Here is a 71,236-nt window from a genome sequence, read left to right on the forward strand (position 1 = left end):
GTCCCTGCGATCGAAGGTGATCGGACAAGAGGACCATGGGTTGAACTTTGGGGCGACTGGCTCCATCGCATAGACGTCCCTTAGTGCACGCTTCCGTTCCCTCTTGGGAATGTGGGTTGCGTATATCATGTTCACCGTTTTCACTTGTGGGGGGGGACCTCTTCTGTCCTCCCGTGTTCGGCGGCCGGGGCTCCTCCTCAGTTTGCCGGCCTACTTGAACACCTAGCATTCTCTGTTGGTGTGACTGGCTGGCTTGTCGGGGGTGCCGTGAATTTGACACGAGCGATCGAGTATGCGGTCCAAACTGGACGGGCCCGGAGTACTTCTTTTGAATGGCTTTTTTCGCTGACCGGATTTAGAGCCACTGAATCCGGCATTGACTGCCGTATCTTCGGCGTTATCGCCATTGTTGCGGCGCTTATGTCTGTTACGACGTGGTCTGCCGTTATTATCTTTGGTATCTGAAGTGCCCGGATTCCTTGATGTGTTGTTGCTGCGAGCCAGCCAACTATCCTCGCCTGCGCAAAAGCGGGTCATGAGTGTCGTGAGGGCTGCCATAGACTTCGGCTTCTCCTGGCCGAGGTGCCGGGCGAGCCACTCGTCACGGATGTTATGCTTAAATGCCGCTAAGGCCTCTGCATCCGGACAGTCGACAATTTGGTTTTTCTTAGTTAGGAACCGTGTCCAGAATTGCCTGGCCGATTCCCCTGGCTGCTGAGTTATATGGCTCAAGTCATCAGCATCCGGTGGTCGCACATAAGTGCCCTGGAAGTTGTCAAGGAATGCATCTTCCAAATCCTCCCAATTGCCAACGGAGTCTGCTGGCAAGCTATTCAGCCAATGCCGAGCTGGTCCTTTGAGTTTTAGTGGGAGGTACTTGATGGCATGTAGATCATCACCGCGAGCCATGTGGATGTGGAGGAGGAAATCCTCGATCCATACCGCGGGATCTGTTGTACCATCATATGATTCAATATTTACGGGTTTAAAACCCTCTGGGAATTCGCGATCCATTACTTCATCAATGAAGCATAGCGGGTGTGCGGCGCCTCTGTGCCGGGCTATATCACGACTCAGTTCATATGAGTCTTGTCTGCTGTATTCGGCCCGGCCGGATTTACTTTTAGTGTATCCGGCGTGACGGTCATCGTCCTGCGTTGGTGCGCGTCCCCGTGATCCGTAGATCGATCTTGCATGTTTTGCCCTGTTTTCCAATACGTCTCGCAGGTCCCGTGTGTTGCCCCGGGCCTTGGTATTTTTGTTTGAGTGGCGGCGGGGTGCAGGCTGAACTTCAGGCTGAAATGCCTCTCTGTCTCGACCACGAGGTGGCCGATCAGCCGCATCATACGCTGGTGATGTAGGTTTCAATGCTTCCTCCTCGAGGTGAGGTAGCAACCTGCGCTTTGGATAACTCTTGGTTGGGCGCTCGAGTTCGTATTCCTCGGCTGCCAGGACTTCGGTCCATCTATCCGCTAGCAGATCTTGATCAGCTCGAAGCTGTTGTTGCTTTTTCTTCAGGCTATTTGCTATGGCTATAAGCCGGCGCTTGAAGCGCTCCTGCTCGACGGGATCCTCAGGCACGATAAATTCTTCGTCGCCGAGGCTCACCTCGTCTTCAGAGAAAGGCATGTAGTTGTCATCCTCCGTTTCTCCATCTGCTGCCTGTTCTGGAGGGCTAGCTTGTTCATCCTCCGGCTCTAAATCTGGCTGGAGGGGATTGTCGTCGTCTTCGGCACTATCCGGAGTGTTATTGTCTCTTGTGCCGGTATCACTACTTTTGCTATGGCGGGACTTAGAGCGGCGCCACTGACGTCGATGTTTGGGTTGCTTCTTGGAGGGGTCATCCTCCGCTGTCTTATCGCCATCGCCTTCTTTGGGGGTATCCACCATGTATATATCATATGATGAGGTGGCGGTCCAGCGCCCTGTGGGCGGTGGTTCCTGTTCGTCTCCTGCATCGTCGTCCATACCGTCGATGTCTTCGGAGTCGAAGTCGAGCATGTCGGTTAAATCATCGACAGTGGCTACTAAGTGGGTGGTGGGTGGGGAGCGAATTTCTTCGTCGTCCGCACCCCATTCTAGCCGGACACAGTTCGGCCAAGGTTCTCCTGACAAGGAGAGAGACCTTAATGAATTTAGCACATCGCCAAAAGGCGAATGCTGAAAGATATCCGCGGAGGTAAACTCCATGATCGGTGCCCAATCGGATTCGATAGGCATGGAAGCAGGCGGCTCGGAGCCCGTGGCCGGGGAAGAATCCAATGGTTCGGCAACACGGCTCTCGTAAGGGGTGAAGTCAGTATTCGGCTCTATCGCCATTGAGAGTGCGGCCTCCATGGCGGGGTCTATCCACCCGTCCTCGGATGGCGCAATTTGTTCCGGATTGAGGGCCGGAGTAGTTGCAGGTGTGATCTCCCGAACACTGTCCGGCGGCAGAGTTACGTCATGCTCGTCGTGATTGTGCGGCGCACCCGACATGGGTTCGAATCCGTCGAAGATCAAGTCTCCACGGATGTCGGCAGTATAGTTCAAGTTTTCGAACCTGACCTGATGGCCAGGGGCGTAGCTCTCGATCTGCTCCAGATGGCCAAGCGAGTTGGCCCGCAGTGCGAAGCCGCCGAATACGAAGATCTGTCCGGGGAGGAAAACCTCACCCTGGATCGCATCGTTGCCGATGATTGAAGGAGCCATCAAGCCTTGCGGTGACGGCACAGTGGAACTCTCAATGAAAGCACCAATGTCGGTGTCAAAACCGGCGGATCTCGGGTAGGGGGTCCCGAACTGTGCGTCTAAGGCGGATGGTAACAGGAGGCGGGGGACACAATGTTTACCTAGGTTCGGGCCCTCTCGATGGAGGTAATACCCTACTTCCTGCTTGATTGATCTTGATGATATGAGTATTACAAGAGTTGATCTACCATGAGATCATAGAGGCTAAACCCTAGAAGCTAGCGTATGGTATGATTGTTGTTGTCCTACGGACTAAACCCTTCGGTTTATATAGACACCGGAGGGGGCTAGGGTTACACAGAGTCGGTTACAAGGGAGGAGATCCACATATCCGTATTGCCAAGCTTGCCTTCCACGCCAAGGAGAGTCCCATCCGGACACGGGTCGAAGTCTTCAATCTTGTATCTTCATAGTCCAACAGTCCGGCTAAAGTATATAGTCCGGCCATCTGAGGACCCCCTATTCCAGGACTCCCTCACCGGGCATGCATTCAAATCCTTGTACGCACCGCGGTAGAGGATGCAGTCATTAGGGCATGCATGTATCTTCTCCACCTCCAATCCTAGAGGGCATACGACCTTCTTTGTTGCGTACGTACTGTCGGGCAATTCGTTATCCTTTGGAAGCTTCTTCTTCAATATTTTCAGTAGCTTCTCAAATCCTTTGTCAGGCACAGCATTCTCTGCCTTCCACTGCAGCAATTCCAATACGATACCGAGCTTTGTGTTGCCATCTTCGCAATTGGGGTACAACCGTTTTTTGTGATCCTCTAAACATGCGATCGAACTTCAGCTTCTCCTTTTCACTTTCGCACTTTTCCCTTGCATCAACAATGACCTGGCGGAGATCATCATCGGGCACATCGTCTGGTTCCTCTGGATCTTCAGCTTCCTCTTGATCTTCAGCTTCCCCCATTGCAGCATCACCGTATTCAGGGGGCACATAGTTGGCATCGTCCTCCTCTTCTTCGCTTTCTTCCATCATAACCCCTATTTCTCCGTGCTTCGTCCAAACATTATAGTGTGGCATGAAACCCTTATAAAGCAGGTGGGTGTGAAGGATTTTCTTTTCAGAGTAAGACCTCGTATTCCCACAATTAGGGCATGGACAACACATAAAACCATTCTGCTTGTTTACCTCAGCCACTTCGAGAAAATTATGCACGCCCTTAATGTACTCAGAGGTGTGTCTGTCACCGTACATCCATTGCCGGTTTATCTGCGTGCATTATATATAATTATGTGTGTCAAAAGTAAGAAAATTAGACAAGTATCCATCTAAAGTAAGTTTTTTTTCTTTAGAAAGAAGATAAGAACAAGAGGCTCACCACGGTGGTGCCGGCGACGAGATCGGGGCGGGCGATCGACGGCGGTGAAGACGAGGACGGGGCGTGACGGACCGCTAAACCTAGACAAATCTCGGAAAAAATGGAGCTCGGAGGTCGAGCTTCGAGAGGAGAAAGCTTAACTAGTGTGGCTCGGGCATTTCATCGAACACCTCATGTGCATAGGAGGTGAGCTAGAGCACCCAATGCCCTCCCCCTCGCCGGCCAGCAAAAAACAGAGCACTGTGGAGTGCTCTGCTCGCCGGCGATGGGGTATATATAGGCAACTCATTAGTCCCGGTTCGTGGCTGGAACCGGGACTAAAGGCCATCCTTCTGTCCCGGTTCGTGCCACGAACCGGGACCAATGGTTGTGGGCCAGGAGCGAGGCCCATTGGTCGCGGTTCGTGCCAAGAACCGGGACAAATGGGCCCAGACGAACCGGGACCAATGCCCACGAGGCCCGGCCGGCCTCCTGAGCTCATGAACCAGGACAAATGCCTCCATTAGTCCCGGTTCGTGGCAGAACCGGGACTAATGGGCTGGCCAGAACGAAAGCCCCTTTTTCTACTAGTGCCTTACTACCCAATCAAGGTTAGACCTCGCTCTATCAACCATTGCTTTAAACAATATCATGTTATTTCATCTTTCATTGATACCATCATTACAAATCGAGGGCCTGCAGTCCATTGAAATCCCTCTTTTTTCTTCTGTTTTTAACGTCCACAAAACTACACACTGTGGTATGTTACGAACCACTGACCTCCTGGTCGTTCGAATGTTGCGTCAACCACCCCGCTATCCGCACGTGATTTGATCAGTTACATCTTCTCCTTTCTTTTCTTCTTTCTTATTTTTCTTTTTTCTTGTTCCTTTTTCTGCCATGGTATTGTTTGGGTTTTTTTATTCTTTTTAACTTTCTATTTTTTTGCTAAATTGAATGAAGTTTTTTTCAAAATCAATGAAACTTCTCCAAAATTGATGAAATTTTTTTCAGAATCGAGGGACATTTTTTCAAAATTGATAATTTTGTTTTCAATTTTGTGAACTTTTTCAAATTTTATGAACTTGATTCAAAATTGACGATTTGTTTTTTAAATTCTTGAACATTGTTCAACATTTGATGAACTTTTTTCTAGATCGATGAAATTTTTAAGTTTCATGAAATCCACAAACTCTTTTCAAATCCATGTATGTTTTTTTAATCTATGTACTTTTTGAAAACTCGTGAGATTTTTTGAAATTTATGAACTGTTTTCAGTTTCAGAATTTTTTATATCCATATTTGTTTTTCAAAGTCAATCGATCACTATAAACATTTGGGCAGTGAACCTATCCTACGACACAATCATTGCACGAGCAAAGAAAAGAGGTGGAGCGAGCGAACGAAAAGAGGAGAGAGCGACCAGCTCGCTTGCTGGGCCAGCCCAAGTGAGGCGGCTGCCTGAGCGCCAGCAGAGCGAGCTGGGGCCTGAAGTGCCAACTAACGAAATCACTAATTAAGAAGTACTCATTGCAAACAACACTCCATCTTCCATGGTCGCGACAAGTGGCGCATATGCAGCGCGCCATTTGTCGCAACCTGGAAGTTTTCCATTTTTTTCGTAGATCCGTTTATTCAAAACGTTTTATCTCTTAAATCGTGCTTCTAAATCTAGAACCGTTTTCACCATTGGATTCCTCGCGTCGAGATATTCAAAACTAGATCAGCTTTTGACGAACTTTTTTTCACAAAAAAAATGGGACGAAAAAACCAGACCGGGAGCATGGTTTTTTTTCCTTTCCAAAAGAGGCACGCCCGTGCCTCTCGCGAAATCACAACCGTGCCTCTTGTGGAAGCAAAACCGTGACTCTCGTGGAAGGAAAAAAACAGAAAAACATGTTTTTTCTCTTTCCGAAAGAGGCACGGCCGTGACTCTCGCGAAAGCACAACCGTGCCTCTCGCGAAAGCAAAACCGTGACTCTCGCGAAAGAAAAAAAATTGAAAACGCGTATTTTTTCCCTTTCCGAGGGGCACGGCCGTGACTCTCGCGAAAGCACAACCGTGCCTCTCGCGGAAGCAAAACCGTGACTCTCGTGAAAAAATAGAAAACGTGTTTTGTTTTTCCCTTTTCAAGAGGCACGGCGTGACTCTCGCAAAAGCACACCTGTGCCTCTCGTGAAAGAAAAACCGTGACTCTTGCGAAAGAAAAAAACAAAAAGTGTGTTTTTTCGTTTCCGAAAGGCACGGCCGTGACTCTCGCTAAAGCACAACCGTGCCTCTCGTGGAAGAAAAATCGTGACTTTCGCGAAAGAAAAAAAAAAGAAAGCGCGTTTTTCACGCAAAAAAAAATTCCCGAATTTTTTTTGATCGAAAAGCTAAGGAAGACGGGGAAAACCAAGATGTCAAAAAAACCCAGAAAAAAACCGTTTAAAAAGCCAAAAACGCGTGCGAAAAAATACAAAAACAAAATCCGGAGAGAGCGTCCAGAGCGCGACCCGTGGCGAATGGCTGAGTGCGCGCCAAGTGGCGCTGATCATTGTGTTGCTCCCGAAGAAGCGCTCGTTAATTAGTTGCTCTCGCCAACTAGGAGGTCCCAGGTGTGGAGACCTCCTATGTGACGCTCTCTGCGTCAAATTGCTGCCGTTTCGCACAGACGGGGCTACGACTGGGCCGGCCCATGAAGACAGCAAACCAAAATCGAACGCGCGCTGAGGCCAAATATTTGCGGTAGCGGGGATTTGAACACAAGACGCACCGCTATACATGACGAGTTTTCAAAAAGAGTAGCTGATTAAAGTGTAGCATAAGACCTAAAGAACCAGACGTGCTGCGCAGCTCCGAATCAGTTTAGGAATTTCGGAAGCAATATTTTTTTTGAAAAACGGAATGTTCTGTGAAACGCAAACACTTCCTAAATTTCTGAACAAAATTTTAAAAACTATAACATTTTAAAAAAGAAGACATTTTTCAAAAATCTTGAACAATTTTTTTTTAAACGAGAACCTTTTTTGAAATTTCAAAACAAATTTTGGAAACGTGAACATATTTTGAAATTCCTGAACAAAATTTGCAAACACGATTTTATAAAAAATTTGAACAATTTTTTAAATTGGAATATTTTTAGAAACTCCTGAAAAACGAAAACAACAACATTTTTTTGGAATTTGTGAACAATTTTTGAAAATGGGAACATTTTCAAAAATTGTAGAAAAGTTGAACAAAAACATTCCAAACATTTTTTGTAAAAACAAGAACATTTTCCGAAATGCCCGAACAATGTTTAAAAAATGTGAAAAGTTTTTGAAATTATGAACAATTTTTTCAAACACGAATATTTTTTGGAATTTTGAACATTTTGACAGGAACAAATTTTGAACTTTCCGAACAACTTTCAAAAGAAACAAAAAAACAGACCAAAAACAGAAAAAAGGGAAAGAAAGAATAATTGGAACGAAAACACAAGTAGAAAAGGGAGTTACAAAAATAAATAGAAAACAGAAAAAAGAAAGAGAAATACGAAAAAAAGAAAAAAAAATGTAAAGGAAAAAAGAAAAAGGAAGATAAGAAAAAGAGAAAAACATATTAATGAAAAACTGTAAAAAAGGCGAAAATCATTAAATACCGGTTCAGGAACCTTCTAAAAGCTTCCCAAAACCGATCAGGAAACTAATAGGAGGTTCCAAAAACCAGAAACTGTAGCGTGTTTTATCTCGTAACTGGGCCGGCCCATCTTGTTCGCTCGTGGCTAGCTCTATGTGCGAAGCCTCAGCAGTTTGAGGCAACGCGCGTCCTATAGGGTTTTCCCCGCTGGTGATCACCGGGAAGCAATGGATTGCTCACCTATCATACACTAGTAGAATGCTCGTGCGTTGCTACGGGCTATAATGCATATGAATAAGTCAAACAAATAATTACAATCGTCTCCGTAGTCGAAGCTTATTTCTCCCTCACAGGTCCGAGCGTGTTCAGAAGTGGGCGCTCAACATGGTCCCCAAAATCCAACCGTATAGTCGAGGCACCCAAAATCCAGACCATACGACGCACCCCTTCACTTTTCCTATCGAACCCTCCCATTTCCGCTTGGTTTCCGATAATGGGACATTTCACGCCGAAGCCCTCTCTTTTAAAATGTATGCCATCCAACTCACCTTCGCGGCGACATCTCTCCTTCACACATACTTCCCCATGAACCGCCAAGAAAGAGTCCCCCGCCAACTGCCCCGCTCTCCGTCCTAACCCCCTCCCTCAAGTGTTTTTGTCGATCTTCCACCGCCACCAAGGAGAAGGAGGCATGCGCTGCCCATGACGCCCCGCGAGTCAAGAAGGCATATCCGGTATCTCCTAAGCGTTTGCCATATTGTAACATACAGTTGGAAATCATGCATGACTACAAAACAAAAATATGATGTCTGTTATTGGGCATGCAACTGATACGCCGCTATATTCATTATTAACTCTTGAAGCAACCAATAAATACATTCACCTTTCTATCCTTACAAAAAAATTGTATAACTTGATAAAAAAAATACGAACTGCTCGCTGATGTAATTTGCTGAAAAGTCATCTATAGTGGAATGAATTTGCCTCATTTTCTAAAGTAGGAAAATTATTTCGCTCAGACAGTTGTAAGTGAACATACAAACCCCATCCACATCCACATCTGCTGCATAATATAAGTGGGAGACCATATGTGTCCACATAATTTTTGACGGTACAAACGGACATCCCACATATAATCGCACGTCCATGATAGACTCACAGTCATATCCATCTAGTGTCACAATCTTTGGCCTAGTTAATCTGAAATATACAATCAAAGGTGAAACTCATATCTTGCAAATCTCAAGAAATACATATTGACCGATTTGGTGAGGTCTGCTACTCCTTTTACTTAATTGTGCAAGTACCCATCATACCAGGCCATTACTGACATCTTGTAAACCGAAAGATTAGCACACTCTCGTCTAATGAGGGGTAGTCCATGTTGTCCCCTTCTCCCTACGCCACCACCTCTACCTCCATGTCCTTATATGCCGACAGATCCAACACCTTACGGCTTCCTGCCGGAGCCTCAGCGTTGCGGGGAGCCCTAGATCTTGGAGCCCGAAGAAGAGGTAGCATGCGAGGCAACGACATATCAAGGGCGTGGGTGACGAATGGGGGAGGGGAGGGGGGGCGCTGTCACCCGGAGTGGCGATGCAAGAGGAGGATGCTTGAGACTGGGAGGGAGGAACCATGGAACATGGAAGATGTGAGACGATTCGTGTGGCTAGGTTTTTATCATGAAAACACAGTGGGCTTGTGGTTTAAAATAATCGGTTGTAGATATCGTACGAGAGGTGAAGGTGACAAAACAAACAAAACGACCTACGGACTCCCCTGGAATAGTAGAGATGGATCTCAGGGTTAAAGAAAAGTCTCTTCATCTCAACCAAAAAACTCATAAATTGACAAAGCTTGTCATCCTTTTTTTTGTATGGAACATTTTCCCTTTCTCTAGTGATCATTCTTAGTTTCTCACAACAAATCAATAAACTGATTCTCCGTTCAATCTTGAGAGTCACTATTACACAAGATTATAGGAGATAAAACATCCAAGGAAACCAACATGCTATGAGAAATTAAAAGTTCATCCATATTGTAACTAAACAAAAAATATCTACGAGAAATATGCACATGATCTATCTAGAATGACACAAGCGTTTAAACAACTCATGCAATAGCATATATAGATCGATGCACAATTTTTTTTCCATGGACTAATTATCATAGATCGCTTCATATTTCGATTTTTTTTATATGCACTAAGTTTAAGAGAATAAAATGAAACAAGCACTTAAACAACACGTGCAAACTTATATAACAATGGACGAGCATTTAACTTCCTTAACAGCCACGATTATTAACCTACGAAGTATTTAGACAGTAACATAGAAATCTTGTAGTTTAGGAGACGCATATAACAAGTTACACAAAGTTCATACAAGTGAATTAAATGCAGTGGGGCTTACTGGAGAGATTCCATTTGCTCTAGTAAAGAATTAATGCATTCATTTCAAAAGTTCAATGAGCATGCGCCTTAGCATGAATTAACACATATAGACCACTTTTTTGAGGGAACATATAGACCACATTCTAATTGGAAATACTTGTAGCTCTACACCTCAAACGCAAAAGCTACTTAACCAAACATGGGATAACAGATATGGAAGCTCTTTGAAGAACCTTGACAGATTACTGTAGATAGATCATGTTCAAATCCATGGAAAAATGACCATGCAAACTATAGATACCAAGTTTGGATAGTTTGAGCCTGACCAACTATTTCCCCAGGTGCTGAGGGTCTGACTGGTGCCTAGACCTTCAGCACAAGGCTAGTCAGACTATGGTCGCTGGACGTCACATCCAGGAGATAGTAACCCAGTCGCCAACCTGTTAAATTGACAACAAGTTCAACTTTCATTTTGATAGAAAATAAAAAGAACTAATCATTTCATTGCACTATTTATTTTCGGAAATAAGAATCAGGGTTCACTTCTTTTGACTATATTTTTTCTAGATTAGTTTCATACCTTGTTTTCTGTTATTTGGGGAAGGTAGATACTGCACAGGCTACATAAATGGAGTATTGAAATAAAGAAGAGAACTGGTGCATTCATAAGAGAATTTTAGAACAACCTAAACTGTTCCATGCACATGAGATGTAAATGTAATAGAAACAACAACTCTAAACATTTGACGCTGACTGTTATTAAAAATATTGGCAATTCAGTATAAGCTTCATGTTTGTTTTGATATAAGGAATCATACATCGTCAAAGAGAGTTATGTTCCATACCATAAAACCAGAGTATGCACCAATGTAAGAACCTTAAATATTTCATAATCAGGAGTATATCACAATATGTAGACGTGGTCAAAATTTGTGGTGAACTGAAGTCTAAATGTTTTGCATCAATTATTCTACTTTGCCAAATGCATCGAGCACAACTAAGGAATCAAGTAATGACGTCGGTACACCACACCAACGATTCTTCGATGCACACCCAGGACACTAACACAACCAAGGAATCAAGTAATGAACTATTAAAATATGATTGGGATTTAGGGCCAACTTGCCAATAATAAGAGTACATAGCAGCGATGAATAGAAAGATGATGATGACAATAATAAGCAGATGCTGATGGCAATAATAAGCGTGACCATTATTAACTATTAAAGCAATCAATGTATTTGCCCTTCTATCCTAACCAAAAAAATGTACTGGCTTGATAAAAAATAACCGCTCGCTCTTTCAATTTGTTATAAAGCCATATCTAATGAAATGCAATTTGCCTCATTTTCTAAAGTAGAAAATTTATTCTGCTCATCGGGGAGTCAAATTTTATAGGCAAATCTTCTATTTATAGATGTTCCTGTAAGAACAAACATCTTCTTTATGATAATAGAAATCAGATGCTAGGTGCAACGGAATGATCAATTTTTTGGCGACTTTTATCCAATATTTCCTATAAAAAAGATATTGTGTAATCAACTGTTCCTAAGGACTTGCTTCAAAATAGAAATAGCTAGCACGAACTCATAATTACCAATGTTAGTATAGCAGTCGGATGTGATTACTTTCTATGTAATCATCTGTTCATGAAGGAATTGCTTCCAAATAGAAATAGCTAGCCAAACCCTTAATACAATGGTTGTATCTACATTCTACACAATCCTAGATCCATTTCTTTATCCTCCTCTATCTGCACAAAAAACAGATTAATGACAAATATTATTACAGAGCTCAGAGAACAATTATTATGATTCAAATTTACAAAAAGAAAACTACTCCTTACGTCCCAAAATAAGTGTCGCTGATCTAGTACAAAATTATAGTAAATCAGCGATGGTTATTTTGGGACAGAGGGAGTATGTGGTAAAATATGTTTACTTTCTCAAGAAATAATTTACGGTTCACAGGCTACTTAAGGTAATGGTATTGAAATTTCAATGGTCATCGCTATTCTTTGAACATGGTAGATTTTGAACAGAGCATATAATGAGAAGACAGATTTTGAATAGATGGCATCACTATTCTTTGAACCTGCCGTTCATCGTGGTGCTTCGCTGAAGGTCGGTTATGGCCCACGCGTGGGTTGGATGTGGGGAATCAGTTGTTGCTGGATAACTAAAAAAATGGGGCAAGATACCAACTCCCCTTTTGCCACACAATATTCAGTCAATAAATAAATAAATAAACTTAGCATGCATGCTAGTATGGATTCCTTATATCATATACCTTAAGATTGAGAAGTTCAAAAGTTACTGTAAAAAAATAAACAAAATCCTAGCATAGTAACTTCCATGGTGACGACAAATTGAAAAAAAATTGGGGGAGTTCTGCCAAAGCTTTATCAACTTTCCCTACACAAGCACATATTGCTAGAGGATTAATGGGCTGAAAATTGCGATAACTAAAAAAATGGAGAGGAAAGGAGAAGCAACAAACCTGTTTTGCAAGGTTGCAGGCTTGGTCAGGGGAGTTCGAGGTCTCATAGTAGAACCCAGAAAAGTTGAGTGCAACCCAATCCTGATGGGATGAGTCAGAGCCAAATCTGCAAGGGTTGATGTCCTGCAAAAAATGCGCAAAACTCAGCCCGAAGGATCTACTCGTCATGTCTATATGTACACTTAAAAATTGCCTTGCCAGTAACCAGAGCATCAGCTTTGTATGCGTTCATGGTGCTCTCAGCAGCTTCTTTCCTCTCCACACCAATCTTAAACTCTGCAAGGTACCTGCATAAATATCACAGGGAGAAATCAGAAGAAAAAAATAGAACGGAATAAAGCAAGATGGATCAGAAAAATAAAATAGAACAAAATAAAGCAAGTTGTAGTAGCAATATGAAATTTATGCTATCAACACAGTGTAGAAGTTCTTGGCTTAGGTTGTATGACGCCGATTATACTTTAAAAATGAGTAGGAGGAATTTATTGCCAAATATACAATTGAAATATGTTTTATCATACAGTAAAAAAAATGAAATAAAAGTAAGGGGAAGCACATATCTCTCAAGACAAATGCCTTGATTGTCCACATGGTTTAATACAATGGATAACATCAGACTCGTCATCTATTTTCATCATCACAGAGAACTAAGAATGCATGCATATTTAACACGGGCCTTTAGCTGGTTGTGAAATTCTCCGGTTGACTGTTCATTGATTGAATGAGCTATCCATATTTAACATGATATCATCTTATTGGCCTTCTCTTTCTGAAACTGAATGCATGCATGAGCAGGAAAAATAATTACATGTTCCGAGTCAACATTCAAAAACTAAACACTGAGTTAAGAGACTGTGTATTCTGTATCCTTTGCGTTAGTTCGAATCAACAACGAAGAAATATGTTAGTTCGGATATGCAGTTATAGACGCTGTACTGTTGTGAGCACAAGAAGGGAAAGGACTGAGCAAGATGATACTTAGCAAAAGGAAACTAAAACTTGTACAGGTGAAGGTTCTTCTTCAATGAAGCTGCAACTTAGATGAGGGAAGGAAGAGTTACATAGTTACTAAGATCCAGAGGCAACATCAGGAAGAGATGATAAAACATGTCTTGTGTAGGACATGGCAAATTAACAATGGATATAGATTTCACGATTGAGATGTACCCATTGTGAATTTCCATGCGAAGGTATGTATCAGGCAACAATTAATTAGCAACATAGAGGAAACAAGTCTAAACGGCACCAGTTTGATAGTACAAATTAAGCCTAGAAATGTCTCATCACATGAGTACACCTAGTCAAGGGAGACTAACCCCAGGAGATGATTGCATAACCCTGAAGATGTCAATATTCTTTAAATGCAAAGAACATCTTTCAAAATACTAATGTTCCTCAACAATAAATAAATAAAACAACAAGAATTGCAAAATGATTGGAAAATTACCTGAACAATCACATCGTCAGGAAAATTCATGTGCACCATCTTCATCACATCCCTTCCGAGCGGGCAGGACACCTAAGCCGATGAACCTGAGAGATTTCAGGCCATACTTCCCGAAATACTCTGAAAAGCAATGAAAAATAAACATAGTTACCGAATTAAGATATGACAAGTACATAAATGGATCAACCGGAGAAGCTTACCTTCACGGGGAAAGAGCCATAATCCCACAAGTTTTAATCAGTCGCTTCCTGCAAATAATAATGGAATTAATAGGGTACTTGCATACGACACTTTATGGACAATAAACAATAAGAGGATCCAGCTGTGTGTTCAGCTACATATCTTCAGTTCCTGCATACAATATATAAGGATTTGGAAAGGACCAGTAGGATGGCCAAATTTGAGGAAGAAATTCATGCCAAAATTAAAAATCTAATTAGTCGGATCAGTAAACCTATGATTTGACCGAATCTAAAGGGTTGAAATCATCAATCTCACCTTTTGATTGAGCTCCACAATGATCTAATTTCTAAATCCATGTGATTTTCTTTGCTCTATTTAATTGGTCTTCGCTACACCTTTATCCACTTTTCCTTGAAACTAAGCTACATGAATCCGGACATGCCTCAAATGCTTACCTTTCTGGATGATGGCCTTCTATGTGGACTACACAAACCAAAAGAAGCAAATAGTAGAAGATGAAGATCTTCCAAGCTATCAGCCAACCAAAACATAACTCTGACAAAACTGAAAAGTAAAACAGCAGCATGTAAGGTTCAGAACAAGTTCACGCAGGAACACAATAAACAGGACACTAATCTTTTTGCATTTTTCAACCATAACCGAATTAACAAATTGACCAAACAATTAGAACCAGATTCACTCAGTAAAAGGAAGTAAACTGCAGGCACAATTAAAGTAAACAAAAATGATCGACACTCTAAGAACTAAAACAAAAGAAGAGAAGCAAAGGTTCAAAGAGAATAGCAAGATTACAAAGCAAGGTTGGGACCGCCTCAGAAGACATAATCCTATATACATAAGAAGTTGATCCCCACTATCCTATTTATCTCAACATGCACATATGCCACCTCATCAAAGGCCCACCACTACATGCATGAGAAAAAGTTTTTCCATTATTAGTTGAGCTCATGCACACTTTTCACCTCACCACACATGTCACCTCATAAAAAGTCCACTCAACATGCATGAAAAAACTTCCATTACGTTATGCCACTTAGAGCATCTCCAGCCGCGCCCCCAACAGGCCCTCCCCAGGCGTTTTTGCCGCGCCGGCGCCGAAAAAACGGCCCAGTCGCGCCCCCAGAAGCCCGTTTTTCGCCGGCTCGGGCCCAAACTGGTGCCGGCGGACCCAGGCCGAACCCGGTGCCCTGGGGGGCGCCTGGGGGCGCCGGCACAAGCGAAAAGGGCGCGTGGGTCCGCCCTGTCGGCGAGTCGAGCGCCTCTTCCCGCCGTTTCTTCCCGCTTTTCCCCCACTTCCCTCCCATTCTCTCCTTTCCTCCCGCCAATCTCTCTCCCGCTCGCCTCCCAACCGGCCGCCATGCCACCGAAGAAGTACGTCGTCCACCACGCCGCGGCAACCGCGACCGCCTCCGTCGCCCAGCCGAAGCAGAGGAAGCCGAGGGCGCCGCCGGCCAAGCCACCGGGCATGACAAACGCCGAGTGGAGGGCGGAAGTTCAGCGACGGAAGGCTGTCACCGCCGACCGGCGGAACAGGGCACTCGCCAAGAAGGCCCGTGACAACGCGGCACGCGGCTGCGGCTTCGGCGGACCAAGCCGAGGCCGAGGCGACTCGCGCGGGGATGATGAATCCACCCGACAGCCACGCCCAGTACGCGCCCTGGGGCCAGCAAGGTATCGGCTCTCCGTCGCCGCAGCCATGGGGATGCACGCCCTCGCCGGGCTACGCCGACGGGGACGCGCACGGTGGGTTCAACCCCAACGTCACCTTCCCCCATGGACACCCGGCCCAGCGCACGCCCTCGCCCGCCTTCGCCGGCGTGCAGTACCCTCCATACAACTACTCGCCGCCCGCCTACGCGTCCTCCCCGGCGCCCCCTCTCCGCCGTGGCGCACTGCCCTTCTCGCACCTCGGCGACACCGAAGAGACCGAGACCGACATGGACGAGATCATCGCGACAGGCTCGGCCGCGGCCGCCGCGTCTCACGGGTTCGTCACCCCGTCGACACGGTGGATCTCAGCGGCGGCATGGACGGCGAGCTCGGCTACGTCTACGGCGAGGAGGAGCAGGAGGAGGAGGACGAGGAGGAGGAGGAGGAGGAGGAGCCGGCGATTGTTCCGGCGAGGAGACGCAAGAAGAAGAAGCGGGCGGCCAGGTCCGGCGAGCCGCGCATCAAGTGGGCGTCCAAGGAGGAGGAATGCCTCGCCGAAGCATGGAAAGTCGTCTGCCTCGACCCGACCACCGGCATGAACCAGAGCATCGAGACATACTGGGAGCGCATCAAGGCCGAGTTCGACGAGCACAAGCTCGTCGACCCCTACTTTAAAGGCGTCTACATGCAGCGCGGGGCGAAGGCGATGGCGAACCATTGGGGGCGTATCCAGGGGGCGTGCTACAAATGGCATGGGATCGTCGAGGAGGTCGCGGCTCGCCCGGAGAGCGGCACCAGCATTGAGGATCAGGTATGGCACGCCGGTCTCCCGACTCTCTTCGCCGTGTGCGCCGCCGACTGTTTGATCCTCCACGCAGTTTATGTGCATGTTCGCTATGTATCGGCAGGGCAACAACAACGCCGAATTCAAGTACCTCCATGTTTACAAGCGCATTGACATGTGCGAGAAGTGGGCGGAAGTCCAGCGCTCCCTCGACATGGCCAAGGAGACCTACAAGCCGGACGCGCCGACTCCGGGCGCGTCAGAAGGGCGGACGGACGGCAACAAAGGTGCCAAGAAGGGGAAACACGCCGACGCGGCCACCGCTCGAGTGCAGGAGTCCATCGAGCACTGCCTCGCCGACGCACAGGCCCGGGCCGCCCTTCGTGAAGAGAAGACCGAGGCGCGGTGGTCGGCGTTGATGTCGAGCAGCGCCGTCAAGCTCGACCTACTCCGGACCAACGTCGCCGCGAAGAAGAGAAACACCGACCTGGCTTTCCTGCTAGGCGGGGCGGACATGCTCCAGTGCAACGACGAGGCGGTCAAGGCGTGGTACTTGGCGGAGCGTGGCCTCATCCTGAACCAGCTTCCCTCGACGACGCCGCCCACGCCGATGCCGCCGCCAAGCCCGAGCATTGATGCCGCCGAGACTCCCCGCAGCACAGAAGGCACGCCGACGCCGCCCAGCACAGAGACCCCGCCAAGCCCGCGCACGCCGACTCCGCCGACGCCGGAGGCCGACCTCGCCGTCTGATGCGCACGGATTTGTGGCGTCTATTTTGTGAGCGGGAATGACTACATTTGAATTTGCCGCGGCTGGGGGACGGCGCCTGGGGGCGTGGCTGGGAGCTAGGTCGCCCCCAGGGGCAAATCTAGCGCCAGTTCGCCCCCAGGCCGCTCTTTTTCGGCGCCCTGGGGGGCTGAACGGCCGGAGATGCTCTTATATTCAAATATTTTCTTACTACACAATAATCAAATACAATATATAATATTTATTTTTAGCTTTAGTTCATATATTATTAATTCAACGATGGAAGCATCATACAATCAAATCACTGAAATATATTGCAAGAGATCCCCGCAGCAACGCGCGGGGTATTCTCTAGTTTATCTAGTACCTTGATAAGCTGTCATGTCCAAGGCAAGATCATACTCAGGTGCACCCCGTTCATGGCAGACACACTCCAACAAGTGATTTTCAGCAATGAAATCCGACCGTGTCGCGGGTCCTTTGCTCCAGCATCTTCCCCTCAACATGAATACCATCCATGTCCTTGCCTGCTACACTGATGTATTACTCGGGCTCATTCATTTGATCTTCCAAAGCAGTTGCAGTAGCATCGCGTGATGTACCCCATTTATCCATGATGACTTCACCTTCTAAATAGCCATGTTCACCGACATCAATAGCATCTCCATCGATGATGATGATGCAGTGGTCACCACTGACAGCAAAATTCAGAATTCAAGGATAGACAAGCGGAGAGAGGAAGGGGAGATAGCCGGAGAAACAGGCACGGTGGTGGGGCGTGGTCGCAGCCGCCGGTCTTTGTCGCCTGACTTGGACGGGAGAGAGACGGGAGATGCGATTGTGAGATTTCCGCCACCTCCGTGAGCTTCTCCTCCTGTGTCTTCGCGCTCGGAGGCCCAGCGACCGGCGTTCTCCCCACTCTTGTAGCCCTCTTCGTTGAGAGGGACGCGAAGCGGCGGCGCGATTGTATGGGGCGGCGGCGCGGAGAAGCGAGACGACCATGACCGGTTGCAGTCGAGGTAGATGCCTCCTGGTCGTCCCCGTTCACTGGCCTGCGGTGGATGCCGAAGAGGAGCACCGAGGAGGTAAGGAGTGGTTGCAGCCGACGGAGTGAGGAAAGTGAGGCGAGCTCCGCCCAACGACGGCGACGCGGGGAGGAGCACCAGTGTGGTTGAAGGGGACACGCGACAGGGAATGACGTGGTCGTGAGTTCGTGACCACCGACGGTGATCTGCTGGACGAGATCAGGCACCCACCTCTGTCGGGTTGCTCCGCTCCGCCGACGTGGAGGCTCTAAGGTGGCTCCCACGGCCGTATCTGGCCACAACGAACACCGGACCGGCAGGCTTGGCCCTCTCTCCATCAGATCGGGTTGGGGAAGGGAGCTGGACGAAGGGAGGAGGGAGGCCGAGAGTCCGAGACCCACCTAGGTGAGGCGCGTGTGGCCGTCCCGCTGTACATGGCTGCTAGGGGACGGGGTGATGGCGGCCGGCTAGGGATGGAGGTCGTGGTGTCCGGCTGATCCATAGGTCGTAGCGGCGGCGCAGGGAGGGAGGGCTGGGTGCGAGGGACGAGGTGTTCGGGGGTTGGCTGCTTCCTTGCTTTCGCGTCGGAAACGGGTGGGTGTTTCGAGTCGACACGGAAAAAAACCAGACGAAAAGGATGGGACGAAAATAAACCGTGGATACTATTCAACCAACTCATTTATTATGAGTGTTTGGTTGCATGAATTTAGCCCATATAGACCTTGGGATGCAAAATGAGTCGGTTTGGTAGCATGGGCTGCATCCAGCATTGTTATTAAAGCAGCCCGTGGCCTGGCTGAAGAGGAACCCTGGTCCTATTCCGTGCCACAAGTGTCGGTTATAGGCTATTTCGCCAATCGGTGCACACCTCTGTACACTAGATATAGTGCGGACCTGCCATATTATTTCCTTTTTCTACTCCCTCCGTTTCATAATGTAAGACGTTTTGTGACACTAGTGTAGTGTCAAAAAACGTCCTACATTATGAGACAAAGGGAGTACCATTTTTTTTTGTTTACAAATACAAATATGTCTTCAAATTAATATTTTTTTTCAAATATATTGATGTTTTTCAATTTCATGAACTTTTTTCCAAATTCATGAACTTTTTTCAAATTCACGATTTGTTCTTAGTTTTTGCTAGTTTTTCTAAAATCTATAGACTTTTAAAATCCGTGAACTTTTTCAGTTTTTTTTCAATCTTCGTGTTTCGTTTCCAAGTGCGCGTTTTTTCCAAAAATTGATGAACTTTTTTCAAGTTTGTGATTTTTTTTCAAAATCGTTGAACTTTTTTAAGCCCATGATTTTTTATTAAAAACACTATGAACTTTTTATTCCAAATAATGGACTTTTTTTAAATTCTTGAAATTTTCTGATTTTGCGAACTTTTTTCAAATCCATGAACTTTTCCAACTTTTCGTGGTTTTTTCTTGAAAATTCAATAGTCTAACTGGTCAATAGGTCAACCGTGACCGAGCAAACCAAGGGGTGTATGGGGCTAGCGACCACGTCGCACCTGGTGTAGGGCCAACCTAGAAATACGGGACGCGTGGGCGCTAGTTCTCCTAGCCGGTGCTTAACGCACTGACTACGTAATCTCGAGGTTCTTTATTTATTTATTTATTTATTTCAATAGTTTCTGGAAACCTTTATTGAGGTAAAAATTTGACCCAAAATGGCTCTAAATTTGAATTTTCGCTCTAATTTTTTTCTACTTGGCAAAACTTGTTTAAACTATCCCAGATTGAATATAAGGGTTGTGCGGAATTTTTTAGAATTTTTTCCAAATGTTTTGTGGAAACTTTTTTTGTCAAAAGTTTGACCCAAAACCGGTCAGAGAGATGACATGGTAGGTGAGTTTGCGCTGACTAGAGTGTTGTTTGGTTAAAACCCGTCAAAAATCATCCCACATTGTTTCTTGTCCGGTTTTGAAAGTTGGGAATTATAAATTAGACGGTTTCATATTTAGTGTTGTGTTTTAGACTTCCGTGGTAGTTTTTTTGTTGATGAAAGGCATATAGCTGACTTTATGGATAAAGCCAAAAGGCACAAGAACCAGAGTCACAACAATAGTAAAAGGGCCACCTGGCGAAAGAACATAACCACCCAGTTTAATACTGACACAACATCAATACAGTTTAAACGACACGCAGGCCACTACCTACGGTCAAAGAACATGAAGCAAAGGTCTGGAGAGCACAGATGCATCCCTGAGGGCACCACAGCTTGATTCGTGTGGCAGATAGAAATCGCCAGAGCCCTTACGCGAGATCAGCAGCTCGCTGGCCTGCACGTCGCAGTCCTTAATCAATGATTTCCACAACTGTAACAAAGAGACAAGTTTGGATAAAGGAACAATATTTGTTGGGAAAGACATGTTCAATAGTAAATTTGTTCTTGGTAGCCCAAAGCACCCAACAAACAGCCGAAAATGCAAACCAGAAAATGCGTCTAATTTGCCCAGAGAAAGCCAGGCTCGTAGCCAAGTTTCTAAGTTCAACAAACTATCTAGGGTTCCGGTTCCACTGGACCCCATGACCGGTCGGATGCAGTGCCAAAACACGGTTGCCAGCTCACATTTGAAGATAATATGGTTTATGTCCTCAAGGGGACGACAGAGAGCACAAAGATGACCGTTCCTATTTTTATTTAGCTAGCGGCAGGAAGTTTGCCTCTCATGGCTTGCGATATAATTTTTTTAACTTTCAAAGATCTCTAGGCCTGCATGGCTTTTTTTTTGACTCTCATGGCTTTTACGCGCCCCCGGGGGCGAACCGCTGACATAACTTTTTTGACTTTCAAAGAGCATCTCCAGCCGTTGGCCCCTCAGGCGGCGATTTTACGCCCCCTGAGGGCGAGCCGGCGGTAAAATCGGCGCGGGGGCGAGCGGCTCGCCGCAGACGCGCCTTTTTTTTATTTAAAAAAATCTGAATTCGGCAAAGTTCGGCCTAATTCGGCAAAGTACAGCTAAAATTCGGCTAACTTGACATTCATATTCAACATGTTCGGTGTTACATAAATTATTTAAAAAAAAAGACATCTACGGGGTGTTACATAAATTATTCAACATGTTCGGTGTTACATAAAGAAGTCGCTGAGCGCGGCGAATTCGCCGCCGTCCTCGCCGTCGTCGGCGGCCTTCTCCTTCTTGATGGCGCGGCCGCCCCTGCTGCTGGACCCCTGCCCGGCGTCTCCAAGGCGGACCGGTGGTGGCGGCGCGTCGTCGTCGTCGCTGTCGTCGAGGACGACGACGCCTCCCTCGTCCCGGTCACGGCGTCGGGCTTCGAATCGCTCGAAGGCGAGGATCTGGCGCTGGAGCTCCGTCTGCACCCAGTCGTCGCGCGCCCACTTCAGGGCCACCTCGTCGTCGAGCTCCTCCTCCTTGACGCCGCCGGTGAGCCGGGCTCCGTCTTCACGACGGGGAGCCCCGGCTCCGTCTTCGGCTTGACGAAGCGCGGAGGAGCCGAGGAGGAGGCGCGCCGGCCGCCCTCGTTAATGACGATGCCGGCGCGCCGACCGAGCGGCGTCTCCGCGGCGGGCTCGGCCTTGACGCCGAAGAGCGTCGGCGAGCCGGAAGAGTGGGAGGAGGAGCCGAACCTCCTGGGCACCCACGGCCCGGCACTCCGACGAGGGGGCGGGACGGGCGCCGCGGCAGGGTATGCCAGCGGCGGGATATTGCCGCCCTCGAGGTACTCCAGCACCCCGTGCAGTGTGCGGCCGGGGACGCCCCACCAAAGGTGGCGGCCGTCGCTGTTCTTGATGCCGCCCACCACCGGCGCCCCGTTCGTGGACGCCAGCCGCTGTGCCTGCCGCCACTGGAAATAGTCCGCCCACGCCGTGTGGTTGTCGGCGGCGTACTAGGGGAGGGCGCGCTGCTCCTCCGTCAGGGACGACCGCACGCGGTCGACCTCGGCGGTGAAGATGCCGGGGCGCGCGTCGACGTCGGGCACCGGGGGGATGGGGACGCCGCCGTTGCTGAGCCTCCACCCCGTTGGCCCGGCGCGCATGTCCGGCGGCGCCGGGATGTTGGCCTCGAACAGAAGCCACGCCTCCGACACCTGGAGCGAGCGGCGGTCGAAGCCGTTGGCCGCCGCGGCTTCGCCGGGGAAGCGTTCGGCTATCGCAGGAGAGGGAAGGGAAGGGGAGGACGGGGGAGATAGCAGAGCTCGGCGGCGCGGACGGGAGAGAGTAGAGCTCGGCGACGGCTGGTTTGGGCTCGGGCTGGTGTGGCCAGCGGCGAGGGGGAGCGGTGGGTTTTTATAGCCCGCGCCGTGTGTACGCGTGGTGGGAGGGGAGGCGTCGCCTCGCCGCCCGTGACGGGCCGGCCCGTGAGGAATCAATGGAAGGCTGACCGGCAGCAGCCTTGCCATTGATTCCCCGCGGGAAACTGAGGCGCTCTGGGGGAAGACGAGGCGTCGTCTCGCTGACGCGGCTGGCCCGCGGCTCTTTCGCGCCAAAACCGTTCGCCCGGGCGCCCCCAGCACGCTGGGTTCGGCCTGGGTCCGCCGGCGCCAGTTTTGGCCCAAACCGGCGAAAAACGGGCTCCTGGGGACGCGACTGGGCCGATTTTTGGGCGCGGGCGCGGCAAAAACGCCTGAGGAGGGCCTGTTGGAGGCGCGGCTGGAGTTACCCTTAGGCTTGCCAACTTATGGCTATCATTTTGAAGAACTAACCTTAGCCAAGTTTGACAACATTGTATATCAAAGTGTGACATTGCTATGTCTAGAATCAAACAGTAAAACATGAGCAATGTACTCACATGATCACATATAGTGCTTTTAAAGAGGAAAATGCCGAGAAGCCTAGCTTTATATAGTACAAAAGCAAAAGATTCCGCTGGTTCAGACCGGCGGAATTCAACGTGACACCATATTGTACTGGTTTTGCCTTTGGGGTTAAACTGGAGGTCCGAAATAGTGTGGACTTTCGCGAAGTATAACAGCTATCTGTCAATTCTCTGTCGGTCCTTGTTCATTCGGAACGTGAACCGCTTTTGTTGACCCATTTGCTACAAGCATAATGTATCAGTCCTCTCCAGCTTTGAATAAACCTTGGACTTCTAGCCTCCAGGTGACAGGATGTGGGCATGCTTGAATCAAACATGTGTTGTTCATTGTGCAGAATGGGGATTTTTATGGGACACCTGGCCAAAAGAAAGATGCGCAAATCCTTTCCCTACTTCTGGAGAGAAGCCTTGACAGCATTATTCGTTTTCCTTCATTTTGAATTTACACATGTATCCTTTGAAAATATAAAAGCGTGTATGGTAACAGGCCTAAACCTTTCTGCGCGCATGAATGAATTCAAGGGCAGATCTTCACTTCGACAGACATAACACCAAGCCTAGGTCTCGATGGATAGGAATCTTGCTCCTCTGTATCTTCTTCGCTGTGTGTCGGACTATCGGGGTCCGACCGTGCATAATTGCACACAGTTAATATTCTCCTCACCAAGACCGACTCTTTGCTTGGTCGGTCAACCGACCGCGTCCGGAAAGGCAATCGAGTACCCTAAAGCCTGAACGCGCACGTCGGGCGGCCATGTGCGGCGAGGGCTTTCACACTTGTCTGCATCGTCGTGCAAACCAGATGCATAATGCTAGAAACCTAGGACTTCCCGCAGATTCTCCAGCTGGCCAATAGACACTTTCACAGAGAGCATTCACGCGGAGGAGCGTGGAGAAGGAAGCCCCGGTGCCACAGCTACCATACAAAGCCAAAGCCAGCAGCTCTCCTCCGCACACCTGCATACCATTATCTCATTGTGCTTCTGTTTGCTCAACTCTCTCAGACTTGATCTAGTGGCAGATGGCCATCCACACGGTGTTTCAGCTGCTCCTACTTCTGCTTCTTTCTTCCATCAGCAGCAGCACCACCATGGCTACGACTCCATTAGCAGCGCGAGCTTCCGAATCTGGAGCTCCAAGACACCAACAGGGCATCAGGAGGTTCCCATCTGCCAATTGCCCAAACAAATGCGGCGATATGGATATCATGTTTCCCTTCGGCATCGGCCCCGACTGCTCCCGGGATACCACCTTCGCTCTCATTTGCGACAACGGCACGCTCTATCTCACAGACCGCGTCACGAAGGTGTTTTTCATGGGCGACGCCGGGGCTCCACAGGCTTCCATTGGCAGTAAGAGCTACAACTGATGCAACCCCCCCCCCCCCCCCCTATTTTCTTCGAATACAGGTAATGCACTTCTAGCGGCTTAATTTGTTTCCCAAACCCCTTCACAGTTCCGAAATACTCCCTCGGTTCACAAATATAAGATGTTCTAACTTCTTTCTGAAATGGATATATATAGACATGCTTTAGTGTGTTTGTTCATTCATTTCAGTCCATATGTAGTCCATATTAAAATATACAAAACATCTTATATTTATGAACGGAGGGAGTACTCTTCAATTACTACGGTTTAACCTTGCTTATTGTTGTGTGTTTTTTCCTTTTTTTTTCTTGCTAGGGTATCAGTTTTCTTATGGCAAACAGTGGGTGATTTACCAAATGCACAATTATCTCAAAAATAAAGAAAATATTTTCTTACAGTCAGTTAGAACAGTTAGATTACATAAAAATCTGGATACCCGGTCTCCCAAGCGGCCAAGCCTGCATAAGAACACCTTTTGAGAGCAACTATTGCCACGTCCTTGGAGATATTTCTCCAGCAGCCAAAGACTAGCACACTCGAAGATGAGGTCATTCATCAAATGCTCCAGGTGGCTTGGCTGTGTTCATCAATTGATGCAGAAGGTGGAGGTGTTAGCGTCCTTTGAGGAAAAATGGTCCAAGTGGCAAAAATAATGCTTATCCCCGCATCCACAAAAAATGTCAAAGCAAACTTAGTTTCAGTCTTAACAAACTGCCTTCGAAGATTACAGTACCTGCCAGGCAAAGATAGGACGAGCAGGATTGCATAAAATGAACCTTTTTACTTTTTACTGGTACGACCTTTGTTTTAGAGCAAAGATGCTCAGCACTCACACTTAAAAATGACGTACAACATACTTCTCTTCAAAATCACAAGGGCATAAAAAGCGGCTCAAGGAAAAAAGAATCAGGCAACTGATATTGCTCACCGATTTTGAGTAATTTGTGCCTTTTTTTTTCTTTTCCATTGACAGGTGTAATTATCAAGTTCTCCATTAGTCACGTACAGCATACTCCACTCGAAATCAGAATAATTAGTTTGTCCCATACGAGCTTGCTCACCAATTTTGAGTAATTTGTGTTTTTGTCTTTTGTTTTCGATTGACAGGTGTATTAATCGACTTCTCAATTGCCATCTCGACGAGTCCGGGTGCTGAAGTGCAGAATGCATCACTAAAGACCCCCTCCAGCAATCTCGTTTTCGCTCTCTCAAAGCTAAATATCGCCGTGTGCAATTTCTACACCTACCTGATTGGAAACTCAAATATAAGTCCGGAAATCCCGTTTTGCACTTACTGTGATGATTTAGACCCCGATATGGTTTACGGGAAGAAATGCAACCACAGACCACCCTTCGACGCCCACATGGTTGCCAATCCCGTGCAGCTCAAGTTTGTCCCTGTCAAGGAGGCCCAGCAGGTGCAGCGCCAAAAAGCGACTGTGCTAGCTATGCTTTTTTGGAATATAAATGACCAACGTACATGTGCCGCCGCTTCGGCAGATTGGGCCAACTTCGCCTGCGTGAGCAACCACAGCTCGTGCGTAGACACCACATACATGGCTGGTTATTCATGCCGTTGCGATGCTGGGTACTCGGGCAACCCGTATGTACTCGGTGGCTGCTCGCGTGATCCCGGTAATAATCGATTCACTTATCTACAAGTTTGCATCTGATCTTCCCTTGATTTCTTGAGTATCTCACTTACAATTATTTTAGTTTCCACTTTTCTAAAATTTAATAGGATACAATCCGTCGGCTCAGCGAAATGTGACGTGCACTCGTTCTTGTGGTAAAATGAAGATTCCCTTTCCATTTGGACTAGAAGATGGTTGTTCTGCAAAGACCGAATTTCAACTTTACTGCACCGCATCAGCTCTCATGTTGCTATATTCAATTAGAAGGCCAGGGGGATATGTCACAAACATCAATATTACTGAGGGGTACTTGGACATTGAAGGTACCTCTTATGATCAGTCTGACTATGGACCATTATTCTACATTGCCGACAGAGACTCAAACAGACTGCAATGGGTAGTCGCAAATATAACTTGCCAAGAGGCACATCAGCATATCTTCACATATGCATGTGTTAGCCCCAATAGCGAATGCTTATACGTCAACTCAACGGTAGTGGGTTATAGCTGTAAATGCAATGATGGCCATGCAGGAAATCCATACGTTACCGGACCCGATGGTTGTAAATGCAATGATGGCCTTTGTAAAGGAGTATGCCGCAGTACCGATGGAAGTTACACATGTGCAGGTATTGCTATTGGGCTTGGAATTGGCTTCGGCATTCTACTTCTTGGCTTAAGTGCAATGTTTATCCTCCGTAGATGGAGAAGAGGCGTCCAAAAGAGACTGAGAATGAAATATTTTACAAAGAACCACGGCCTCCTTCTAGAACAATTAATATCATCAAATGAAGATGCAAGTGAAAGGACAAAGATTTTCTCTCTAGAAGAGTTGGAGCAGGCAACAAACAACTTTGATCTCACACGGATCCTTGGCCGTGGAGGGCATGGCATGGTGTACAAAGGCATCTTATCTGACCAGCGATTGGTGGCTATAAAGAAATCCAAGGTCATTGAGCAAGGTGAGATTGACCAATTCATCAATGAGGTCGCCATCCTTTCACAGATCAACCACAGAAACATCGTAAAGCTTTATGGTTGTTGCCTTGAAACTGAGGTGCCACTATTAGTGTATGATTTTGTTCCTAATGGTTCCTTGTTTGAAATCCTTCATTCTGGTCCAAGCAACACTTCTTTGTCCTGGGATGGCTGCCTAAGAATTGCTGCACAAGCTGCAGGTGCTCTCTGTTATCTCCACTCTGCAGCTTCCATATCAGTCTTCCACCGTGACGTCAAGTCTTCTAATATACTCCTAGATGCAAACTACACTGCAAAAGTTTCTGACTTTGGTGCATCAAGATTGGTGCATATAGATCAAACTCACGTTACCACCGGCATACAAGGCACATTTGGATACTTGGATCCAGAATATTTTCGCACTGGGCAGCTAAATGAAAAGAGCGACGTGTACAGCTTTGGCGTTGTGCTTTTAGAGCTACTTCTCAGAAAGAAACCTGTTTTTACTAGCGAGTCAGGCTCGGCTCAGAGTTTATCTAGTTACTTTCTTGGGGAGATGCAGGAGAGGCCAGTAAAAGAGATAGTCGCCGCTCAAGTTCGTGAAGAAGCAACCGAGGAAGAAATTATCAGTGTTGCCTCCCTTGCAGAGATGTGCCTGCGGCTCCAGGGTGATTATAGGCCTACGATGAAGGAAGTGGAGATGTCTTTGCAGCTTCTGCATACGAAAAGGTTGTTGTCATCCCATGTCACTCCAGAAAATGGACGAGCTGAAGCTAGTGCCCCGTCTCACTCAGGTAATGAAATCAATCCAGCCCCTGCACACAGTCAACGATGTTATAGCTTGGAGCAAGAGTTCTTATCATCTGCTAGCTTACCACGCTAAGTGTGTTCATCAACGTCCCGGTGCTTATCCATTCCATGTATGCTCTCTGAGAGTTGCATAGTATAAACTCTGTTTTTTCGTAGCTGAATAAGGGGTCGACCATGCAGCGTGCGTATGTTCACGCCTTGGCGGATTCTGTTCGTTATTTCAGTTAGCTCGCCCTGGCCGCGTCGTGGGATGGCACGAAGCCACGCAGTTATGGCGGCATAGAGTAGCTCCTCTTCCTGGGACTATTCCATCTTCTGCCTGCACCTTTAAGAGTTTCCAGCTACTACTACTACTTGATTACTCCTGAGATTTTGGTTTCAACATGGCAATATGTCCCTTTTGTTTAAGGAGCAAGCATGCATCAAGCTAGTATTTACTAGCACACCTTCATGGCTACCCCATTATGTGGTTCGAAAGGATTTACTTCTTCATATAACTTCTAAGCGTTAACCCTTTTTGTAAAGGAAAATACTAAAACATCTTAAATTTTTAATCCATTGTTGCACGTGCGTACCAGAAAATTGGTAGTGACCAGTGAGCTTGATCTTATTGTTCCTACACATATTTTCACTCCGAGGAAACATATCATCGTTACAGAGAACTTGCGTTCGGTGATGGAAGATGGCGCATGTGTTAATAAAATCTGCAAGGAGGAAAGGGAAGTGTAAGCATAGACAAAGATGCGCTTCGTCCTTCCATAACTTGGACTTGGAAAGTCCCACAAAACAGTGACTCCTTGATGGGAAAGCCAACAAGCGATGTAGATGAATCTGAAATTGCATTGAAGATTTGCAAACTGCAGTATATTACAGGTACTAGCAGGGTGCATTGGACTCGTGGAGTGCCTCTGCAGTTTTATTGTGCAGACATTTTTAACCGAACATGGAAAACTACCATGGAAAATGCCCGCCATGCCCCTTATACCGAACTCTTTCTAACCTGCCTAACTGAACAAAACCCACAAGCAAAGAGGATGTCTTCCCAGCCCTCTGGAGCTAAAGAATGAATATTATGATCAGAGCAAGCTCAATGACACTTCCTATTTAAAACATGCCATGAGTAATTAGCATCAACGGAGAAGAAATCAAGGATGTATTCATCCAGGATGTTTGACTATCAGGGAACATATATCTAGCTGTAAAGGGAAATGATTTCACAAATTGTATCATCAGCAGATAAAGGATAGTTTATTAGACATATCTGTCAGTTGTCAATAAGATGCTTGTGCTTACCCAAAGTGCAAATCAGATATAGAAGTTTAAGCTGCAATGGAAATTAATCATGTATTCTACCATATAGTCATAGAAATTTACTCAAAAACTGAGTTAAGTTAACTGAACATGTGGATATAGAAACAAGTACATATAACAGGAAGTTCAGTGGAAATTTTTAAAACTATTCTAAGAGAGATAACACAAGTTGGCTCTACACAAGCACCATTGCCCCAGACTTAAAAGAATGTAGACATTAGGGCACTCCAGTAAGAAAAGCTGAGAACCAAATTCAGGCAGACATATCACATACGTACCAAGCACATTGCTCCAAAGCACGTACAACTGATATAAGGCACCAGCAGTCCCGCATCGATGTCACGAGCGCAAACATTGTAGCTCTGAGTAGAAGGGCACATAAGGCAGATATGGTGACCGGCCATCTTCAAGAGTGCGGATCTGGCTAGTTCGCCCAGTATCCATGTTGTAATTAACACATGAACTGTCTTCCTGACCACAGGGTGAAGAAGATCACGTTACATTCTGGATGGATCGCAACCCAATCAAAGCCAATCCCGTAGTCTTTGCTATCAAACATGTCTGAAAGTTTAACGGTATGCTTCAGTACCCATTCTCTTCTGTCATAGTCCTCGAGAACGTAAACCACTGTCTTAATACCGGTATTTCTCTGAGTAATATTTGCATAATGCAAGCGGCCCTCCGACAGCTGAATAAAACCATCATCCTCCATACCCAGATCACGCTGCAGATGTCTAGGAAAACCGAAGTCTGCCCATGTTTCGCCGTCCGTGTCCACTGCAGCTATAGAAGGGACCCCCCCTCCCCACCCAACGACCAGCTGAATCATAGACATGATAATCCAAAGTGTGGAAATGGAGACGGCCATTGAGGAAGACAGTTCCCTTCCGGTTATGAAAGAGGTTGACATCTCCACCCAATCTCATTTCATTGTAAACCCATGTGCCGGTTTCCGACGAGTAGACATCCACTCCGAGGCGGTGGCGGCCACCCCAAGAAAACACAAACACGTGGAAGTGGCACGACGCGGCCGGATCAAAACCGAGACGCGCTCTGTACACCTTGATGGCCTTGCCGCTGTTTGGGATGTCAATGTCCGGCAGCGCGACCCACTCCTCCGTGGGGGTTGCACACCACGTAGCGGAACCCGTCGTCGTCGTCGTCGTCTGGACCAGATAAGCCATACCAGCGGCAGAGGACGAGGCCGTTGCAGCAGTCCAGGAGGTCGAGGCGGCGGCGGCTGGGCAGGAAGGCGAAGGAGGGGTAGATGAAAGGGCGGCCCGGGCCACCTGAGACGTTGAAGAAGTGGAGGGCGGTCTCCGGGAAGCGCTCCTTGTTGCTGCTGGTGTAGAAGAAGCCGGCGAGGGACTGGGGCAGCGTCCTGGCGAGGCGCAGCCAGCGCCGGCAGACGCGCTTGCAGCGCCAGCGCTGCGTGGATGGGACGCGGGAGATGATCTCCACGAGGACGTCGTCGTTGAGCCGCTCGATTGGGGTGTCGCCGTCGTGTGATCTGTGCGGACAGAATTGGAGGAGAGAGGTCAGGGGAGGGATCAGTGGAGAAAGGAAGAGGAAAGGTTGTGATTCGAGTACCTAGCTAGTTCGAGCGCGGCGTTCCCACCGGCGGTAGCGATCTGAGCGGATGGACATGGCCGGCGGAAGAAAGCGATGGCGGTGGCGGCGCCGTCGGGAGGAGACCGGCGTTGGCGGATGGAAAGAACTGCCGCTCCCGTGCCGCTCCCGGATCTCGGTGGGTCGATCGGCCTCCCGCTTCAATTTCTCCACGAATCTCGGTTGGTTGGTCAAACCTGAAACCTTTTCCTTCTTTTTAGGAGACAACCTGAAATGTTTTCCTGTTAGCGAATTTTTTTTTGAGAAGATCCTGTTAGCGACCTGACCGAGGCTGCCATAGGCTGGGGCTTGGGCCATGGGTAACGGGCTTAGCCCAACTCACAGCAGCTCTTTTTTTCTTTACGGGAAAGCCTGCTGACACACTTTATTGAGAACGTTTATTAACACGGTATAAACGCAGAGGCTCATACATACACACATACACTCAACCTATAAATACAGACACACACGTATGAACCCTATGAGCACCTGTGAGAGACTGAGCCGACACATTATCATGAGATTAACAAAGTCGGACCCGTGTCGCTCCCGCGGGCGGCCCGGGAGTAAACCCTAGCCGCCGCCGCCAGCCCCACTCCACCAACCTTTCTCCCCTCGCCGCCGCCGGCACGGGTCGCTGGGCAAAGCCCGCGCGGCCTGGCAGTGGCGGGGCCCTATCCACCTCCGTCTCGAGGCAAGGCGGTGCGGGCCGTTGGTCTCGGAGGAGCTCGTGTGGACGCGCGTGCTCGAGTCTGCACGACAAGACGGCGTCGCGGCGCTGGTTGGCTCGGGCGCGCAGGTCGCGGCGCAGACGCGCCTGGAGGGCGCGCGGTGAGCGGGGTGACTGCGTCTGGTGGGCGCTCTGTGGCGCGGCCTGGCTGTGCAAGGAGGTGTCGGGCATGCGCGCTAGGTGTTCGGGCGGCCCAGATCTGGCGCATGTTGTCGCGCAGCGGCACCGGTGGTCGGCGGCGCGGCTCCCCCTCACTTCCCCTGACGGGATCTCGTCCGCGGAGCTTCTGGCGGCGCGGCGCGCCTAGGCTCTGGTGGTAGCCCTGTTCAGCGGAGGTGGTGGTGGGCTTCAGCTTCGTCCGGTGGTGCTACCTGGGTGACAGCGGTGTCGGGCGGCGCGACTTCTCCTCCCTACCTCAGATGGGATCTCGTCCGGCGGAGCTCCTGGCGGCGCGGCGTGTCCAGGCTCCGGTGGCAGCCCTGTCCGGCGGTGGTGGTAGTGGGAAGTGGCAACGTCCAGTGGAGTTGCCTGTGAAGTAGCGACGCAGCGGCGGGGCTCGCAGCGGGGTGTGTGCTGGCGGCGGTCGTCTAGAGCCTAGCGTAGGTCGCAGCAGGCTGGTGGGAGTTGGTGGTGCACCGGCACCGTCCGTGGCGGCGGCGCTTCGAGGCCCTGCTAGGAAGGGTCCTGGCGGGCAGCGGGCGCTCGGCTGCAGCCGTGTGAGGCGCGCGGTGAGGCCTCGACGGAGTTGGTGCCGGAGAGTGGTTCGAGGTGCGGGTCAGACCGGATCGGTTGGCAGTCCCCTGGTGCGGGGCGAAGGCCGTCGTGGTGGTTCTGGTCCTTGCACCGCTCGTCGGATGTTGCGGTTCTTCATTTGTGTTGCAGGCGGTGGTTTGAGGCGTCCTCCCTCGGCAGTGAGGTTGGAGTGGTTCTCGTTGGTGTGGCTTCGATGGCATGCTGCTGCAGCAACGGCGGTGCGAGGCTTCGGTCAGGGCTGGCCATGATCTTGGCGGCGTGGAGATGTGCAGCGCTACGGATGAAAATCCTGTTCGGCTTTGGTCGGACCGGCGTCGATGGCATCCGTGGATGTCATTTCCCTTCCTGGAGGCGTCGCCATTTGTTTCGTTGCCCGGTGGCGGCAATTGTCTCCGGGCGAAAGCCTTGATTCGCAGGATTGGCATGATGGCGGTGTCTTTGATGTCATTCCTCTGTTGAGAGCATTGTGCTGGGAGACGAGAGGCCCTTTGTTGCGCTCCTCCGGTGTTCGCGACTGCCCGGATCGCTCCTCTCAGGCGCTATGTACGGTCGTCGCTGGTTTATCCAAGGAAGCTGGAGTTGCTATTCTTCGGAGATGACCGTTGTTGGTCGAGACGCGGCGAGGTTCGCGGTTTTGGGTAGGCTCATTGGCGTCGTAGCTGTGTGTGCGCATGTGTGTGTTGTCTGTGGTGTTGCTACGCTCGTTGTTCGCAGCTAGTGGTGGATATCGTTGTATGTTCGTTCTTCTCTCCTTCTATAAAGCTAAAGTACGCAATTTGCGTACTCTCGAAAAAAAGATTAACAAAGTCATCACGGATGCCTTTGTAGTCGACGAAAACGTCTTCTTCCACTAAATGCACATACCGAAAGATCTGAAATAAATTCAGAAAAAATACAAGCATCGGTGTCAAATTTAGTACTTGAACCCTAATTGGCCGAGGATACCACTATCATCCTAACCATCATATCACATGTTGGTTCGCACTTTATTGAGAACTGGATAAGTTTACATCGTTCAAAAGCTCGTCAAAAAATAAAATTGGGAGGACTACCATCCTTGGATAAAACAGAATTTGAATCAAACATATGCCGAGCTAACTTGTGTGTCACTTGATTTGCTTCCCAGACAAAGCTTGAAGGACGATGTCGATCCAATTCTTTCGGCCACCAAAACAAATTCTGCTAGGATCCCCATGCACGACTCCACACAATCAGGATCAACTATCAAAGGTGAGCAACCCATACTCTCCAGAAAATCCGAACCTCTCAGCATTGCTATAGCTTCAGCTTAGCATCTACCACATGATCAATGAGCCAATAAGTTGATCCCTTCATAGCCTCACCCCGCTCGTTTGGTAGAACCGCCGAGCTGCACCTGCTGGGCCATTTTCAAAAAACGCATGCATATCTCAACATTGAGCTTATACGAGCGTCGTGTTTGTCCTTCCTATGATATTAAATCACGCTCCCGTGCGGCTCCGCTCACCGCCGCCAGAGAGAGTCGTCGGGCAAAGCCTCGACGGCTTCGGCAGCGGTGGGGCCGTCTGGCGGCGCCTTCGCGGCGGATCTGATGGCTTACGAGCTGGACTAAAAGTGCTGGTCAGGAGCTTGTGCGCCGGCGAGTGCAAAAGGCAGGGGCGACGTAAGGACGCGGCCGTGGTTCCGCGCAGGTGTAGACCGGCAGAGAGTCCGTCGCAGCCTCGCGTGGTGATGCGTGACGAGCTGGCCGTGGCGGCGGTGCATGTATGGCTGGGCACGTGCTGAGTCTTTGACGTCTTGACCCTAATTCCTTTGGGCCTGTCCGTGGTTGCACCGGCCAGCCTTTGAAGCGGCAGATTGTGGTGGCCATTGAGGATCTTTGCAAGGATTTCGTCCTTCAGATCTGGTGTTTGACTTCGTGGTGAGATGCAAACTATGCACAATGGCTTGACGCAGAGGGGTGGTCGTGCAGCGATGGCCGTCGTAGCTACATAGATTATGAAAAAATGGTGGCGACAACACATATGTGACGTCAATTGCGGTGCTACTCGAGCACCCTGTCTCGAGCTCCGGGGTAAAAGCCTAGGTATGATACCTAGCAATGGCGATGTTATGCCGTCGTTACCTTGTTGAAGGCATTGCTCGGATATGTTCGAACTGGTTCTTCAGGGTGAAAACCTAGATTCTGACACCGTGTGGTTGAATCCGGTGATGGAGGCGCTTGAGCGCCGCTCCATTCCTGAAGGCGTTGCTGTTGAAGAACCTCGTCGTCCCTGTGATGTCATGAGATGGTTGGTGCGAATATGGTCATTGTTGCAGTTTGCCAAACGCGGATCTGATCGCTTTGGTTTTTTTTTCTCTCTCGCCTATGCACAGCTTTGGTCTTATATGACTTTGCAATTTGCTGGTGTGTTTTTTTGTGTGTGTTAGAGTTGGATGTGTGCATTCTAGCTATGCAGAGGCCGGGTGTGTGCTCATCGTGTTTTGTATCCTCTTGATGCGTCATTTTGAGCCAATAAAAGCCACCCTTTGTCAAAAAATGATATTTCATATGGACTTGCATTAGAAGCCACCACCTGGTAATTCTTCGTAATTGCCTGGATTGCAAACCTTGTTCTTCCTGTTGGAGCAACCTGCTCTCCTTTTGAAAACCAACGCTGCCACCATATATACCAAGCACCTATGGCCACCGCCTCCTTTAAGCCAAGCTATCCGAACACAAGTGATTTATTTTCTGGGCAGTGCAAGATATCCTCAAGTACAACTGAGCTTGATCTATCAATAGCGAGAGATTGTTATATTTTTATCAAACAAACCCATTGCAATCCAAACTTCCTTCGCTCTCCTACAAGGGAACAAAAGATGACCAATATCTTCGGCACCCCAACATTCAGCTGAAAACTTTTATGTGTCTATTGTTCAAGAAATCGGTAACTGGTACCTGCTCGGTCGGCTTGGGAGTAGTGATTAATCGATGAATCGGCCTATTAACTGGATTAATCGGTCGACCATTAATCGGTAGATTAAATAGGTATTACCAACATATATCTAGTTTTTCTATGTATTATACCATACTCTCATGCTCTCAACTATGTAATATACCAAGATATGCTACTGTTCGGTCAAACCGTAGCTATTCAGGAGCGAGAGGAGGATGGGAGAGGTTGCAGGGAAATATTTTGGGCTTTGTTTGCCCACAAGTTAATGGGTCAACAGCGATTAATCGACCTAACAACCGATTAACTGATCTAACAGACCAATTAATCGGTCTGACAAGTTAACATGATGAATATGTGCTATTCGATTCGGTCATCCTACGATTAGCGATTAACTGGCCGTTAACTGATTAATCGGATGAATTCTTGAACAGTGTATTTGCCAACACTCCCGAATAACTCCATGTAGTGCACTTTATTGATACGTGTTGTGCTGTCAAAATATATAGGACACCAGTAGGTATCAGACCGGTGATCTTTATCAAAAATCAGACCGGTGATGATATGCATCCATTAGTCTAGTTGTACACTGTAGGATCAGAATCATGATGGGCGTCCGATATGCTGCATGCGGTGGTGATGCCTACAAGTAAAAGGAATCCCCATGCAGTTAATTATTATTCAATAACCACAGTGGGGCTGCTGCATATATGCATGTACCTACAGTTGGCTCCATGCACAAATACCAACATATAGAGTGGCTTAGGAATCCCACGTAGCATTATGCAGGATAACTTTTGATGGCCAGCTCCCGCAGCAGTGTCCGCGGACTAGTCACCCGGTCCACGGACGGATGCGGGAGCCAATTTGCAGGTCAGCGTTCGGATGCCCTTAGCTAGTTTTGCACTTACGCATACACGACTCGTCCTTGAAATTTGATCTAGCGGTCCAAAATCAGGGAACAAGGAGAGGGGGCGCGCGAGAAAGCGACGGCTCTGTCTTGCCCGCCACCTTCCACGGCCATGTGATTAACTGCTTCTTTGGGATGTGAATAATTCTGGTCACAAACAGCATCAGGGGTAAAGTCATCTTTTCACATGTTATTTAAATGGTTGATAGTCAAAATGAACCAAAGTGTCACAAAATACAGTGTTACATTTAACACTCTCCATCGTCGGGACGGACAGTGGTCATGAAATACGACCGCGGCCGCGTCCAAGGCGGCCGGTTATACGCTGAACGCGCACGTGGGCGGCCATGTGCAGGGAGGGCTTCCAACAGTTGTTTGCGTCGTGGTGCAAATCAGCTCCAAGCTAAAAAGGCCCAGGACTTGTCGCAGATTCTCCAACCGGCCAATAAACACTTCCACAACCATTCGCCTAGATATTGAGCCATCCCAAAAAACAATGGAAAAGAATTAAGCACTACCACAGATACAGAGAGCATTTCACACGGAGGCCGCGTGGAGACGAAGGCCCTAGTCACACAGCTACCATGCATACATAGCCAAAGCCAGCAGCGCTCCTCTGCCATTATCTGCTTGTGCTTCTCCTTGCTCAAGTTTCAGCCTCAATCTAGTGGCAGATCGATGGCCATCCACGCCGTGCTTCAGTTGCTCTTGCTCCTGCTGCTTTCTTGCATCAACCGCAGCGCCACCACCACAGCCACGGCTCCATTAGCAGCGCGAACTCCAAGACACCAGCAGCAGCAGGGCATCAGGAAATTCCCGTCTGACGATTGTCCAACCAAGTGCGGCGACCGTGCAATCAAGTTTCCATTCGGCATCGGCCCCAACTGCTCCCGGCATACCGGCTTCGCCCTCATCTGCGACAACACCACGCAAACTCCAAGGCTCTATCTCAGGCACCACCTCATGGAGGTGCTCGATTTCATTGATGGCGTCGGTAAGAGCTACTACAACTATTGCACTTCTAGCTGTTTAATTTCATTCGTAAACTCCCTCGATCGACAGTTCCGATATACTCTGCAAATTACTACTCCCTCCGTTCAGACCTTTTAGAGATTCCACACTACATACAAAACAAAATGAGTGTATGTTTTGATCGTAGAAATAGGAAGCTACAGAAAGTAAGGTGACACATTCTAAAATCTTATGAATCGGAATTTGAAAAGAACAGTCATATGATTCCTAAGGTTTTTTTTTTTTGAGTCTGAGCGAATGTTTCTTCTCATTCAAAATATAGAACATATGAATCAATCCAATATAGAAACAACATTACATTTCATTCAAACCTGGGGGTCCCAAGGAACAATTTTCTACAAAAATCTTATCATATAAAATTCATAGAGAAGTCTTGTAAACTAAAATAAGTCTTAACAAACTGCACAATTTTATTGTATACATCCTCATGAAAAATATCTAGATCTCAATGCAACTTAAGAATGGGCATGTTCTTTTCAAGAATACGCATGCGCAAAGTATATTAAGAAAGATGATGGAAGTAGCCCAGCATATTACAAGCAAGGGGCCACAAGCTCCACCATAGACATCAAGGTATGTCTATCCTGCTACCATTACACCTTGCCTAGCCCTAGCTAGTTTCCACTGGAGGAACACATCATGAATCTTCCTAACATAGGTATGACGGTGACTTTGTCAAAAACTCTGTTGTTACGCTCTAACCAAATGTACCTAGCCGAGATAAGAACAATGGAGCTAATCTTAGCCCGTGCCCTTGAAGGAACGGCAACGACAATCATGAGCCACCATGGAGCGAAGTTCTCATGCCCCAATGGAGTGAACCGGTGTAGCCTATATCCTAGGAGCATATGATGCCAAACCTTGCGCGAGAAAGGGCACCCCATAAGTAGGTGTTGCGAGTCTTCTGGTAGCTGGCAGTAGAGGGCACAAGAATCCGGGTGATGTAGCTGGTGCCTCTACAATCTATCTGACGTCCATAGTCTGTTGCAAAGGACCAACCAACCGAAAACTTGATACCAGGAGGAGCTCAGGAACTCCAAAACTCCTTGGCACACGGAGTAAATTCCCGCGCCAGGAAAAACCCAACGTAGGCCAATCTCGCGCTATACTTCCCATCTGTCGAGCCCCTCCAATGGAAACCATCCTCCTCATCGGAGAGAGAGAGAGAGGGGTCTAAGAGAGTTGGCCATACCACGAGCCATATAGGTGGTGTGGGCCACACCATGCCACTAACATGGTTTTTGGCATGTCACCAGTAGCGTTTTTTGCACTATTGTTGGGGAATATCATCAAATGGCAGGTGGGCATGCCCGGCACCGCCCTTGCCTGACTTTTTTCGATGCCTTTGGAGTCACGGCGCGTCGTTCTTGTCGCCTTAGCGGATGCGTCTTTCAAAAAGCTATCCGGGATGCCCAACCACTGGCAGACCATAATGGAGTTGGGCTTTACTGATGAGTTCTTCTTTCCCGCAGCCACGACGGTCGTATCGGTCGTGGTCGCCAGACCACCTGCGTCCAAGTCCATCTCCTCATCGCCAGCCATCTCTGCACCAACCCTCTATACAGCTACCTTCTCTGCCACTTCACGCTCAAGCTGCTTCCTGTGTCGCTACGTGCAGGCCGCGTACTCCGCCTTGGAATCAACAATCACGGTTGGAATCCCCACGTATTTTGCCAAGGCATAATCCATGTTGATTGTGTTAGACAAGGTAGTTGGCGACGACATCTACGAAGACAGATGAGGGCAGCACCGCAGACGGGGAGCAAGGGTTGAGGTGGGCGGCGGCGCGGATGCGGGAAATGGAGGACGAGCACGGGAGGAGTGTGGTCGACTTGGTGGGCTAATCTGGAGCAGATTTGTGATGGGTTTGGTATGTCGGATCCGACGAGACGCGTCTGGGCGTCTCCATATCCGCCCCAGATATGGGTTTGGTATGAGGAGTGTCGGTCAGCCCGACCGTTTGGGCCGAGTTTGCCAGGTCTGGTTGGGTGGCAATTTTCTGTCCGGGTAGTGACCGGGCAGGCTGCCTCTATGTTTGTAGATGCTCTAACGGCCAAGAGAGGTTACGGAATTGTAGGATGAGAAGAAAAAAGAAGGAAGTGTGCAAAAAATACTTGTAACATACCGTGTGAAATTTTATTGCTCTAATAGTCAACAATATCTAAGGTCTATAAATGAAAACATGTATTTTAAAACATAAATCTTTATTTATGTAAATTTATTATGATCACCGGAAAGTTTGTAGCCACTCCTTGGTATTAAGCCTGCCCAATTGACACACAGAGGAAAGGAACCAAAACTTGATGCTTCTGCTGAGCACAATATTTCCAGAGCCAGGTGAAAGAGACATCCTCTCGATCAACAGAGGTGACGTGGGGGAAAGCCTAACCTTACCAAACTTGTTGCTCACAACATAGTTTTCTACTTGATCAATCATGTGTCTAGGCATGCAATTGGGTACATAATAGACGAACATCTCATAAATATCGATAGATAAAAGTAGAAGATTGGATGCAAACCCTAACAGAAGGGAGAAGAACACATAGAGTGCAGCAGAAGAAGAAGTATTTGCATGTTGTGAAGCAGGTCATCGACGTCTGGGAAGAAGTCGTCAGTAGCCACGACGAAGAAGATCTAGCGGTCGCGCGGGAGCACTCCCCAAAAACCTGATAGCCTCTCTTCCATATCAGATCACAACGAGGGAATGGAAGTGGCCAGGTCCTAGCTCAATTCGATCACGAGACGCATGCGAGTCGTGGCGAGGCGGTGGCGGAGGAGGAGCCCGCATTTATGTGCCCTATTCTCAAGCTCTTAATGGTGTGTAAAACAACCCACCTTATATGTTAGTCTCCCACACCTCCACTAGCATGGTGAGACTACTTTTCACACCGTACCCTTGTCATGCACGAATGAGCCACATGGGCCTCTGGGATTTTTTTCCCTAGGTATTATTGTTAAAATAAATGGGCTAAACGCCTAAACCCAATGGATCCAACAAGTCTTATTTTCACAACTCAGACTTAGGGATCGTTTTTTTTTTTTTTTTGAAAGACGGGAAGTGTTTCGTCCCGTTTTAAAGTTTGGAGTTCTAATTCGGACTTCTAGCAGAGCCGAGTTCAAGTGAAGCAAAACGGTTCTAGAATAACTAAAGTTGCTGCATGTACAAACTCAAGTTTGTTCACCGATTTTGAGTAATTTGTGTTTCTTCTTTTCTTTTTCTTTCACATTGCCAGGCATAGTCGTCAACTTCTCGATTGACATCTCAACGAGTCGGGATGCTGAAGTGTACAATGCATCATTACAGGGCCCCTCCAGCAATTTCGTTTTCTCTGTCCCCCAACTGCGGATCAGACTGTGCGACTTCTTCACCTATGTGATTGGAAATTCAAACATGGCTTCAGACTTGCCGCTTTGCACTACATGCCATGGACAAGTCTCGGGCAACCTGTACAGCAAGACATGCTTCTACCCAGGAGAAGATCATGTTGCTAATGCCATGCAGCTCAAGTTTGTCCCTGTCAAGGAGGGCCAGCTGGTGCAGCGCCAAATTGCTGGGTTTGACAGTGTGATGTATTGGAATATAAATGACATACAGACATGCGCCAATGCTTCGGCAGATGAGGCCAACTATGCCTGCGTCAGTGATCACAGCTCGTGCTTCGACACCTCGTACTTGCCTGGTTATGCATGCGCTTGCGATCATGGGTACATGGGCAACCCGTATGTACTCGCTGGCTGCTCACGTTACGGTAATAATTGATTCACCTACAGATCTGCATGTTTGCAGTTAATATTTCCGTGTTTTTTGGAGTATCTCACTTACAATCATTTTAATTTCAACTTTTTTCTAAAATGTTAGGATATAATCGGTCGAAAAAGAAAATTAATTTATCAGGTGAATTTCGTACCACTTTGATTTCTACTATGGACACAACAAAAATTGAAATCAATATTAAGGTGCGCCGCCATTCATGCAGATATCGCTATTGGGCTTGGTGTTGGCTTCGGGCTACTACTTCTTGGCTTAAGTGCAATGTTTATCCGCCGTAGATGGAGAAGAGACATCCAAAAGAAACTGAGAAGAAAATGTTTTGCAAAGAATCATGGCCTCCTTCTAGAACAATTAATTTCATCGAGTGAAGATGCAAGTGAAAGGACAAAGATTTTCACTCTAGAAGAGTTAGAGCAGGCAACAAACAACTTTGATCACACACGGATCCTTGGCCGTGGAGGGCATGGCATGGTCTACAAAGGCATCTTATCTGATCAGCATGTGGTGGCTATAAAGAAATCTAAGGTCATTGAGCAAGTTGAGATTGAGCAATTCATCAATGAGGTTGTCATCCTTTCACAGATTAACCACAGAAATGTCGTAAAGCTTTATGGCTGTTGCCTTGAAACTGAGGTCCCACTATTAGTGTATGATTTTGTTCCTAATGGTTCCTTGTTTGAAATCCTTCATTCTGGTCCAAGCAACGGTTTTACTTTGTCCTGGGATGGTTGCCTAAGAATTGCTGCACAGGCTGCAGGTGCTCTCTATTATCTCCACTCCGCAGCGTCCATATCAGTCTTCCACCGTGATGTCAAGTCTTCTAATATACTCCTAGATGCAAACTACACTGCAAAAGTTGCTGACTTTGGTGCATCAAGATTGGTGCATATAGACCAGACTCATGTTACAACACACGTACAAGGCACATTTGGGTACTTGGATCCGGAGTATTTTCGCACTGGGCATCTAACTGAAAAGAGCGATGTGTACAGCTTCGGTGTCATGCTTTTAGAGCTACTTCTCAGAAGGAAGCCTGTTTTCACTGGTGAGTCAGGCTTAGCCCAGAGTTTATCTTGTTACTTTCTTGCCGAGATGCAGAAGAGGCCTATAAGAGAGATAGTCGCTGCTCAAGTTCGTGAAGAAGCAACTGAGGAAGAAATTTTCAGTGTTGCCTCTCTTGCAGAGAAGTGCCTACGTATCGAAGGTGAAGAAAGGCCTACGATGAAGGAAGTAGACATGTCTCTGCAGGTTCTGCATAAGAAACGTTCGATGTCATCCCATGTCACTCGAGAAAATGGTATAGCTGAAGCTGGTGTTTCATCTCACTCGGCTAACGGAGTTGATCCAGTCACCGCAAACAACCAAAGATGTTATAGCTTGGAGCGAGAGTTCATATCATCTGCTAGCTTACCACGCTAAGTGTGTTCTTCAATGTTTTGCTGCTCATCCATACCACTTATGTTTTCTGAGAGAGTGAGAGTGTCATAGTATAGGCTCTGTTTTTTTCCTTAGCTGAATAAGGGGTCGGCCATGCAGCGTGCGAATGTTCACGCCTTGGCGGATTCTATTTGGTATTTAGTTAGCTCGCCCTGGATGAATCATGGGATGGCACGAGGTCACGCAGTCACGGCGGCATAGATTTTGAGACTGTAACCGTGCAGCTCTTTGGAGACCGTATTTAATAAGTGCTTTTATAACTAAAGAAGGAAGTTGCAACAGTTTTATGTAGCGCCAAAACTCTGTTCTTTGGTTCAGTATGTAGTCAACTTTTATTGTCTCTCTTTAAGAAGATTAGTTTTTAAATTTCCACTGAACTTTCTGTTATATGTACTTGTTTTCTGCATCCACATGTTTGGTTAGCTTCACTAAGTTTTTGAGTGAATTTATATGACCATATAGTAGAAGACATGATTAATGCCATGCAACTTAAGCATGTAAATATAAGCATCTTTTTAAAAGGGTAAATATAAGCATATTGCTGATAATTAATAAATGAATTCTGCTAGGAATAGGATTGCAGTGTTCCGTAAAAGGTGAGATAATCAAAACTGCCTGAACGAGTCAATATAACGTTAAAGCGACCGGGCAATGGTCTAAAGTTAGTGGGTATGCGCTTTCCCATGTGTTTCCTTCGTGTTATAACAACATTTTTCTTTGATGGGTCTGATGTAGCTATTGCGAACTCCTTAAAAAATTTCAGATCACTAGGCAACTTCCACGCGGCAATGCTCCATCCTTGCCAATGCCCTATCTTTTTTTGGAATGTTGGCAGGAGAACTGTCAAATTCATTGATCAGAAGAAGCGTTGTAAGAGATCCCCAGAGGGGAAAGCACCGCAAAAAGGCAGCGCAAAAAGAAAAGAAAGGAAAAAGGCCCAGTCGGCAGAACCACAAACCCAAACTCTACCATCAATCTTGAACACCATCGGAATCCATCGTCGGGATCTCCAAGGTGACGCCTCCAAGGAGGATAACGATGTTGAGGCACCGTCGTCACCCGATCTGGCACTACCAGATCTTAGGTTTTCACTCGAAGATCTCACGCCATTGGGTAGGAAGAGCAAACGGCTCCACAACGATACCTCCAAGGAGGAAGACGACATCCGTGGATGCCGTTATCGCCGGCAATGACAAGGTCGATGCAAGATTTTCATCCAGAGTTGTGCCCTCCACCAACAATCCCGGATCCGATGCCACCAGCGCCATGGAGCAGCACGAGTCCAGGCATACACTACCAGAAACGAATTGGTCAATGCCGCACGCAGAACTCAGCGAGCACACACCAATCTGACTGGTCCGCACCGCCGCACGCAAGCCTGGGCGAGCCAGGCCGGATCTGGCCACCCTCTACCTCCGTGCGCAGAACTGGGCGATCCTCCGCACCGCAGCACACCGGCAAGGCCGAGGGGGAGCCGGACATAGCTGGTCAGCACCGCCGCACGCAAGAACAGGGCGAAAACCAAGTCAAACTGCGAAGCCCGCACCGCCGCACGCAAGAGCAAGACTACTCGTACTAGATCTGGTCTGCCCGAGCCTCCTGTAGCTAGACAAACTGAACGGCGCCACCACTCAAATGAGCCGGACGTGGACACGCTTGAAGGAGAGAAACCACCAGCCACCCCCGACACCACCACTACATCCTCCACACGGCAAACGCAGCCATAACAGGCGCGTAACACAGCCTACAGGCGCGAACCGCGGCCACCTGACGCGCCGGCCCGCGGTGGCAAACTTCAGCCGCCAGCAGGCAGACGGCCAGCGTGAGCACCTCGCGTCCGGCCGCGCGTCCCTCCGCTCCCCACCGTGACCTCTCGCGCCAGGGGCTGCGCCGGATCCACGCAGCTCCGCTCCTCACCTCCACCTCGCGCGCCGGCGGCCGCGTCGCGCCCTGCCTTCCCCGCGCACCTGGTCGCGCCCGCATGCGTGCTGCAGCGACCGACGCTGCGCGCCCCCTCCTTCACACGCACCAGGCCGCGCGCCCGCCGAGCCCGCTGGCGCTTGCTCGCCGCGCCCGTCACGCCCGCCGGCGCTAGCTCGCCGTGCCCGCCGGCGCTTGCTCGCCGCGTCGGCCGCTCCCCCACGCCTCTCCTCCGCCGGGCGACCCCGCAGCGCCCAGACCTCGCGAGAGGGAAAAATTGAAGACCCCGCCGCCGCCGCGGGCTTTGCCCGGCGGCGCTTGCCGGCGGCGGCGAGGGGAGGGGGAGATCGGGGAGGGGGAGTTTCTCTGGCGGGCTAGGGTTTCGCCCGGGTCGCCCGCGGGGGGACGACACGAGCTCATGCGGAGAGACTGGAACGCACTGCCAATGCCCTATCACGGGTAGCAGCAACCACGATTTGATATCTTCTCTGAATACCACCATGTGAACTGCCATTTGTGACATTGGCCATCATTTGAGATTAGCCTAGCAAAACGACTTATATTTAGGCACGAAGGAAGTAGGATCTTCACCAACGAGAAACTGCGGCGCTACGCACGACAAAAAGTTATGTGGCCTGAATGTGAGGAAGCAACCTACAATAACCACTCAGTCAAGCAGAGAAAGCAGGGCCTGACAGATTATATACGTAGACAAGATCCTAGAAGAGTTAAAAGAGCTATAGAACAGGCGTTAAGAGCCTTCGATGATGAACCACGGTGATTCATAGCATAATGCAGAGCAAAGCTCGCCTGTTTTAAAGAGCCCATCTAACAATTGAGATAAGACCTCTCCCAATGTATTGGTGGTAAAATGGGGTGCTAAGTGCATTAAAATGCTTAGCAACTAATGTCCCTAATGCATCGATGCTTAGGTTTTGTAGCTAAGTCTCCTCTATTTAATTGTTTAGTAATAAAACTCCTTCATGTATTGGTTGATAGTCTTTTTGCCTAGGGCCACGTGCTAAGCATTGATTTTTGCCTAGGTCCACGTGCTTAGCATTGGTTTTTATTAGGGTCATCATAATGCTCTCTCTCCTTTTTAATTACTTTGCCACATTTTTTTCCCTATGTGACACCCTTAGCAGCTGCATCCCTACTCAAACAGCAGGTTTTATTAGGGTCACCATAATTTTGAATTTTTTATTTGTCAGGCGACCTTCCCTCAAAAGAGAGGAGGCCACCCTTTAAAAATTAGAGTATGCTGCACATGTGTGGCGTGCACACGGTATTCTTTAGTAAAAGGCGAAAGAATAGTTCGCTTTGTGCCCACCACGCAGCTGCTTGAGTTTGAAACGAAGATGGTGCCGGCCTATATGTAGCGGGATGGCAGGGTAGCTCCTCCTTCGCTAGCGATGTGGGACTATTCCAACTTCTGCCAGAGCTGGGGAGTGCTGCTACGCGAGGTTCGCTCACATGGGCCTCAGGCATCGCTAAAGCCAGTTGGGCTGGACTTCAGGCTTTGCACCATTCTTATTTCCTTTCCACGCCAGATCGCTCGAAGAAAAAAAAAATCTACCATACACAAAATCCTGGATTAGTAAAGCGATCTTGCTCTTAAAAAACAGCTAAATCGACCACGCAAAATGATCCAACATGCAAGATCCCCTCAAAAAGGTTATTTAACATACTTGAGAAATTTTGTGAACACTTGTCCCTTTTCATAACTGAATTTTGTGGAAAAAAAAGGACAAGCGATAACGGTGTTAGGCTATTTGACGAAGAAACCACATTTGCCAGACCCGTAATAACCCTTTTATTTCTTTATAAAAAAATGCCTACTAACCAAACAATGCCCAAAAGAACTTTAAGCATAAAACTGATAACATTCTCATTTCACTTGTCAAAAAAAATCACTGGAAGAAAAAGGTAAGGTAAGATTCTCATTTCACTTGCAAAAAATTGAAGAAACGAGCAGAAATGTTCGCGGCAGACGGGAGCATTAGTACAGCACACGGGAGATCAGTTATAAACTGTTGAAAACTGAACCCACCAGTTCGATTCCGCACAACAAAACGTTCTCTTTTTTTTATCTAAAAACAACATTCTGAAAACGAACATGTGATGAAAACTTTCCGTTCTCCCATATTGTACAGTCTACGCCTTTCAAGCTACTACATCGTAAACTCAGCGTAAGCAGAAAACTGGCGAGGGCAAAACTGGCAGGCGATACAGCAGCCAACATCTATCTATCATCCCGGTGCCGCCTCTCCCTGTCCCTGCTCGCCTCGCGGTGTCCGGCCTCTTCCCTCCTATGTCTATCAGCATCAGGGCTCCGTGCCCTGCGGTCACGCTCGTCTCTCCTGTGGCGATCGCCCTTCCCACGGTCATCATCGTCCCTGTGGCGCCGCTCGCCGTTGGGCTTATCATCCCTGTCGTATCGACCAGCTCCTGATCTCCGTTTGTACTCTTCTTCACCGTCGTCCATGTTTCTGCTCCTGCTATGTTGCTTGCTGTAGTCACGGTCATCGTGCCTACCGGAGCTTCGACCACTAGATCTATCGTGATTGTGTTGGTCGTCTGGCCTCCGACCTCCTCGGCTCACGGCACTTTCTTTGCTTTGCCGGACTCCTTTCTCGTCGTTCTGACTTCTCTCCCTGCTGCTGTTCCTATCGCGGTCACCACGAGGCGGGAGCTGCGATCTCTGGTCATCTACTTTTTGAACCTTTCTTCGGTCCGTATTGCGACGAGCAGTATCATCCTCGAAGACGAAATCATAACTGCAACATGAGAGTAGATTGTCAGAGCATGTAACAACGCTGTAAAAATATTGTCTAAGAGAAGAGAAGGAGAAGTGACCTTCGACGGTTATTCCCGCCTCGTTGAGTGTTATCATCTTTCAGAACATAATTTGGGGCTTTAGGTTTCTGCTCACCATCCTGGTCACAATCTCGGGCTATGTGATCTGGAGCACCACACTTGAAGCAACCATCTGCAATAAGAAATAACAGAGTCGCACATTATTCATTTGACGAGAGTTTCTGCAGGGTGCTTGAACAACAAATATCAGAATTGTAGACACATGCTGTAAAGCCCAAGGAGAACTTGAAACACATTTCTGACTTTGACATGTGGGACCCAGGTGGCAGAAAAACGTGCAGCTACTTGATTATATCTCCAATTGTCTAACAAAGTTTTGCGATACTTGCCAAACCAATAGAAATTATTGGTCACTGATAACATTTTCCAAGCACTTCTCTGGGTACCTTCAGCATGCTCCAGAAGTTTTTTTATAACAAATTTAACAAGAGCCATTTAACATAGTATGAATGATGTCATCTTTGGTTGCAGAGGAACTGTTACATCCTTGACTATGTTCCACTCATGTGATTTTACATAGGCATTAGAATTAGCCAATTAGGTTCGCAGTAGAGTTCAATTTCAGAAGTTTTCTTAAACGAATTCACATTTCCTTTCTGAAGTTGTAGGACACATAATCCGTTCACATCTAATGCTGCTATGTTACCCATACCCAGCTAACCATTAGAGCTTTGTTTACACATAAAAGATAATCCACATTTCACGACAACAATCATGAAGAAAAAAAAATCCGCGGTCAGGATCTGTACCTTTATTTCCATTTCGTTTACTTTGTCTGAACTGACCCCACAATTTTGAAACACTTTGGCTAAAATCAACATGGATCCTCCGATCATCAATCAGACAATTATCCATCTGCAAGCATAGCATGGAGTAAGTAGTGTTCTCTAGATAGTGCTACCATAGGAAATACCAATAATCAATGAAAGTGTAGGGCATAAGTAAACATTCTAAGACGACACTGAATTGTCAAAGCACCAACAATTTTGTGACTTTTATCAACGAAGAGTGACTGACATGGTACACAGAGGCACAAAGTAACAAAATGCAAATTAGTGGATAATTATGATAGAAGGAGCTGTGAGAATAATTACAGGAATATACAGGTTGGATGCTAACCTTAAAATATGCACGTTCGCATGCCTCCTTTTCCTCGAATTCTGGAAAAAAAATCATCAAGAGAAACAGTTAGCATTTTCTATTAAAATGTGCATCTACGATGATTAATACAGGTGGAACGAGAAGTGTCGTCAAAGATATATTAGTACACCACAATTGTAGCCTTTATACTATACCAAAATTAGACCCTAGGACAACAATTGTGCCATCTAGAGCCTTCTCTGCATCTAAGATTTTCATTTATTATTTAAAATAAAAGTGATCACACTGAAGTTGCACAGGTAGCTAACATATTTTAATGTTTATTATTTCCTGTTTTCTTCAACGAGCATTCAGTTGTTAGGCATCAAGCAATAGCACAGTTGCTTGTCAACAAATTTTGTTCTGAACCTTGATTCACAACAATATAACTACCTTGCTGGAGATAGCCAGATGGAATGGCTGTAGGGAGATAGGTAGAGAAAGGTTCAAGTGGGAGAAAATAGAATTCTTCATACTTGGTTGATTATGAAATAGCATCTTTATATAGTGCTGTGCATGGGTAACCCTTAGGCACACCCTAGCATGATGTGAAGTCCAAACATGTTAGACTCCTATATAATCCTATACATCCTAAGCTCAAAAAAAAAAAAAAATCCTATACATCCTTAATACAGTAGTGTTCCCTCGAAGACTAGTGGTCTTCCTCAGTTGGCATCCCTCGTGCTGCTAATCCACAAGACATTTTTGTCCATTAACCAGTTAGTTGGCGAACTACACTCTGCAATTGTATCCATGACTAGTAACATCAAACATGCATAAATCTCCCTCTGTTTGGACTCCCTGCAGCCTGATCGACAGCTCATTCATTTACCAGTTTGTTAGCAAACTACATGATGCGATTGTATCCATGGCTAGTAACATTTGAAACTTAAACGTGCATACACCATTGACCATATCGTAGGCCTAAATGGCCAGACATGTGCAACTGTTCGATTGACAAACTGGAACCAAGACTCCCTACATAAATAAAACATTGCTATTTCTACACAATTGCTTCCTCGCGGCATTTCACTGTAGTATAAAAGTTTAGAGGGAATATGCATACCAATGAAAGCATAGCATAAACTATCCCCAGTCTTGAAGTCACGAATTATTTCAGCTCTGCAACCAAAGTATGTGAAGTTAAGGGCAGCATAAACGAGGATATGCATGTGTTAGTTGAGATTAAGAAAAGCACTCACGATGTCACACTTCCAAAACGCGAGAAGATTGTATATAAATCTTCATCCTGCAAAATTATTGTAGTAGCCAACTTACTTATCCAGAAACATTGTTAAAAAGCGATGGGCAAAAAGTAATAAGTTCAGTTTTAGGACGTCCAAATAATTAGCATTTAGCAACTTAACCAGAAGTGTCAGAAGAAAATCTACATGTAAAGAGGCAGCACAAATAAATAAAAGGAACATCTAAAGGAGCAGAAAATTATGCAAACGGTTACAAACTAATAATAACCTGTGTCACTGGGTTGAGCTTGCAAACAAATAAGACATTATCTGGTGGTTTGACCTCAGCATCTGGAATGTCTCCAACCTGAATACAACAGGTGTTTCATCAGTCATAAACACGACATGGTAACTAGGAGTACTAACGAGTAAGGTGTTGGTTTTGATATGGCACCAGGACTTACGCTCTCAAGGATCACTGCATTAGCATGTGCTTCTTTAGAGCGGATCAACTCCTCAAGCTGACCAGGATCCACTGTTTCATCTAGAGGGACCCAGCTGTCCTCTAGGCGCTCTTCTGCAACCTGTGAATTTGCACACCAAGAAGGCAAGATAAGGATGTCACTGAGACAGGTGCATTCGTACTCGAGATCTTACTGAAATGAACAACTGAAATAACTCGACTTACCTCATCACGTGGCTTTCCTAATGGAGAATTCTCAGGAATAAGTTCAGCAAGCTGAGGAGGATCATCAAAAGGATCATCCAAGATATATGTATGTTTAATCCTGTCAATAAAAATATTAGCGAACAGTCAGCAGGCAGAAAGAATGAAAGCAAGTTAATGCTGGAAAAGAAAAAGGCCTGTTTGGTGTTTGCCCAAATGTAGCCCATGGTAACCAAGCCAAATTCTGCAGACCGAATTGGCAGCTCAGGTTTGCCACATTTGGCTCCAAAAATGAACTGGGGGATAGATAGAACATAACCTAAAATTTTGACATCAAACCATATAGCAGATAAAAAAATTAAGCAGCCACAGCTTGAGAAGGGTGCCAAACTTTTGATTCTCAAGGGCACCAAATCAAACAGCCCGATAATGTCCTATATGCAATTTACCACAGGTGTGAATATTCTACCTTATGTCCTTGAACGGTCTTCCTTTATCATCAACATATGCTTCATTTATCTTTGTCAGTGTGTCAAGACCTTCAGCAACTGTCCCAAAGACCTGCAATTGACAGAACAAAACGATGAACTCACTGAAGGAATTATCAACCTCTCACCCAGCCGGAAAAAAGAAAACTGTGAATAAGGTACTACTAACCGTGTGCTTGTCGTCAAGGTAGTCGACATCATCCCGCAAGGTGATGTAGAACTAAAAAAAATCAAAAATAGATATTAAGAAGTTAAAAACAGGCAGACGTATGTCCTCAAAAATTAAAGATCGGTAGCGTTGTAATATTGTACCTGTGAGGCATTGCAATTCTCACCAGCACTTGCCATAGCAATAGTGCCAGTTTTTGAGTGCCTTAATTCTGGACGGATCTCATCATTGAAAAATCGAGCTTGATCACCATAAAGGTACCTGGAGAAAGAAGATTCAGCTTTCAGACATATCTTTGACAGTAGTAGCCAGCCTAAATTCAAGTAAATATCGAACACAAAAGACCAAATTATATGGTTCAGAGCTTAGTAACACACACGCACGCGCACACACAAAAACATAAATTGAGGGGAATACATATATTGAGAGTTTGGTAAAACAATGCTCACTTGTACACGGAATCACCACCACTGCCAGTTCCTGTCGGGTCTCCAGATTGTGCCAAGAAATCCTTCTCCACCTTGTGGAACAGACACCCATTGTAATACTTCATTCTGTTTAAGTCAAAGCATAATGTCAAAGAATGAGTACCCTGATTACTAATAATCAACTCACTCCATGAACTCCTGCCGTCCATTATGTGTGGTAAGAACAGCAGACACATCTATAATCACTGTAATCTGGAATCCTAAATCTACTACAGCAGGTTGGAAACAAGCCACTAGAAACAAACAAGAGCTACAACACAATAAGGCACACAAGGCCCACAGCACAGTCTCTATTCAGTTCTGATAATGTCATAGATAATTATGAAATCAAACATAACAGCACTAAGCATCAGATGGCGACTAGAGCTCCGCCTGCTTGAAATGAGGTAAAATTAGAGGCCGATCCGCTGATCCCCAATGCAGCTGACCTTATATAAGATGTTCACGGTATCACTAAGCAACCAGAAACAACACGAGCACCGGAGGAAGACTCGCAGAGCTACGGGGACACACGAGTCGCACCTACAGCTACAGGCAATCTCGAATCAATCCAGGCACCGCACAACACTAAACTACAGTCAAACTGGCAGCGAACTTGCCCGCTTAATCAGAGACGAAATCAATCAATTAGAAGCCGGCCGTGTGGCGCATACAGACCAAAAGAAACCGCACAGAGAACGAGCTCTATGTAAGGGTGCTTACTTGCAGAGCTTGAGGAAGTTCTTGGTGGTGAGGGGGCACAGGTCGGTGTGGAGATCCAGCTCGATGTCGCCCACGCTCGTGACCATCAGGACCGACATCTTCGCCCCTCGCCGGCGGCAAGCGAACGGCGGCGGCGGGTGCGGTGCGGGAGGGGGGGCGAGGAGGCGGCGGGAGTTTGGTGGCGCTGGGGATTGGAGAGGGGATTCGGGCGCCGGCGGAGCGCCGCCGAGGAGGGCACGCCGTGACAATCCCAACCCTAACTTCTTGGAAACAATCCCCGCCGAGGAGGGCTTGGTGTGGAGAGGCAAAAAATCGAGAGGGTTTTCTGGAAAAGTACGTCGCTGGGAGAATTGGAATGGAATCCAGTAGATCTATGCCGTCCGTGAAAGATCGGACGGCTGGAATTTTTTTGCATTGGAAAACATGACGGTTGGGAATTCAGATAGCAGGTTCTTCATGCTTTGGGTACACAAGCGTCATGGCCGCTTACCAAAAATTTCATCGATATTGAGAGAGAATAGGAGGAAAAAGGGTAGGGCTAGTAGGGTTTTTTTTAATCGTAGGAAGTGTTGAGTTAGCTCGGTTGTTGAGAGCGTCCATATTCGATTCAAATTATTTGACATTCAATCCAAATTTTGCTTCGAGATCCAGTTTATTTCCAATTTTTTGAGCTTTAGTTTCCCAGTTTGATGGTGATTTGTTTTTGAAACGAACACAAGAAGTGCCCGGTTTTAAACAAATAAAGCCAATAATGACCAAAGTACATACAGACCATGAATCGGAAGGATGGAAAGTAAAGCAAAGATAAAAACCCATGGACACAAGGTGCGACTCATAGAAGAGCACTAGCACGGCACCGAGACGGGCTGATCTAGCTCCTATGGTAGGTATGAAGCTGCTTGATCTTGAGAAGAATGTTCGCCACCGCATCACTACCCTTCCTCTTCCCTAGAAACCGCAACCGTGTATAAGTAGAAACCATTTGAAAATATAGTTAGCACGGTGGGATGGGATAGTTCCCTCAGTAGCCAACTTATTCTGAGTAGTCCAAAGCGTCCAAGCTAAGGCACTAAATGTTCTTCAAGCTAAACGTCGTTCTTGACCTCAGGTGGATTTTAACAGTGTAAGGATATCGAACATAGAGTTAGGATTCTGGTTGTATCTGAAGCAATCTCGGACACAACTCCAGAGAAATTTAGCTGGGGTACAACAGAACAGGATGTGACTAGTGCCCTCTGGCGCATCGCCCATAGCACTCCAACCATTGCTCTAGTCATGACGCTTTTTAAGATTGATGGCCGTTGGTAGACGGTCTTGAGCAGCCTGCCACAGGAAAATGCAGACTTTGGACGGAATCCGAGATGCCCAAAGAGCCTTGGCGTACCGGGCCTTAGGCCCACAGACCAATTTGGCCCATGAACCTTGATGAATTATTTTGCCTTTTACCAGTGAATCAAAAAAAGTTGCATGTTAGCTTAAGATAGACCGGTGAGAACAAAACCTATAGCACCCCCACACAAAGGCACCACCACATGACCTGTGCCATCATCACAAACTGACACAAGTTGGGAAGAATTATCCATCGAGGCCATCCATAAATGACATAGTCACCACCGTCGTGGTTAATACAACAATTTCAACAATGATTGAACTACCACCAATACACCGATCATTCTAACTATGTTGAGAAAGGTATGTATTCTTATTGGTTTGGTTAGTACCACAAGTGGTGGACTAAACAACCCATTCGAACCTCACCACCTCCTATTTAATTTCAATACAATTCCTCCTATGCTGAACTCATTTTATTTTAGACCATCGTGTTCGGGACATGACAACTTCGATTTGCGCATCCGGCCTTGTGACAAAATGGCAGACCAATACCATACTCTTCTTGCCACCACAGTCGTTGCCACACATTGCACACTAAATAATCCAAAGTAGATGCCCAAATATCCCCTCATCAACAATCCACCAACCACAGTCGGCTTCGAGCCACGTCCAAAGAGTGGGAACAATAAACATCTCCATTGGTTGGTCACCCAAGACCATGGGGGAGAGCAACGTCGCAATGACGCACATGCATGCATCCACTGATGTCAATGGTACTAGTGCGCATCGCTATAGTTCGTTCTATTCAATACTTGCACAATATTTCACTTGGAGTTGCCATGATCCCCTCCAACTTGCACCAATGGGCACACCCCACAGCTCACCACCTTCACCGTGTGCTACTCTCCAAATATTTGAAACCAGATCCAAGCTAAGCTCCTGATCGACGATACCCACACGAACAACACCCGACACCCTTTTCCGCATCACCTGGCGTCAGGCCTGGCCACCACCAAACCTACCATGAGGCATATTTGCCCCCCCCCCACACACATATCCCCTAGATTTATTTGGGGTACCTACCTCGAGGATGCGCCATAAACAATCAATGCATCGTGGAACTACAACCCCGCACTACATCATCACCAAAGGCATGCCAAAAGAGAGCCCCACATGGAAGGGAACTTGAAAAGCGCAACCAAAACAAACAAAAAGAGTGCTCCCGTGCATTAAGACTCATAGCACGACAAACACTCGGTAGCGGCCCCGCGGCTGCTGACGCCAGCAAGGAGAGACACGAGAGAGGCTATAGGGTTAAGGCTGAAGTCGCCCTCTACGGTGCAACATGGGAGCACAAGTTCTTGATAGTTTCTACATCGCCGTACTAAGCGAAACTAGTTGGACATGCTACACCTTGAAATGCACGATTGTGGCACATTCAGTTTGTCAGGCCTCGCGCCCAAAGTGTCCGGGATGATATATATGCGCATGATCTTTGATCACGAACATTGTGTGTAATGTAAATACATAAAACGGCTCAAATACGCATGTAATGTGCATGCATACAATGACTATATATTTAATGTATGTAATGTAATGGTCTTTTGCAACGTAATACGTTTTCATTTACATCATAAGGATCATAGTACAAGCCATGTACATATCGACCTGACAAAACTGAAAAGGCAACAGAACGCTAGCCTTTGGACAAACAAACAACAACCAAGAAAGAAAATTACAATCAAGATTGAAGAAACCATTGAGCTTGACACCAATGCTCGTCACCTGCCTCTGGCACCACCAGAGCAGCCACCAAAGAAAAACATTACAGATCACCTCCTCACCCGAGCACGACGCGGCTCCATCGCTGATATGCAGCTTTGCGGACCTCCAAGGTGGCACACCAAAGATGAAACCATTACCGTTGAACGAATCAGACCGGTGCAACACCCGAACACACCGTCAAACTCCAGATCTAGCACCCCCCGCACGACTAAGGCGTTGGAGGAGGAAACCATACCTGCCATCCATGAACCATGAACCCAACAAACGATCCACCATCTTCCAGATGTTGTCGATGCAGACAACAATCCGCATCCGCTCCTGAACTAGCACCCAAGCTCCGCGTCGAGCTGGAGCAAACGTCGTCGCAACGGCGGAGCCCGAGGACACAGGTCCACCACGAGGATGCCGCCGCCGTCACGCCATCCTTACTTGAACATACTAGTTTCTAAATCCATCCCCAACCATAGGGTCGATCGCCTCATCGGGAAAGGATCTGAAGAATCTTTATTCAGCGTTGTCATCGCTGCCGCCGAAGCCAGGACGATGAACAGCCTAACAACCTAGACTACGAAGGCCTAAAAACGGTCCACACGCGTGGATCCGGCGACCCTCCTCACCATCGACGACCGAGTTCGTCGACGGAGGGGAGCCGCCGGAGGACAGCGGCGGAAGAGCTCTCCTAGCGGCGGCTGCTCGTGAGATCACCTTCTTTCTTCGGGTGGAAGAAAGAAAACAGCCTAGCGTATAGCGTACAGTGCCCCTAACTTTAAAACATGTCATGTATGTAATGTAATGTGCATATAGAAAAATGAACCATATATACATATACATATGTGATGTACGTACATACAAAGACTCAAACCATGCATGCATAGGCCGCTAAAACAGTAGAAACCGTACTGCATGGTATGGCAGTCTGTCAAAGGAAACTCATATGGCTAGCAAGAAACCTCACAATTTTACTACAACTACACTACTCTACACCCCCGCAAAGAAAAAACTACACTACTCTACAGTCTACACGATCTATGGTAAAATGATAGCTATATGAAGAGCTGTGAGTAACTTTACATACAAAGATGCATCTCTATATATTTACACAAGGGGCCATCGATCACATCAGAGCCAAGAAGATGAGACGGCGAGATCGAGGTTCAGGTCAAGGTTCAGACCAGCAGTGTCTGAGCGGCGGTGGTAGTCGGCTCCTCGATCCCTCGCCGGCACGGCGGCCGACTCCTCGGTGGTCATGCTCGAGACGTCGGTGTCGCTGCTTGCGACCATGGCCTCCTCCTCGCACCGGCCGATCGACAGCGTCAGGTCACATCCTGGCGTCGGCTGCCGATTCTTCTGATGTGTTCTGCTGTCAGCATGACGCGCCGAACCGGTCGCCTGCAATAACATTATCCATGTCAGGCGGATTAATATTTTCCAGTGCTGATATTACAACAGAACTGGAGAGTGGGCGGTCAATACACGGCACCGTGTTTATGCCATGGTGGTAGTTAGGCAGAGTCCGGTGCCTGCCACCTAACGAACTATACTTACTAACAACATGAAGCTTCTAGCTAGGCAACATATAGCACATGCATGTATGAACGTTTGATGGAAAGCAAGAGGATGAGTACTCCTAGGTTTTTATAAAATGTAGTTTTTTTTTTTTTTTTTTGCGTAATCTTTGCTTCCTCTGGATTTGTTCATATAGATTTTTATACGTATACGTTTATTCATGCTTTTCTCTAGCTAGCAAGACAAAAAGAAACACTTCATTGCTTGTACTTCTACCTTCTCTGATGGCATGATGGAGTTCCATGGCAGCCTCCCTCTACTCTGCTCCCAGCTCCTGAAAACTCCCTCGATCATCGGACTGCACAACCAGTACGTTTGATTAACAACTCGATCGGTTACACACACGAACACACCAATTACAGTTAAAGAATTGAATTAACAGCCATTTTTGGTACCCACATTTGGTACGGTGGAGACGAGCGGCAGCCGCGAGGAGGCACGGTGCAAGAAGAAGCGTCGATTCTATCCGAAGCCGCCGCCATGTCGTTCCCATGGCCATTCCACGACGTGTCGACGGCACGGTGACCCCGACAGCGATCCACAGATGCATTGGGTGGACCACCGTTGCTGTTGGTGTTGCTAAAGCTTGATCTGTACATCTGGAGATGGCTCTTGACGTGAGATATGCTGACTCCCTTGGCGCCCATCAGCTGAAGAATTCGCTTCGGCGTTGCCTCTGCAGACGATTCAGATATGTGAAGAGAGTGTCAACACCAGACCAGCCGTACGTGGTCGTGAAGAAAGAGTTGCTACTGTTGGTTAAAATTCGGATCGAGAGAGCTAACATGATTGATCGATGCGGGATTAAGGATACACACGCTTTTGAATTATATTATGGTGTGCTATAGGTGAGGAAAGGTTAACCCAAAGATTTTTCTTTGGACGAAATGACAGGAGAGCTGCCATTTATTGCCAAAGTAACATCGTAGAGATTACGACGACGAAGGTGTTAAACATCGTTTGCACAATTAATGATTGACGTCCTTGAGCAGCAAATAATTCATAGTCAGCCAAGAAAAAAGGGGAGGGGGGGGGGGGGGGGGGGGGGATCTCATGTTGTTCATCTTAATCGATCCACACCGAAAAAAACACACAGAATCTTGAACAGATTGATCGTCCGAGAGTGAAAAATCAATGGAATCACCCAATTTTCATGCTATAAAATGTGCAATTAGCCGGTCGCCATGCATGTGATGCTTGTGGCCGAGTTGAGAGAGATCTACATCATGTATCTGAGATGCGAGAAGCAAGAACTGACCGTCCTGGCCGCCGAGGCAGTCGACGGCCTCGATGAACTGCCGGTGCAGCTCCTCCGTCCACCGCATCCGCGGGTCGTCCGACCGATTGTACTGCCGGACGCCTCTCCTCTCGAACCCTCTCATGCTTTATCGATCGATCTCCCCCTGCTGCTAGAGCTATAGCCCTTCAACTCGATCCCAAGCTTGTGGTACGCATACAGCTGATGATGCTTCTCCAGAATCGAGTTCCAGTATATATATGTAGAGAGAGAGAGAGAGAGAGAGTTTTGGTTTGGCCAAACTATGATGAACTCTAAGCTGGAACACTATTTTTTTAAATACAACCGTACTATATAGGGCCCATGGAATGTGTGAATCGGAGAGAGAAAGAGAGAGAAGGCTGAATTTCGTGACCTAGTCCAGTCAAACATCCATGCTCACTTAACTTGCGCTAGTAGAAAAAGGCCATTTGTTCCGGTTCATAAGGCCCATCTGTCCCGGTTGGAGAACCGGGACTAAAGGGTCGTTACTAATGCCCTAGGCCTTTAGTCCCGGTTCTTATACAAACCGGGACAGATGGGCCTCCACGTGGCCGCTCCGGCGAGCTCAGGCAGGAGGGCCTTTGGTCCCGGTTGGTAGCACCAACTGGGACCAATAAGCTTTCACGCGTCAGCATTTCAGCGGCTGGTTTTTTTTTTTTGAAGGAAGTGGTTTAGGGGTTTTGGGGGTTAATTTAGGTTGGTATAGGTAGCTAATAGAGAGATGTGTACTCTCTTATCTCCGTGCTACTGCTACTGCTATGCCTAAACATGACTTAGATTGAAGTGAGGCAACATGTGGTGCATGTCGAAAGTAGTACAATCCAAACTCGACATGCACCACATGCATGTTGCCTTCACTTCAATCCAATCCATGTTCATTTCATCCACAGATATATAATAACTCTTCATGCTCGCATCATGCATCATCATAATAACAAGTTCTACTAATCATCATCATACAACTTTTACTCGTTATTAATAACAAGTCATACGATTATCATCCTGATAGTCATCGAACCAACCCTACTTTGTTCTTAGCACATGATCATCAGTATTAGGTAGGACCTAAATACCCTTTTAAGGTAAAATAACATAAAACAATATAGACTCTGACTCTTCATTATGGAGAATGGAGATCATCCTGTCTTCAATTCTTGCGCTTCGCTTCCTTTTTGCTTCCAAGAACCTCCTTACGACTGTCCATACATTTTTTCCATTCTCTGATTAGCATGTCTCCACTTCTTTTAGAAATCCGGTATGGACAGTTGAGATTCGTAGGATGACCTGGATATATGTTCAAAACATGAAGGCTGCCATTCTGATACATCAAATGAGGCACACAATCCTTTGGGATTCTCTGTTGAAAAACATAGTAATAACTTCATAGTTAGCAATGATGTACTAGTTTTAGAAGTATGTAAAAGATGCACGGATGTCGTAATAGTAAAATATCTTACCAGGGTATCTCCATGGTAGTTACCATGGTTCAACACGTGCACTAGTGGCACGTATTGACCATAATGTTGAAGAGTTTGATTGTAGATATTGTAATTCTCAAGATCAGTACAAAATCCGATCAGATGATTTTTCTCCTGATAAGTTAATTCGGAGCCATCGGTGTAGTGGGTTTTGTCTATCATGTCCCGTACATTGTTTGAACAATCAAAATAAGCTGTCAATGGAAATAAGCTGTCAACTATTTTGAAATAAACAATATAAATTAGCTAATAACTATGTTTGAGAAACTCACATAGCGGTAGAACTGGAGGCGTATCAACAAGGACCCAAATGTTCATATTGTCTTGCTCGATTTCAGGATCACCAAGATCCATGGTGACAATCATACCCTCATCAAAACCATACATCTTGCAAAATGCTTCCCAATTTTTGCAACCAAAATGGGTTACGCTCTCAGAATTATACAGATTTACTTCAAAATCCACATCATGATGGGCCCTTAGGTGAATTTTGTTTGTTTCAAATTTTCATGGTCTTCAAAATCCATCCTCTCCAAGACATAGCGTCTTGCATGGCATGGGATAAGCTATACTCGAATTGTAAAAGATGAAAATTACACGTTGAAATAGTTGAAGTCATGCTTAATTACGAAAAAAAACACTTGTCGCTGTTGCGTACCGTTTCAACATCGAAGGTCTCCTCGAGCTTAATGCTGAAGCGCCGATCATCGTCTAGGTGAGGCCTGTCGCACAAACCTCGATCGTCGTGGCACCACCCGCACTGCCCCGGGAGACTTTCGTCGTCCTATGATGACATTTTCTATGTTCATAATTCAGAGATTAAACTTGTACAGTTAAATATATGTACTACAAAAACTAAATTAGATCATTATTATTCATCACGGGTTGACTATCGGTTTGTCGAGTCTTTTCTTGAAAACTCTCAGCTCACGTGGTGTATACATTCGACCGTTGGTGATGGTCGCTCCTCCATTTGTCCCCGAGTGCATTACACCAAAATGTCTAGCACACGGGAACAAAGGAGAAGCGACCCCCACGACAACAGTCGGGATTCTTCGTCCTCTCATATATATATGGTGGAACTCTCCCTCACTGATTCCTCTCTGACATTTGCGACTGTCGGTGATGGTAGCTCTTCCTTTCGTTCCCGAGTGCATTACACCAAATTGTCTAGCACACGGGAATGAAGGAGAAGCTACTCCCACGACAACAGTCGGGATTCTTCGTCCTCTCATATATGGTGGAGACTCGACAGACTTAAAGTCAACCTGAAATATCGTTTAATTATCTTTCTAAAAGAGGATTTGGCTGGTCTCACCTCGATGTCGGAGGGGGCGGTGACGGGGACGACGGCGGGGATGATGGAGGGCCGGGGGCTCCTAGATTTCTGCAAAAACAAAAACCCTATAAGCTATCAACTAATCATATGCATATGCCTTGCATAGTGCTCTCCAATTTTAGCATTCAAAGTAGGAGTAGTTTTCCAATTTGAGCATTCAATAAGCAAAATCAAATCGCAAAATAAAGTAGTATTCAAATTAGGATGCATTCAATTATAAGCAAAACTACATCATCTCCATGTGTTCGTACATCGTCGAATATTATCACTAATACACCTCGAATATTATCATACATATCGCCAGTACAGCTAGAACCGTAGCGCCCGACGGGTATCGGCGCGGGCGGTGGACACCCAAAGGGAAGGAACCATCACAGGATCATAGCTCCAGTGAGATCCCTGAAGAACCTGCCAGGTATTGTCGAACCCGCCCTCCAACGCAACCATGTAGCGACGGACGTGCTGGTCCTCCTCGCTGACACGATGACGTACCACCTCCGCGGTGTCCGGAAGCCTCGGCACCGTCACTGGCCCACGCGACCGCCACTAAACAAAGATCGGGTCAACGACGGGCTGGCTCCTCACCAACCTACGCCCCCCGGAAGGTAGCACCTCCCAAAACCAGCCCGGCGGAGCCCAGTCCCGGACATGGCCCCTCTGGTCAAGTCGGCCTCCTCCGCCGAGTCGACGACGAGGATGCGGGATAGGCATCGTCGATGTCGATGCGGGAATAATTGCTTTAACTAAAAAAACAAACTAGTTCTATTAATTTCCTTACTATAATTAGAATAAAGTAGTACTTACTAAAAATAACTAGCTAGTTTAACTAGTTCTATTAATTTTCTAACTGATTCTATTAAACACTTTCTAAGTAGTACTTACTAAAAGTTATCGGGGAGGGGGGTACGTATATCGACAACGACATATCCGATAAAAAAATAAGAAGAGGAAGAAGAAGAAAAAAAGAGGAGAAGAAGAAAGGAATAGAGGAGAAGATCGAAGAAAAAAAAGAAAAAAAAGAGGAGAAGAAGAAGGAATAGAGGAGAAGAAGAAGAAATAGAATAATATTATTCTATTTCTTCTTCTTCTCCTCTATTTCTTCTTCTTCTACTCTTTTTTTCTTCTTTTTCATCTTCTTATTTATTTCTCCTCTTCTTCCTCTCCTCTTCTTCATATTCTTCTTCTTCTCCTTCTTCCTCTTCTTATTTTCATTTTTTCTCTCCTTCTTTTTCTTCTAAATATGAACATACATAAATGACTTTGATCATACACAATTTTCAGATTCCTACACAATATGAACATATACATAAATTGAGAAAGAAAATTCTATGAACAAAAAAAAATCATAAAAATTCTATGAACAAAATTACACCAGAAAAAATCATAAAAATTCTATGAAAACATTGATATATTCTTTGCATATATATGAACATACAAACATTTGCATATTCAATAATAATATCACCCAAAAAAATCTAAACTACACATCTAAATTACAACAACTAAATTAACTACACATCTAACTACACATCCAAATTAATACAACTAAATTAAAAATCTAAACTACACATATATAATAGCTAGCTAGGGGGCGCGGCGGCGACCATTACAGGGAGGAGGAGGAGGGGATCAGGGCGGCGCTCACAGGGTGCGCAGCGACGGCGACGAGGAGGCAGCGTCGGGGCAGGGGCGGCGCGGGGCGGCGACGGCGTCGGGGCGTGGCGCAGGGGCGCGGCCGGCGACGGCGTGGGCTCGAGGGCGACAGACGGCGTCGGCGTGGGCTCGGGGGCATGGGCGACGGCGACGGCGGCGGGGCAGCCTGGCGGCATCGAGGAGGGTCGGCGTCGTCGGGCGGCAACTGGCGATGAAATCTGAAAAAAATGCTAAGTGCTGGCTTATATAGGAAAAGCTTTAGTCCCGGTTCGTGGCACGAACCGGCACCAAAGCCCACCTTCAGTCCCGGTTGGTGCCACCAACCGGGACCAAAGGCCTCTTTTCAGCAGCCCAAAGGGCGGGAAGCAGAGGCCTTTGGTCCCGGTTGGTAGCACAAACCGGGACTAAAGGGGGCATTAGTACCGGTTGGTGCCACGAACCGGTACCAATGTATGCCTTTAGTACCGGTGGCACCAACCGGGACTAAAGGCCTTGTGCTGCCCGCATCGCGGCATGAAAGTTTAGTCCCACCTCGCTAGCTGAGGGAGCTCGAGAGTGGTTTATAAGCCCCACTCCCGCTGCCCTCTCGAGCTCCTCTCAAATGCAGGCTTTCGGGCCTAAACACACTTATCTGCCTGTGGGCCTATTGGGCCTTCTACGGGCCTGAATCCTGGCCCATGGGTGGGTTTCTAGTCGTATTCAGACTATGGTGGCCCAGTAGGTGGCTTTATTTTTATTTTTTCCCAGTTTATTTCTTTTCTTTTTTGCTTTATTTATTTTATTTTGTTTCTACTTACAACAAAATACTTATTTATTTTATTTTATTTTGTTTCTAATTACTTATTTATTTTATTTTATGATAATTCTTTTTGCTATTAAAGTTTCTAACAAAAAAAGTTCTTTATGAAAATTCTTTTTGCTTTTAATGATTTTGAATAATTTTTTTTGATAATTTTAGTTGCATCAATTTTATATGATTTTAGTTTCTGCAATACTAGAGGTTGCTTATAATGTTTTGAATAGAAAATACGTTGATAATTTTAGTTTCATAAATTTTATTTATGTTATTAAAGTTTATTTTATTTTGTTTCTACTTATATATTTTATTACAGTTTATTTTATTCTGTTTGTAATTACTTATTTATTTTTTATGATATTTGTTATTTTCCATGTGCAAGAAAGTAGAGAGGGTTACGGCAAAAACTGGATGCACTTCGTATACAAAACGGACAATCTCTTTCGAAGTATCAGGGTTTCATTCGGAAACTCGTCTGTTACGAAGGGATTTCATTTTTTTGAACTTACTTGAACTCCATAGTTTTTCTGTGTTCAAAATGCACCATTCAAAGCCACATCATCAATTTTCAACCCTTTCTGACTTCATTTGTTACTTTTCATGCATTTACTGATTATTTTGAGCTATAAAACCCTGAAATTGAAAAGCATTTCAAATCAACTCTGAAAAGGTTAAAAGTTGGCATGGTATCATAATTTCACCCACATAGCATGTGCAAGAAAGTAGAGAGGGTTACGGCAAAAACTGGATGCACTTCGTGTACAAAACGGACAATCTCTTTCTGATTTCATTTTTTTGAACTTACTTGAACTCCATAGTTTTTTTGTGTTCAAAATGCACCATTCAAAGCCACATCATCAATTTTCAACCCTTTCTGACTTCATTTGTTATTTTTCATGCATTTACTGATTATTTTGAGCTATAAAACCCTGAAATTGAAAAGCATTTGAAATCAACTATGAAAAGGTTAAAAGTTGGCATGGTATCATCATTTCACCCACATAGCATGTGCAAGAACGAAGAGAGGGTTACGGCAAAAACTGGATGCACTTCGTGTACAAAACGGACAATCTCTTTCGAAGTATTAGGGTTTCATACGAAAACTCGTCTGCTACAACGGGATTTCAATTTTTTTGAACTTACTTGAACTCCATAGTTTTTCTGTGTTCAAAATGCACCATTCAAAGCCACATCAACAATTTTCAACCCTTTCTGACTTCATTTGTTATTTTTCATGCATTTACTGATTATTTTGAGATATAAGACCCTGAAATTGAAGGCAACATATAACTCATGAATAGATAAGTGACCAAATTAATAGAAGTTCATCATCACATTAAAACCAAAGTACATACATGTTGGGGAACGTAGTAATTTCAAAAAAATTCCTAAGCACACGCAAGATCATGGTGATGCATAGCAACGAGAGGGGAGAGTGTGTCCACGTACCCTCGTAGACCGAAAGCGGAAGCGTTAGCACAACGCGGTTGATGTAGTCGTACGTCTTCACGATCCGACCGATCAAGTACCGAACGCACGGCACCTCCGAGTTCAGCACACGTTCAGCCCAATGACGTCCCTCGAACTCCGATCCAGCCGAGTGTTGAGGGAGAGTTTCGTCAGCACGACGGCGTGGTGACGATGATGATGTTCTACCGACGCAGGGCTTCGCCTAAGCACCACTACAGTATTATCGAGGTGGACTATGGTGGAGGGGGGCACCGCACACGGCTAAAAGATCAAATGATCAGTTGTTGTGTCTATGGGGTGCCCCCCTGCCCCCATATAGGAGCAAGGGGGGAGGCGGCCGGCCAAGGAGGAGGGCGTGCCAAGGGGGGAGTCCTACTCCCACCGGGAGTAGGACTCCTCCTTTCGTTGTTGGAGTTGGAGAGAAGGAAGGAGGGGGAGAGGGAGAAGGAAAAGGGGGCTGCACCCCTTGTCCAATTCGGACCGGAGGGGGGGGGGGTGCGCGCCTCCTTCCTTTTGGCCTCTCTCCTCTATTCCCGTATGGCCCAATAAGGCCCAATACTTCTCCCCGGCGAATTCCCGTAACTCTCCGGTACTCCGATAAATACCCGAATCACTCGGAACCTTTCCGAAGTCCGAATATAGTCGTCCAATATATCGATCTTTATGTCTCGGCCATTTCGAGACTCCTCGTCATGTCCCCGATCTCATCCGGGACTCCAAACTACCTTCGGTACATCAAAACACATAAACTCATAATATAACCGTCATCGAACTTTAAGCGTGCGGACCCTACGGGTTCGAGAACTATGTAGACATGACCGAGACACGTCTCCGGTCAATAACCAATAGCGGAACCTGGATGCTCATATCGGCTCCCACATATTCTACGAAGATCTTTATCGGTCAGACCGCAAAACAACATACGTTGTTCCCTTTGTCATCGGTATGTTACTTGCCCGAGATTCGATCGTCGGTATCTCAATACCTAGTTCAATCTCATTACCGGAAAGTCTCTTTACTCGTTCTGTAATACATCATCCCGCAACTAACTCATTAGTTACAATGCTTGCAAGGCTTATAGTGATGTGCATTACCGAGAGGGCCCAGAGATACCTCTCCGACAATCGGAGTGACAAATCCTAATCTCGAAATACGCCAACCCAACAAGTACCTTCGGAGACACCTGTAGAGCACCTTTATAATCACCCAATTACGTTGTGACGTTTGGTAGCACACAAAGTGTTCCTCCGGTAAACGGGAGTTGCATAATCTCATAGTCAAAGGAACATGTATAAGTCATGAAGAAAGCAATAGCAATATACTAAACGATCAAAACTTGCATCGACGTAACCCTTTACAACGAACCTTTTGTCACTTCCATAATCGAGAAACATATCCTTATTCCACTAAGGATAATTTTGGCCGCTGTCCAGTGATCTACTCCTAGATCACTATTGTACTCACTTGCCAAACTCATGGTGAGGTACACAATAGGTCTCGTACTCAGCATAGCATACTTGATAGAGCCTATGGCCGAGGCATAGGGAATGACTTTCATTCTCTTTCTATCTTCTGTCGTGGTCGGGCTTTGAGTCTTACTCAATTTCACACCTTATAACACAGGCAAGAAACTCTTTCTTTGACTGTTCCCTTTTGAACTACTTCAAAATCTTGTCAAGGTATGTACTCATTGAAAAAACTTATCAAGCGTCTTGATCTATCTCTATAGATCTTGATGCTCAATATGTAAGCAGCTTCACCGAGGTCCTTCTTTGAAAAATTCCTTTCAAATACTCCTTTATGCTTTGCAGAATAATTTTACATTATTTACGATCAACAATATGTCATTCACATATACTTATCAGAAATGCTGTAGTGCTCCCACTCACTTTCTTGTAAATACAGGCTTCACCGCAAGTCTGTATAAAACTATATCCTTTGATCAACTTATCAAAGCATATATTCCAACTCCGAGATGCTTGCACCAGTCCATAGATGGATCACTAGAGCTTGCATATTTTGTTAGCAACTTTAGGATTGACAAAACCTTCTGGTTGCATCATATACAACTCTTCTTTAATAAATCCATTAAGGAATGCAGTTTTCTTTATCCATTTGCCAGATTTCATAAAATGCGGCAATTGCTAACATGATTCGGACAGACTGAAGCATAGATACGAGTGAGAAACTCTCATCGTAGTCAACACCTTGAACTTGTCGAAAACCTTTTTGCGACAATTCTAGCTTTGTAGATAGTAACACTACTATCAGCGTCCGTCTTCCTCTTGAAGATCCATTTATTTTCTATGGCTTGCCGATCACCGGGCAAGTCAACCAAAGTCCACACTTTATTCTCATACATGGATCCCATCTCAGATTTCATGGCCTCAAGCCATTTTGCGGAATCTGGGCTCATCATCGCTTCCTCATAGTTCGTAGGTTCGTCATGGTCAAGTAACATGACCTCCAAAACTGGATTATCATACCACTCTGGTGCGGATTTCATTCTGGTTGACCTACGAGGTTCGGTAGTAACTTGATCTGAAGTTACATGATCATCATTATTTGCTTCCTCACTAATTGGTGTAGGAGTCACAGGAACAGATTTCTGTGATGAACTACTTTCCAATAAGGGAGCAGGTATAGTTACCTCATCAAGTTCTACTTTCCTCCCACTCACTTCTTTCGAGAGAAACTCCTTCTCTAGAAAGGATCCATTCTTAGCAACGAATGTCTTGTCTTCGGATCTGTGATAGAAGGTGTACCCAACAGTCTCCTTTGGGTATCCTATGAAGACATATTTCTCCGATTTGGGTTTGAGCTTATCAGGATGAAACTTTTTCATATAAGCATCACAACCCCAAACTTTAAGAAACGACAATTTTGATTTCTTGCCAAACCACAGTTCATACGGTGTCGTCTCAAACGGATTTAGATGGTGCCCCTTTTTTTACGTGAATGCAGCTGTCTCTAATGCATAACCCCAAAACTATAGTGGTAAATCGGTAAGAAACATCATAGATTGCACTATATCCAATAAAGTACGGTTATGGCGTTCGGACACACCATTATGCTGTGGTGTTCCAGGTGGCACGAATTTGTGAAACTATTCTATTTGTTTTAATTGAAGACCAAACTCGTAACTCAAATATTTGTCTCCGCGATCAGATCGTAGAAACCTTATTTTCTTGTCACGATGATTTTCCACTTCACTCTGAAATTCTTTGAACTTTTCAAATGTTTCAGACTTATGTTTCATCAAGTAGATATACCCATATCTGCTCAAATCATCTGTGAATGTCAGAAAATAACGATACCCGCCGTGAGCCTCAACACTCATCGGATCGCATACATCAGTATGTATTATTTCCAATAAGTCAGTTGCTCGCTCCATTGTTCCGGAGAACGGAGTCTTAGTCATTTTGCCCATAACGCATGGTTCGCAAGTATCAAGTGATTCATAATCAAGTGATTCCAAAAGCCCATCAGCATGGAGTTTCTTCATGCGCTTTACACCAATATGACCTAAACGGCAGTGCCACAAATAAGTTGCACTATCATTATTAACTTTGCATCTTTTGGCTTCAATATTATGAATATGTGTATCACTACGATCGAGATCCAACGAACCATTTTCATTGGGTGTGTAACCATATAAGGTTTTATTCATGTAAACAGAACAACAATTATTCTCTAACTTAAATGAATAACCATATTGCAATAAACATGATCAAATCATATTCATGCTAAACGCAAACACCAAATAACACTTATTTAGGTTCAACACTAATCCCGAAAGTGTAGGGAGCGTGCGATGATGATCATATCAATCTTGGAACCACTTCCAACACACATCGTCACTTTACCCTTAACTAGTCTCTGTTCATTCTGCAACTCCCGTTTCGAGTTACTACTCTTAGCAACTGAACCAGTATCAAATACCGAGGGGTTGCTACGAACACTAGTAAAATACACATCAATAATCTGTATATCAAATATACCTTTGTTCACTTTGCTATCCTTCTTATCCGCCAAATACTTGGGGCAGTTCCGCTTCCAGTGACCAGTCCCTTTGCAGTAGAAGCACTTAGTCTCAGGCTTAGGTACAGACTTGGGCTTCTTCACTTGAGCAGCAACTTGCTTGCCGTTCTTCTTGAAGTTCCCTTCTTCTCTTTGCCGTTTTTCTTGAAACTAGTGGTCTCGTCAACCATCAACACTTGATGTTTTTCTTGATTTCTACCTTCGTCGATTTCAACATCACGAAGAGCTTGGGAATTGTTTCTGTTATCCCTTGTATATTATAGTTCATCACGAAGTTCTACTAACTTGGTGATGGTGACTAGAGAATTCTGCCAATCACTATCTTATCTGGAAGATTAACTCCCACTTGATTCAAGCGATTGTAGTACCCAGACAATCTGAGCACATGCTTACTGCTTGAGCTATTCTCCTCCATCTTTTAGCTATAGAACTTGTTGGAGACTTCATATCTCTCAACTCGGGTATTTGCTTGAAATATTAACTTCAACTCCTGGAACATCTCATATGGTCCATGACGTTCAAAACGTCTTTGAAGTCCCGATTCTAAGCCGTTAAGCATGGTGCACTAAACTATCAAGTAGTCATCATATTGAGCTAGCCAAACGTTCATAACGTCTGCATCTGCTCATGTAATAGGTCTGTCACCTAGCGGTGCATCAAGGACATAATTTTTCTGTGTAGCAATGAGGATAATCCTCAGATCACGGAACCAATCCGCATCATTGCTACTAACATCTTTCAACATAATTTTTCTCTAGGAACATATCAAAATAAACATAGGGAAGCAACAACGCGAGCTATTGATCTACAACATAATTTGCAAAATACTATCAGGACTAAGTTCATGATAAATTTAAGTTCAATTAATCATATTACTTAAGAACTCCCACTTAGATAGACATCCCTCTAATCCTCTAAGTGATCACATGATCCATATCAACTAAACCATGTCCGATCATCACGTGAGATGGAGTAGTTTCAACGGTGAACATCACTATGTTGATCATATCTACTATATGATTCACGCTCGACCTTTCGGTCTCCGTGTTCCGATGCCATATCTGTTATATGCTAGGCTCGTCAAGCTTAACCTGAGTATTCCGCGTGTGCAACTGTTTTGTACCCGTTGTATTTGAACGTAGAGCCTATCACACCCGATCATCACGTGGTGTCTCAGCACGAAGAACTTTCGCAACGGTGCATACTCAGGGAGAACACTTATACTTTGATAATTTAGTGAGGGATCATCTTATAATGCTACCGTCAATCAAAGCAAGATAAGATGCATAAAAGATAAACATCACATGCAATCAATATAAGTGATATGATATGGCCATCATCATCTTGTGCTTGTGATCTCCGTCTCCGAAGCACCGTCATGATCACCATCGTCACCGGCGCGACACCTTGATCTCCATCGTAGCATCGTTGTCGTCTCGCCAATCTTATGCTTCTACGACTATCGCTACCGCTTAGTGATAAAGTAAAGCATTACAGGGCCATTGCATTGCATACAATAAAACGACAACCATATGGCTCCTGCCAGTTGCCGATAACTCGGTTACAAAACATGATCATCTCATACAATAAATTTAGCATCATGCTTTGACCATATCACATCACAACCTACCCTGCAAAAACAAGTTAGACGTCCTCTACTTTGTTGTTGCAAGTTTTACATGGCTGCTACGGGCTTAGCAAGAACCGTTCTTACCTACGCATCAAAACCACAACGATAGTTTGTCAAGTTGGTGTTGTTTTAACCTTCGCAAGGGCCGGGCGTAGTCACACTCGGTTCAACTAAAGTTGGAGAAACTGACACCCGCCAGCCACCTGTGTGCAAAGCACGTCGGTAGAACCAGTCTCGCGTAAGCGTACGCGTAATGTCGGTCCGGGCCGCTTCATCCAAAATACCGCCGAACCAAAGTATGACATGCTGGTAAGCAGTATGACTTGTATCGCCCACAACTCTCTTGTGTTCTACTCGCGCATATGGCATCTACGCATAAAACCAGGCTCGGATGCCACTGTTGGGGAACGTAGTAATTTTAAAAAAATTCCTACGCACACGCAAGATCATGGTGATGCATAGCAACGAGAGGGGAGAGTGTGTCCACGTACCCTCATAGACCGAAAGCGGAAGCGTTAGCACAACGCGGTTGATGTAGTCGTACGTCTTCACGATTCGACCGATCAAGTACCGAACGCACGGCACCTCCGAGTTCAGCACACGTTCAGCCCAATGACGTCCCTCGAACTCCGATCCAGCCGAGTGTTGAGGGAGAGTTTCGTCAGCACGACGGCGTGATGACGATGATGATGTTCTACCGACGCAGGGCTTCGCCTAAGCACCGCTACAGTATTATCGAGGTGGACTATGGTGGAGGGGGGCACCGCACACGGCTAAAAGATCAAACGATCAATTGTTGTGTCTATGGGGTGCCCCCTGCCCCC

At 46.4% G+C, this 71,236-nt stretch overlaps 4 protein-coding genes and 2 non-coding genes across 6 annotated transcripts; 2 read left to right on the forward strand and 4 right to left on the reverse strand.

Annotated features, from left to right (window-relative positions):
- Positions 1-13,085: 13,085 nt before the first annotated feature.
- LOC120970197 (small nucleolar RNA SNOR75) lies at positions 13,086-13,173 on the reverse strand. Its single transcript, XR_005764929.1, has one exon. It is a non-coding gene; the product is annotated as a small nucleolar RNA SNOR75 (small nucleolar RNA).
- An 11,578-nt stretch (positions 13,174-24,751) lies between these two features.
- LOC109773378 (wall-associated receptor kinase-like 22) lies at positions 24,752-28,426 on the forward strand. Its single transcript, XM_040396197.2, has 2 exons — positions 24,752-26,174; positions 26,281-28,426. The coding sequence occupies exons 1-2, from the start codon at positions 25,856-25,858 to the stop codon at positions 28,011-28,013; spliced, it is 2,052 nt and encodes a 683-aa protein (XP_040252131.2). The 5' UTR covers positions 24,752-25,855; the 3' UTR covers positions 28,014-28,426.
- Positions 28,427-36,845: 8,419 nt separating this feature from the next.
- LOC109773377 (wall-associated receptor kinase-like 8) lies at positions 36,846-42,390 on the forward strand. Its single transcript, XM_040396198.1, has 4 exons — positions 36,846-37,161; positions 38,672-38,850; positions 40,351-40,948; positions 41,117-42,390. Exons 1-4 carry the CDS (start codon positions 36,846-36,848, stop codon positions 42,388-42,390), a joined length of 2,367 nt encoding a protein of 788 aa, XP_040252132.1.
- Positions 42,391-45,545: 3,155 nt separating this feature from the next.
- On the reverse strand, positions 45,546-45,667 carry LOC120970058 (U5 spliceosomal RNA). The gene has a single exon (XR_005764813.1). It is a non-coding gene; the product is annotated as a U5 spliceosomal RNA (small nuclear RNA).
- Positions 45,668-46,386: 719 nt separating this feature from the next.
- On the reverse strand, positions 46,387-52,352 carry LOC109773369 (peptidyl-prolyl cis-trans isomerase CYP59). Its single transcript, XM_020332060.3, has 14 exons — positions 52,044-52,352; positions 51,303-51,407; positions 50,997-51,114; positions 50,854-50,904; positions 50,666-50,757; positions 50,218-50,317; positions 49,994-50,113; positions 49,819-49,896; positions 49,548-49,594; positions 49,412-49,467; positions 48,325-48,365; positions 47,955-48,060; positions 47,185-47,317; positions 46,387-47,105 (listed from the first exon to the last, which is right to left on the reverse strand). Exons 1-14 carry the CDS (start codon positions 52,139-52,141, stop codon positions 46,571-46,573), a joined length of 1,680 nt encoding a protein of 559 aa, XP_020187649.1. The 5' UTR covers positions 52,142-52,352; the 3' UTR covers positions 46,387-46,570.
- Positions 52,353-56,205: 3,853 nt separating this feature from the next.
- On the reverse strand, positions 56,206-58,291 carry LOC109773371 (myb family transcription factor MPH1). The gene is made up of 4 exons (XM_020332062.3): positions 57,985-58,291; positions 57,126-57,402; positions 56,943-57,024; positions 56,206-56,549 (listed from the first exon to the last, which is right to left on the reverse strand). The coding sequence occupies exons 1-4, from the start codon at positions 58,106-58,108 to the stop codon at positions 56,280-56,282; spliced, it is 753 nt and encodes a 250-aa protein (XP_020187651.1). The 5' UTR covers positions 58,109-58,291; the 3' UTR covers positions 56,206-56,279.
- Positions 58,292-71,236: the final 12,945 nt, after the last annotated feature.

Source organism: Aegilops tauschii, chromosome 7 (genome assembly GCF_002575655.3).
Source record: "Aegilops tauschii subsp. strangulata cultivar AL8/78 chromosome 7, Aet v6.0, whole genome shotgun sequence".
NCBI classification, from domain to species: domain Eukaryota; kingdom Viridiplantae; phylum Streptophyta; class Magnoliopsida; order Poales; family Poaceae; genus Aegilops; species Aegilops tauschii.

Coding starts and splice junctions, on each gene's coding strand:
- LOC109773378 (XM_040396197.2), top strand. CDS start 25,856: ATGGTTTACGGGAAGAAATGCAACCACAGACCACCCTTCGACGCCCAC. Junction 26,175..26,280: donor TGGCTGCTCGCGTGATCCCG/GTAATAATCGAT, acceptor AAAATTTAATAG/GATACAATCCGTCGGCTCAG.
- LOC109773377 (XM_040396198.1), top strand. CDS start 36,846: ATGGCCATCCACGCCGTGCTTCAGTTGCTCTTGCTCCTGCTGCTTTCT. Junction 38,851..40,350: donor CCTTGGAATCAACAATCACG/GTTGGAATCCCC, acceptor GAATAACTAAAG/TTGCTGCATGTACAAACTCA. Junction 40,949..41,116: donor CGCTGGCTGCTCACGTTACG/GTAATAATTGAT, acceptor TACCACTTTGAT/TTCTACTATGGACACAACAA.
- LOC109773369 (XM_020332060.3), bottom strand. CDS start 52,141: ATGTCGGTCCTGATGGTCACGAGCGTGGGCGACATCGAGCTGGATCTC. Junction 49,595..49,818: donor AGCTCAACCCAGTGACACAG/GTTATTATTAGT, acceptor ATAATTTTGCAG/GATGAAGATTTATATACAAT. Junction 47,106..47,184: donor GGCGGGAATAACCGTCGAAG/GTCACTTCTCCT, acceptor CTCATGTTGCAG/TTATGATTTCGTCTTCGAGG.
- LOC109773371 (XM_020332062.3), bottom strand. CDS start 58,108: ATGAGAGGGTTCGAGAGGAGAGGCGTCCGGCAGTACAATCGGTCGGAC. Junction 57,403..57,984: donor CTGCCTCGGCGGCCAGGACG/GTCAGTTCTTGC, acceptor AATCGTCTGCAG/AGGCAACGCCGAAGCGAATT. Junction 57,025..57,125: donor TCGTCTCCACCGTACCAAAT/GTGGGTACCAAA, acceptor CTGGTTGTGCAG/TCCGATGATCGAGGGAGTTT.